This window comes from Zonotrichia leucophrys, chromosome Z (genome assembly GCF_028769735.1).
Source record: "Zonotrichia leucophrys gambelii isolate GWCS_2022_RI chromosome Z, RI_Zleu_2.0, whole genome shotgun sequence".
Lineage (NCBI taxonomy): Eukaryota > Metazoa > Chordata > Aves > Passeriformes > Passerellidae > Zonotrichia > Zonotrichia leucophrys.
The window spans coordinates 10823983-10878323 of NC_088200.1; the positions used below are offsets into that span (position 1 = coordinate 10823983).

General features: G+C 42.5%; 3 protein-coding genes across 5 annotated transcripts; 1 reads left to right on the forward strand and 2 right to left on the reverse strand.

Annotated features, from left to right (window-relative positions):
- The first annotated feature begins 655 nt into the window (after positions 1-655).
- Positions 656-5293, forward strand: RXFP3 (relaxin family peptide receptor 3). Its single transcript, XM_064736381.1, has 2 exons — positions 656-2422; positions 3766-5293. Exon 1 carries the CDS (start codon positions 877-879, stop codon positions 2212-2214), a length of 1338 nt encoding a protein of 445 aa, XP_064592451.1. The 5' UTR covers positions 656-876; the 3' UTR covers positions 2215-2422; positions 3766-5293.
- Positions 5294-14936: 9643 nt separating this feature from the next.
- SLC45A2 (solute carrier family 45 member 2) lies at positions 14937-30595 on the reverse strand. 2 transcript variants are annotated; one of them, XM_064736247.1, is made up of 7 exons: positions 30157-30595; positions 28871-29047; positions 25285-25592; positions 21305-21448; positions 19977-20100; positions 18932-19137; positions 14937-15161 (listed from the first exon to the last, which is right to left on the reverse strand). In XM_064736247.1, the coding sequence occupies exons 1-7, from the start codon at positions 30593-30595 to the stop codon at positions 14937-14939; spliced, it is 1623 nt and encodes a 540-aa protein (XP_064592317.1). The 2 variants fall into 2 exon arrangements, with proteins under 2 accessions (XP_064592317.1, XP_064592316.1); XM_064736246.1 differs by having other exon boundaries at positions 25267-25592.
- A 1713-nt stretch (positions 30596-32308) lies between these two features.
- Positions 32309-51674, reverse strand: AMACR (alpha-methylacyl-CoA racemase). 2 transcript variants are annotated; one of them, XM_064735748.1, is made up of 5 exons: positions 51358-51674; positions 48545-48688; positions 45885-46045; positions 41149-41335; positions 32309-33111 (listed from the first exon to the last, which is right to left on the reverse strand). In XM_064735748.1, exons 1-5 carry the CDS (start codon positions 51614-51616, stop codon positions 32702-32704), a joined length of 1161 nt encoding a protein of 386 aa, XP_064591818.1. In that variant the 5' UTR covers positions 51617-51674; the 3' UTR covers positions 32309-32701. The 2 variants fall into 2 exon arrangements, with proteins under 2 accessions (XP_064591818.1, XP_064591819.1); XM_064735749.1 differs by lacking the exon at positions 51358-51674 and adding an exon at positions 50995-51275 and having other exon boundaries at positions 32312-33111.
- Positions 51675-54341: the final 2667 nt, after the last annotated feature.

Below are 54341 nucleotides of genomic sequence, written 5' to 3' on the forward strand. Positions count from 1 at the left end.
CCCAAGTCCCAAAAGCAGGAGGGGCGTTCGTGGGTCGCTGTCCGGAGTGCCGTCGTTCAGGGGAGGCGCGGTCCGGCTCGGTGCCGAGGTTTCTCAAGCGCGAAGGCGCGGGTGGTTTCCGGGTCATCCTGCTGCTCAGCGAAGGGGCAACATTCCCAAAACTTGTCCCCACGCAGGAGGGGAAAGGTTCTGTGAGCGCTGATCGGAGGGGAGCACATCGGGGAGGGGAATCGTATCGGGATTGGGAGGATCACGTCGGAGGAGGGGGGATCACATCAGGAGATGGGGGATCATATAGGGGAAGGCAGCATGACACCGTCGGGGGATAGAGGGCATCGCCTCAGCCAGGCAATTGCCGCACTGAGCCCGAGGGAGTGCCCAGTTGAGTCACAGGCGCCGTTCCCGGTCAGGTGTGCGGGACGGGACGAGAAGGGACGGAACAGGTCGGGATGGGGCAGGACGAGAAGGAAAGGGACGAGATGAAACGGAACGGAACGGGACGGAACGGGGCGATCGGCGGGAGCAGCCGTGGGGGCAGCGGGGGCGCGGGGGCCGCGCTCAGCACCGGGGAGAGCTCCGCGCCCACCGCGCATGCCCCGCCCCGCCGGCGCGGATAAAAGCGCTGCGCGGAGCCCGGCGGCGGCAGCTGTGCCAGTGCGCCAGCCCTGTCACCTCTCCAGCCGTGCCACCTCTCCAGCCGTGTCCCCGCACAGCCGAGTCCCCGCACAGCCGGCACCGCACCGCCGGCACCTCGCCGTGCCGTGCCGTGCCGTGCCCGGACCCTGCCGCCGCCCCAGCAGCGCGCCCGCCGCCGCCGTCGCTGGTCAGCCTCTGGGGAAAAAGCTCCCGCGGACCCGTCTCCCACCCTAGTATGGGATGGGCGAGCCCTGCGAGCGCGGTGCCTGCTCGCCTGCCTCTGGCATAAAGGAAGGAGCGGACAGGGAGTCCTGGGACACGCCGCTGGCTTTCCTGGAGAGCACTCAGATGGACAACGGGAGCAACGTGTCCTTCCTGCAGTTCTTGAAGACTATCAACCTGGAGCGAGCCGACGGGATGCAGGGGGACAGTTCTGACGTGGTGCGGATTGTCATTTCACTGGTGTACTCCGTGGTGTGTGCCCTGGGACTGGTGGGCAACCTGCTGGTGCTCTACCTGATGAAAAGCAAGCAGGGCTGGAGGAAATCCTCCATCAATCTCTTTGTCACCAGCCTGGCAGTGACTGACTTCCAGTTTGTGCTGACCTTGCCATTCTGGGCAGTGGAGAACGCACTGGACTTCAACTGGCTCTTTGGCAAGGCAATGTGTAAGATCGTCTCCTATGTGACAGCAATGAACATGTATGCCAGTGTGTTCTTTCTCACTGCCATGAGTGTGGCTCGATACCGCTCTGTGGCTTCAGCCTTGAAGAATCAGCGTCGAGGAGACCCGCTGGGTGGCTGCTGCTCTGCCAAGTGGCTTTGTGCACTCATCTGGCTGTCAGCTGTCCTGGCTTCCCTGCCCCATGCCATTTTTTCCACCACTGCCACTGTCTTTGATGATGTCCTCTGTCTTGTCAAGTTCCCAGAGGGCCGAGGCAACAATGCCCAATTCTGGCTGGGTCTGTACCACATCCAGAAGGTGCTGCTGGGCTTCCTGGTGCCGCTGGTTGTCATTAGCCTCTGCTACCTGCTCCTGGTGCGCTTCATCAGTGACAAGCACGTGGGCAGCACCTGCAGCGGCCCCAGCATCAAGCGCCGCTCCAAAGTGACTAGGTCAGTGTCCATCGTGGTGCTGTCCTTCTTCTTGTGCTGGCTGCCTAACCAAGCACTTACAACCTGGGGGATACTCATCAAACTCAACGTGGTGCACTTCAGCAACGAGTACTTTCTCTCCCAAGTGTACCTCTTCCCCATCAGTGTGTGCCTGGCACACTCCAACAGCTGCCTCAATCCCATCCTCTACTGCCTCATGCGCAGGGAGTTCCGCAAGGCACTGAAGAGCCTCCTCTGGAGGATCACCTCCCCTTCCCTCACCACCATGCGCCCTTTCACTGACACCACCAAGCCTGAGAAGGAGGAGCAGGCCCTGCATGCCGTGATGCCTGTCCAGCCTGTCCCTGCTGCTCCCCGTGCTGCAGCCGTGCAGGCAGAGGTGGCCTATTACCCGCCCGGGGTGGTGATGTACAGCAGCCGCTATGACCTGCTGCCTGCCAGCTCCATGGAGCAGCACTGCTGAGAGGGCAGGGGGCTCTGGGGGCTGGCACAGTGCCAGATGTGGCCTGGGGATATTGAATGCCTGGTCAGGACAAGGGGAGGAGGGATGAGTAAAGGAGGACTTGTGTGTGAGAGATGCTCTTTTGCGGTTTTGTCTGCCCTCGGAGACACTTGATGGATGTTGCTGTCTGGAAGATGCACCTTGAGCTGGAGAACAGGACTAGGACGAGGTAGTGGTGGGATGTCTCTATGATGCTTTTTAGTGCTTCTGCCTGTGCTGGGGAGCAAGGACCAATGAGGGTAATGGGATCCCAGACAGGGAGGATGCAGGATGTGCAAAGCAGGACAGGGAGGTGAGGGGCTGGCTGGGGTGGACTGAGGCTGGAAGGCCTTAACCACGTCCCCTCAAGCTGGAGTTGCAAGCAGCCCTCCCATCCTGTGTGTTTGTCTATAGCAGGGAGAGGGAGCTGAGCTGCTTTCTCCCTGCTGCAGGACCCTGTAAACGTCACTGCTTCCTGGGCTCCACTGAGGGCTGGGGATCAGACAGCCTCTCTTCTATTTCAAACCTGCCCTGAGGGGAACAGCCAGCACAAGTGGCTACAAAGCTCCTGCTTGTTCAGGCTTGGCGCCTTTCCCCTCTCTTAGGGATGTGGGAAAGAGCAGGGACAAGGAACACTGTGCTCCCCTCCAGATCAGTGCAGGATCTGCTTTTCTAGCTACCCCCCATCCCCCCACCTGCTGCCAGGGCATAAAGCAACCCAGACAGACAAAGAGAAACCCAAGGATGGAATTTGCAGCTTCATGGGGTGTTCCTTTGCCTGGGTTTGGAGGGAGGGTGTGAGCCCCCTGATACTGCTCCCCAGCCTCTCTCCAGGCCACTGAGGGGAAAGGAAACCTCCCAGCCCAGACCGTGGAGATGCAAGACAGCATCTCTCCCAGGGCACTGAGGTTGCAGGCTTAATTTTTGCTGCACTTCAGACTGTTCATATTTCACTTCAGGAAATCAGCACAACTGTAAATAAAATATTTTAGAAAGGGGAAAAAGAAACACCCCTAGCCACTTCAAATCACTTGCTCTGGGATACTTCTGGGTTCACTTAAAACCAAGCACAAAGGCTTTAGTTCTGCTGAGGGTTTGCACTGACTCTTGCCAGTTTTTCAAGCGAAGTTCAGTTCAGGTCCTCCAGTCTGAGCAGCCCTAGGGCCTGCAGTGCTTATGTAGCCTAGAGAATGTCAGGGATTGGCCTTTACCAGCCTCTATTCCACAGAAATGCCTGAGAAATAATCTGAGGCTTATCTGAATCAAACTTTTAGGGGGATGAAAAAAGTGTAATTTTAAGCTGTGAAAGTTTTTATGATGAGGCTATATATCTACTTAAAATATCTTTTTTATTATAAGGAAAAAGATTTGAAACCAAAAGTTCAAAGCATTTGTTTTAAATGATAGGAAGGTGCAACATTTCTGGTTTTGATTTCAGAACACAAGTTCATTAATCCCTAGTACTGCATATAAGATGATTATATAAATACAATTTTCAAAACTGTTTTCTATTTCCAAACCCTTTCCTTGCAGTCTAACTTCAACATCTGCCTGATTCTGCTATAAAGGCATTTATGCAGAGGGTTGTGTGTCACCTCTAAGTACTGACATGGAGAAAACTTGCTATTTCTGTCCAGAGAAAGCTGCTACCCCGTGTGGCAATTACACTTTTGAGACTCTGTTAGGTGTACTGAATTTGTTGGTAACTCCTGTTGTAAAATTTGTTTGATCTGAAAGCAGCTGGTTCTGCTACCTGCAAGGAGAAGTTATCTTTTTTTCCAAGGCAGAAAAGACTTCTCCAGCCTTGGGCATTTGCTAACGAGGAAGATACTGATTTACAAGTTGTCTGAAGAAGAGCAGCAGAAGTGAGCTGGCAGCTGATGGGCACACTTACACAGATGCAAAGACTCCGAAGAAATCAGACATATCCACAGAAGAGCTTGAGCATCTAAGTACTGTACAACTGCCTCTCTAACCTCCTAAATCCTGACTTGGTTGACCGGTGAAGTCTGTAGGTACTTAAGTTTTTTCTAGTAAAATTTTTGTGCCTAGAAACCTGTTCCTGAGCATGCCTAAATCTGCTTAATTCTGTAGCACTTATTTCTGTGCTTAATGGGGATATTTCTGTTGGGGCTGGCCACAGTGAGCATCCTGTGAGGGAGGCAACTCTGCATCCTGACACGGAAGACCCTGTGCCAGGCCACACTAAGTCAGAAGCGGCTGTGAACTCAACTAATTTCCCCCATCCCTTTGAATCTGTGCCTGGATGTGCTGCTTCTGTTCCAGCTTCAATGTATGTGCAGATTATGCTCCTTCCTCCTCCCTTGTGAAATGCTAAATTAGTGGTCACAGCTATCCCCCACAGCCTGAGAGATTCAGTTCCCTTTTCCACATCCCAGGGGAGTGGCTTAATCTCTGGGCCACTTTGTGACTGTGCTCATATTCTCTGGCCTGAAACAGTTCCCTGTTGCCTGAGTTGCTCAGTGTTGCTGGATCTTTATGGCAACAAAAGCCCTCAAACTCGGCTTGGCAGCACAGTGGTTAGGGTGTAATCTCCAAAGAGGAATTGTGGAGAGATTTTTTCAGCAAATACAGAATAGAAATTGGATCCAGATCTGGGTTGTAGGTCTCCCCTTCCCAAGGACAGTGGTCAACTTCCTCCCAGCTCCTGTTTCAATTAAAGTTCCAGTATGCTATCTAGGAACCCGAGGTCTTTCTAGATCTGCTGGTAAAGCAGCTTAATCTGCTAAAGGATTTGCAAAAACCTGCATTTCTGGTGTGGGAGAAAGCCCTAATTTCTGTGTTGCAGGTGAAGAAAGTTGCACAGTTGTATGAGAAAAGGTTACCATAAGCTCTTAATTCCAGAGTTCAGAGAGAGATTCATGTTTCTGTAGGCCAGGAGAAAGTATCTAAATTAAGGACATGGGAGGAATCTCATAGCCAGATGCTCTTCTTACTGTTTGCTTTTGAACAGCGTAATTTCTTGCTTAACTTGCTGGAAAATTTTTCCCTATCTGATGTTTAACTGTTCTTGTGCATTGAATAAACAGCTTTCCAAGCATCTGAAGTGTAACTATGAATTTCAGTAGATAGCAAGCTGCCTGAAAGACAGCCTCTGTGGTGCTCAGCATGGCAAAACCCATGTGCTTTTGTGGGTGTCAGTGTAGACATAATTTTGTACCAGGAAAACAACACAGTAAATACAACAGGTGGTGTTCAGAACAACACATAGTTAGCCCAGAGTGTGTACCATTGTCAGTGGAAACCCCAGGTGTCTGATCACTAGAGACATAAAAACCTCCCATTTGGCAAATCACCCAAACATGGAAATACCTTGAGAGTATGTAGGGACTGGACAATGAAATTAGTGGGCAGCTCTCTCACAAGCCACTGATCCACCCAGTGTAAGTCATGGATCTGCTGTTTCAAAGAGGCACATTGCGTCCACACTTGGCCAAATGTTGATTTAGGGCAGAGCAGGAGCCCAGGCTGTGCAGGTCAGTGCATTTCCAGCCCAGCAGAGAGCACTGCTGTAGCGATGCATGAGCAGAGAGAAATCCTGCTTCACCTTGGCCGTGAGTCCCTGCTAACAGCCTGAAATCTGTCTCTGAGCTGCATGGGCACGGGCACCAGCCTAGGTCTTGGCAGAAGCTGCAGTTGCTCTGTTTGCATAGGGTGTGTGGCCTCAGCAGAGGATCATTCCAGCTCAACAACAAATCCTACTGAGTATCCCGGGGTTTCATAAGTAATGACTACAACACCCTTCAAAAACTCTGTTTCCTACAAATGTTCATGTCTTTGTTTGTAACAATCATCTTTTCATTTACTAAAATAAACATTGCTGAAGGATACAAAACAATACTTAGAGAATTCTTGACAAGATTTGCCTGCTTTGTCTCCTTCTGTTACAGAGTCCTGGTGGGGTGCTGGTGGAGAGGTGCCCTTGGTTATAGAAGGGTAGGGACCTGAAGGTGCAGGCTGACATCTAGTGACAAACTGAGGGAACCTTTAAAGACCGGATATTTTCATTAGGCAAAGACTTTGATTCTTTAGGGACGTTTAAGTGTCTCAGCCCCTTAAATAACTAACCAAGGTCTTAATGCAATAACAACCCCCAATTGCATTTCCAGGTTTCCCTTTGAAATGCCTCTTCGGTGGAAATGCTGTTTCACTCTCTCCGTGAGTTATTCTGGCACTCACTTTAACAGTAAAAAAAAGTCCAGTCCCCTCCATTCCCATTCACGACTGTAATTGATTATTCAATTGAGTGTGTGCACAGAAGCTCTGATCTAATTTGTATGCCTGAGCTGGAGCAGGAGCAGATATGGGTGTGGTGCAGCTCAAGGACATTAGATTGAGAGCTTGGAACTTCCTTTTTTAGTGAGAGTTTTTTCTCAAAAGAGAATTCCTATTTTTCCATTTAAAGGGGGTTACTGAAAATATCTTTTTATAATGATGAGAGTGATAGTGGAGCCCTGGAAAAAGTTAAAGATAGAATCCAAAATGTTAAGCTTTATGTTTTCCCAGATCAACTGCACCTGTGTAAGCAGTAAGATAAATGATATAATTGTTAGATGTGATGATTGTTTAGTAATTAAATATAATTATTATATAACCATAAGAAGAATAATGAGAAACTGTGTTGGAAGTTCAAAGGGGGGCTATGTTTAGCTGAAATCTATGTAAACAATATAAGTTTAATAATTAACATGAAAGTTATATAGCAGTAGAGTATAAAACACGCTCACCTCGAATGTGTGGTCAGAATCAGATTTGGGTAATACCCCGATTCCCAGAGCTCTTAAATAGAAAGCACCACATATAATCGCTACGTGATTATGTGTTTTTGAATGCTAACAAGAGCAGTTAAAAGAATCTCTTGTAGGTACAATCCCAGTAGCAGTCAGTGCCATGAGTAGCCAGTTAACTCATTCCCGTGCTCAAGTGTAGCTGATAATACCCATTAGCAGGTTTCTCTGTCTATGTCTGTGCATAGACTCAGAATCCTTCCCAAAATCTTAAGTGTAAAATATAGATTCACAGGATGGCTGAGAAAATTGGGCCAAACAATCAGCTGCAGACAGAAGCAGTTTCTTTAGTTAACATTTTTTTGGAAACATTGACTTACTGGTTGGAAAGGACTGATTACTATTCTGTGTGGAAAATCACAAAATAAAGGTATCTTACTCAGATACCAGCTTTTTCCCTTAATCATCCATTTCTTGGGATAATGAGATACTGTTTCTCTAAGGACTTGTGTTTTTCCTTCAGATCAGCTGAATGAGTATGGTCAGTAGTACAATGGCCAAATTACCTGTTCAACACTGACTTCTAAAATCATTGTTCAATGAACCCTCCCACTTTTGCTCAGCTGAACCACACACTGGATGAAACAGGAATCTTGTGGAAAATTACTTGTGTCTGTGTTTGTGAAGAAGTCTGATCAGCACGCTGACATCAGGTGGGTGACTCCAGGGGCTTGTGCCACCTCTCAAGGGGTCCTTACTGGGCTGAAGAAATGGTGTGACAGGAACCTCAGGCATCTGCACCAAGGGGATAACAAACTCCTGCACTCTCTGCACCAGCACAGGCTGGAGCCCAGTTCACTGGAAAGCAGAGAAGAAGCTGGGGACAAGGTGGACATGAGCCAGCAAAGGGCCCGTGCAGCACAGCCCAGCAGCATCCTGGGCTGCACTGGGCAGGACACCGAACATCTCCAGGGTTGGGAATCCTGCAGGCCAGGGAGGGGCTCCTGCCCCTCTGCTCAGCTCAGTCGGGGATACCTCAGAAGGCTTTATCAGTGTGTGTAAATATCTGATGTGGGTGGGATTGAAGAAGAAGAAATCAGACTCTTCTCAGTATTGTCCAGGAATGGACGAGAGGTAATAGGCCTTTCAATTCCATCATTGAAATGTAAGGGAAAAAACCCCTCTCAAATGGTGTGGTCAAGCACTGGAACAGGTTGCCTGGAGAGTTTCCAGCTTTGGAGGTGCTCAGAATCTGACCTAACGCTTACTGTACTTCTTTAGCAATACTGTGCTGAGCAGGGGGCTTGGACTGGGTCATCTCCAGAGGCCACCCCAACCATTCTGTGCTTTTATGTGATTTTCTGATAGCAAATAGATTGCTCTGGATGTGTCTTTGTTCCAATGAAGTGGAATTAGCATTAGTGTCTGTCTTGCTTGATGTTCATTCTGAAAAACCTCTACGAATGTTATGCCCTCAAACAATCTACTACTATGTATTTCAAATCACCTATTCAGTGAGTTTTAAAAATGTTTTAATTACTTTTAATTTCTGCTGAAAAGGTGGAGGGGGCTTAGAGTAAATATAGTCTTCCTCTTTTCCATCAAAAGTCACTTCCTGCTGAAATCCAGTCCCTTATTCATAGGCCAATCCAGTGATGGATATAGAGGTATAGAGAGCAAACCATGAGGTCCTGAAGGTGAAAGAGATCCTTCTCTTAGGAGTAGTAAATAACTGCTCAGTCTGTAGAGTGGATCATAACAGGGAAAAGAAAAGTCTGGTTCAAATTTCAGATCTCATTTTCAGAGATGTAAACTGAAATATTGAATTTTGAGCACACTTAATATAAACTAATTCCAAGGAAAATATTCCAAAATGCAAAATCCCTGTCCATAAAAGAACATCACCCTTTGATAAGGCACCATCTTTTTCACAGAGAGAATCATAGTTCCAAAAGCTGTTTTATTGCCATGTTTTGCAGTGTTATGGTAATCTAACAATCTAACAATATTTGGGATATATTTCTTAAAGGCCTACTTGTTGAGATTTGGAGTTTTGTTTGAACTGCAGCAGTTACTAAAGAAAAAGGTAGCTCAGCCCTCAAAATCTGTGGAAACTGAATAACTTGCAGGTTGCATTGCAAGCTAACCTAAATTTTTTATTTTTCAGTCAGATCTGAATATTGGAAAAACCCCATATAATCTGAGATACATCTGCACTTATACAGTGATCTGCCAGTTGTGCAACCCCAGTGTAAAGGTCCAGACTTCAACAAAAGGCACCTCTGTCAGAAACGTTTCCCTTCCCTCTTGTCACTCTTTAGACTCCACAAATCTGCCGTTTGTCACATTTCCTTCTCACCGTCTAACGAGCAGAGAGGCCTTGAAATCAGAGGTGTCCCAGACTCTGGTGCTGCCTCCCTCTGTGCTGCCCCCATGTCCCCCCACCTCTTGATGCACTTTAGCTGCTGTGAGCCAATGCCACAAAAACTCCTCTGCCAAACAAGCGGGAAAAGGCTGCACTGCAGGATTGCCTCTTGCCTTCAGCACTGAAGGCTTCCAAGGCCAGATCCTGCCATAAGTTCGACGCTAAATGTGTCCATGGGGGTCTCCCACCACCGCATGTCCTTAGGGCAGTGCCTGCAATGCATCGGGCAAGCTGGCAACGAGCAGCTTTCCTTGGCTGTCTAAGCACGAAAAGGAAGAGAGAACGGGATGCCAGCAGTGAGGGGAGAGCGGAGGGCAGGGGAGGGGACAGGGGAGGGGACAGCGGAGGGCAGGGAAGGGGACAGGGGAGGGCAGGGGAGGGGACAGCTGAGGGCAGGGCTGGGCAGGGCTGGGGGGCGGCTCCGGAGGGCGCCGTGCTGGCGCTGAACAGCAGGGAGCAGTAGAGCGCCCGACTCCCTCCGGAGCCGCGGGAGCGGGCCTGGGAATGGGCCTGGGAATGAGCCTCAAGAGTGAGCCTCGGGAGTGAGCCTCGCCAAAAGCTCCCCGTGCTCTGGAACTTCGCACCACGGGAAACAAAGGGCTTGCTCATCCCAGTCTGCTGCGCAATCTATTGTTCTCAAAGTAAAGAAATTCTTCATGTTCAGGTGGAACTTTCCATGCCTCAGTTCCTGCCTGTTGTCTCTTGCCCTGTTGCTCAGCACCACCGAGCAGAGCCTGGTCCCTGCTCTGAGCCCTTCCTGCAGACACTGACAGACATTGATGAGGTCCCCTCACAGTCACCTCTTTAGAGGCTGAACATGCCCAGCCCTCTCAGCCTTTCCTCACAAGAGAGGTTCTCCAGTCCCTTGATCACCTTTGTAGCTCTCTGCTGGACCCACTCCAGGAGCTCCATGGTTTTTTTTACTGAGGAGCCCAGAACTGGGCGCAGCTCTCCAGACAAGGCCTCACCTGGGCTGAGCACAGGGGCAGGATCTCCTCCCCTGGCCTGCTGCCAGTGCTCTTCCCAATGCACCCCAGGACACCCTTGGCCCTCCTGGCCACAAGGGCACTGCTGGCTCATGGACAGCTTGTTGTTCACCAGGAGCCCCAGGTCCTTGTCCTTCTGCTTTCCAGCAGGCTGGGCCCAGCCTGTACCGGTGCCAGGGGTTGTTCTGCCCCAGGTGCAGGATGCTGCACTTGCCTTTGTTGAACTTCAGACAATTCCCTTCTGCCTGAATCTCCAGCCTGTCCACCCTCTGGGGTGTCAGTCACTCCTCAGCTTTGTGTCATCAGTGAACACCCGGAAGAGGCCTCTGCCCCTTCCAAGGGTTGAGGTGAGACTCACTGGTTCCAGTTCCCTGTGTGCTCTTTCTTTCTTGCCTGTTTTGAAGACTGGGTGACATTTGCTTTCTTCCAGCCCTCAGGCACCTCTCCTGATCTCCATGACCTTTCAAAGATGATCATGAGCCCCCTGGCTATGATGTCTGCCAGCTCCCTCAGGATTCGTGGATGCATCACGTCAGGGCCCATAAAAATTACAAATAACTTTTCACAGTGCAGTCTTGAACAAGTGACCCTGAACATTTGCCTCTTAAATAAATAAGATAGAGTGGCTAGAGAATGGAAATAAATGCTGGAAACTTAGAGGGGAAAATTTTGTTTTATAGCTCATTATTTATAGCTTTGTCATGCCAAAAATATTTACAGACATTTTACAGCAGATACTTCCACCCAATCCTTCTACAGTTCAAAAATATCAAATGTCACCATTGCCACATTCACTTGCACCATCTTTTGACATGCTGCAGGGGCTGGTAGTGATTCATAGGCACCAATGTGAAAGCTGTGAGTTCTCCCAAGGCAAAGACATTTATGATTCATGCTGACTTGTGTAGCCTTTCTGGGAAAAAAGGTTTATCTGCCACAAGACACCTGAGTTGCTTGTTTACAAGCAAGTCAAAGAAACTTAATGAGAACACTATGAAACACAGAATGAACACTGAGGAAAAAAATCAGAATACTTTTGACATTAATAAGACTTCAAGTCCTCTAAAGAAGAGTCCAGAAGTTCCTTTAAGGATTTGCTTGCGTCACATGCCTGCTTGTTAAAGGGGAGTAAGTGGCAGATGTTGGTAAGAGAAAGAAAAAGTAAAGTGCCATGAAGATAAGGTGACAGACTTGTCTCCTGCCTTGCCTCATTTAGCCATGACTGTTTCTGTGAGAGTGGGAGAGAGGAGGGTTGGTTATCACAGGACAGCTCATCTTTGAGAGGGTTCAGAGGAGGAATACAAAGATAAATGAAGGACTAGAGCATCCCTTTCATGAGGAAAGGCTGAGGGAGCTGGACTTGTTCAGCCCCAAGAAGAGGTGACTGAGGGGGTGTAGACCCTCCTTCACTGGAGATATTCAAGAGCCCTCTGGACACAATCCTGTGCCGTTTGCTCTGGGATGGCCCTGCTGGAGCAGGGAGGCTGGAGCAGATGACCCACTGTGGTCCCTTCCTACCTGACCCATCCTGTGATTCTGTGTGGTTTGTCTAAGTGTATCATTTACATAAGCATGATACAGAGAGGATCTTTATTTATTTGATTTTATGTATATGGAAATAAAACCAGATGAGAAAGATCAGACACAGGGTGCTTGTAACTTTACACTCACATCTCTGCTATAAAGTTGATGTTAAGTACAGTAAATAATCATTTTGATAATGGCTCAAGTCCAGAACTGGTATAAAGGCACAGAAGAGGTGGAACTTCTTAAATTAATAGCATTACAGTGCAATCCTTCAAAACCTTCAACATTTTCAACATTTTAGCATTTCTTTTGCCAAAATAAATATTTTATCCCCTTTCACGTATTAGTAATGTATTATATTAGTGACATACATTAGTAACATTTCTATTGCTAAAAGAAATACTTATTTTATCCCCTTTTATGAGTTAGTAAGATTTTATATTGTTTTCAGTAACACTTGAAATACATTTTCAACTTCAGAATGAGCACCATCTTTTTTTTTCGTTTTTGTTTAGATACTGTTTTCCAAATTGTATATACTTTTTTTGTCAGTTTGCCATTTCTAACAAAGACTCATAAAGATACTGTCTTGAAGTCCTGGGAACAATACAGGATGTTTTTATGGAGATTTCCAGAGAAAAGATGACTTTAATGTTTCTGTCGTCTGTAGCCAACAGTGGGTTTTAAAGGGAAAGATCATGAGGTCGTGAGAAATGATGAGTTCCTGAAACAATTTTCTCTGAATAAATCTGTAAATAAAAGCACTGATATACATGATCTGTAAATAAAAGCACTTCTCACTTCTCTCTGCAGGTTCAGAACCCGCCTTGCATTGCCATAGATTTGTGGTTCCTTTGTGGGCCTGAATCAATGCCAGCATTCTCTTTGTGTAACAGAGCAGGGACAACATCGACCATTTAAATGTTAATGTTCTAATGGTGTTAAACCTCAAAGAAAATATTGACAAAGACATAGTAAACATTGCAAAATTTCTTTTACAGCCTCACAGTGGAATCAGAGGTTTATGACCTCAGCTCCTGGTGCACAAGTTTACGTGGTGCAGTCCTGTGAAACCAGATCACTTCCTCCTTTATCTGTTTTTATGGCTCCATAGATGCCTTGCTCTTCCCTTGAAAATTCATCCTCCCAGGAGATACGGAGATAATGGAAGTTAGTGACTTAATGATGGCATAAAGGTAATTGGGAAGACAACAATCCTTCATTTTCTGTCTTCCTCCTGTTTGTGCCTGTTGAGGCCCTTGTGCTCCAGCTGTCTCTGCACCTGCAAACTGTTTCAAACAGTCCAGGGGCTCTGTCTTCCCAGTCTTTCTCTTTCATGGGTGTGAAATGAAGAGCCACAAAACAAAAGAAACCATGAAATGTGGCTTCTTCGAAAGGCAGGAAGGATGCAGATGCTGTGGTGAGGTTTGCCACACACTGAACCTTTTTTGGAGCCCTCAGTGGAGACAGTCAGCATCAAGAAAAGGTATCTGATGCTCCCACAGGCTTGTTAAAATTAATAAGAATTTACCTAGGGGAAAATTGATTTTCCTGAGAATATGTGACTCTACTCTTGAAAACATAGAGAAAGGATGAAGCTGAAGCATCTCTGCAGAGGCACTTGATGCTGAAATGTAACCATTTATTTTTGGTGTTGTCAGTTCATGTCTTGCAGAAGCTTCTAGGAGCTAATAAGCTCAACACTGCATTTCTCTGAACAGTGTTGATAATACATGTGCAACATTAAGAAAAAAAACAACCATAAACTCCATATTTGCCCATAGTCTCTCAATGTTCATTAACAATATTGCATTCGCAGATGGCTTCAGGTGGCTTAGGATGTAACATAGTGGATGGATGTGACAGTTTTCAGGACAGAGGAAGCACAGCATAAATACAGTATATTGCTTTCACAAACAGGTTTTCAAAACTCTGGCAGTATTATAAAAATAAGAAAGAAGCTTCATATGCAATAAAATACAAATAACTGGGCTTGTGTATTTACTGTACAGTAATTCCTGATACTGCTTTGCAGAACTGAATTCCTCTACAATATTCTGTAGAGAGCAAATGACATTTCAGGCAAAGCATGAAGGAAAACAGAGAAAAGAGAAATGCTACTTTAAGATAAATGCTGTCATATCCAATGTCAAGATTTATGTGGTCAACCAGCTGCCAAATTCTCCAATTGGCCAAGTTCATTTTTTCAATTACAGCATCAGAACTGAAAAGCCACTTTTTAAAGAAGGCAGAAATGGCAGCTGTTTCCCATAGACAGACTTTTAGGTACCTACACATGGATTTGCAAAGCAGCTTTAGGCAGACTTTCCTGACAAGCTCAGCCAGTACCTTCACTTTTTTCATACAGAAGCAGCAGGATCCAGTACAAGATAATTACTTTACAATAATGCTTTTAAACAATAGGCTTCAATCTTTTTTATATTGCAGTCATTTTTCCCACTCAAATCTGCTTTTGACAGTAGCTGGTAATTAACTGAACCATTTAACAGTACCACTAATGATAACAGAACTGCACCCTGCATGGCCTCTGACACCTGTTGGAATCTCCTGCAGCTTTTGACTACTGGAGGGAACAGCCCCCAACTTAGGACGCTTGAAGAACAAGATAAATAAAAACTTTCTTCCTAACTCTGTCCTTTTATATTACTTGAATTTATCACATTCTTCATCCATTAACTTTCACAAATTGGTAATGAGGAGTTCTATAATGACTCCCGGTGTAGAGCATCAAGATACCGTGGCGACACACACCATCATCACATGCCACAGCATGTGAACACACTGTGGGGGAGAGTGTGTGTGTGTGTATGTGTCCGAGGCATAAGGCAGCCAGTTCTATCAAGTCTCCATTTCATAAAGCTCTGGAATTGCAACCGATCCAAGGAGGTAAGAGAGGATGACGTGCCAGCAGTGTCAGCACAGCAACAGCACCAGTGCTACTGACCCAGAAAGAAAACGCTCCCCCGGGGAGATCCCTTCCGACGGCTCCCTGCAGCCCTAGTCCACGTAGCGAATGCAGAAGGCCACGAAGCAGCAGCCGGCCAGCGCCACCGTGGATGCCGAAATGACGGTGACGGCGCTGCCGGCCACGCTGACGAGGAGCCCCAGGCCCACGCCCAGAATGATCTGGGCCAGCTGCACCATGCAGGTCAGGGCGGCACAGTCGATGCCCTTCCCTCGCCCGTGCTCCCCTGCTTGCTCCCCTTCCTGCAGCTTCTGGCTCTGCAAAGAAGCACAGAACAAGCCCCAGAAACGGGGCAGTGTCAGCAACATGCAGCTCTTGGCTGGGACATTGTCACAGCCCCGGGGCAGCGGGCAGGTCAACAGCTCGCTGCTCCCCTTCTTACACCACAGAGATTTTAAGTAACAGGAGTTTTCCAAGCTTCCACCAAATTTTTTCTCATCTGCAGTTTTTCCCTCTACCCCTTCTCTTAAGGAAGTAATTGGAAATTGACTGGAGAAACTATACATGATTTTCAAGTTCAGGTCAACTTGATCTCTGTCAAACTGATATTAAACAGTATCATCCTGTCATGAATAATTTTGCTCTGAAGGAACCATACTATCATATTATCAAAGAATCATCGCAGAATGGTATGTATTGGAAAGAACTCGGAAAATCATCTTGTTCCAATGCTCTTGTTGGGAGCAGGGACACTATTCAGGGTGCTCAAAGGTACATCCAACCTGGCCTTAAACACCTCCAGGGATGGAGCATCCAAAACTTCTCTGAACAACCTGATCCACTGCCTCACCACCTGCACACTAAATAAGTTTTTCCTGATATCTAAGCTAAATTTACTCTCTCTAAGTTTGAAGCCATTCCTGATTGTCCTATGACTATGTGCCCTTGTGAAAACCCCTCTCCATCTTTCTTGCAAGCTCCCTTCAAATACTGGCAATCCACAATTGTGCCAATCTGAAGCCTTCTCTTCTCCAACCTGAACAATCTCAATTCTCTTGGCTGTTCCTCACACGAGAGGTGCTGCAGCCCTGTGACCATTTTCTTGTCTCTGCTCTGTGCTGGCTCCAGCCGGTCCCTGTGGTTCCTGTGCTGGGAGCCCAGGGCTGGATGCAGTGCTCCAGGTGGGTCTCAGCAGAGCAGAGCAGAGGGGCAGAATCCCCTCCCTGCCCTGCTGCCCACGGGGCTCTGGGTGCAGCCCAGGACACGTTTGGCTCTCTGGGCTGGGAGTGCCATGGCTGGGCCATGTGCAGCCTCTCACCCACAGCACCCCCAAGCCCTTCTGGGCACGGCTGCTCTGGGGCTGCTCCTGCCCAGCCTGTGCTGCTACCAGGGGCTGTCCCAGCCTAGGGGCAGCACCAGCACTTGGTCCTTGTTAAACCTCATCAGATTCCCATAGGCCCATTCCTCCAGCTTGTCCAGGTCCCTCTGGATGGCATCCTGTCCTTCATGTGTGCAATCCTTTCATCAATGCCGTTAAAGAAGACTGAATCACACTGGTCCCAGTGCAGACCCTTGAGGGCACCACTTGTCTCTGATGTCCATGTGGATTCTGAGTCATTGACCACAACACTCTGGATGTGACCATCCAACCACTTTGTTTCCATCTAGGAGTCCACTCATCAAATCCATCTTTTCACTTTACAGAGAAGGATGTTGTGAGGAACCACATCCAAAGGCTTTACAGCAGTGCTGATGTGCCCCACACACATATAGGCAGGAACCTGAAGTTATGGCTCAAAGCATATAAAGGAAATCAGTACTAAAATACTCAAAGCATAAAAGGGAAATCAGTACTAAAATACTTTTATTTCTGGGGATGAAAGCAACCTGAAAGCAAACATCCAGACTAGGATTCTTCTACACTATTAAGGACCACTTTTAATTACTAATCTGTGTATCTCCTGCGATACATAGCAGAACCAAAGCCTTCATTCATTATGTACAAGTGTCTTGCATATTAGCACCCTGTAAGGCTGCTGGTGGGTCACTGGAGCAGGTTAACTAGCGGGGTTGTGGAGTCTCCTTTCTTGGAATCATTCAAACCAGAACTGGGGCAGCCTGCTCCAGGTTGCCCTCCTTGAGAAGGATCTACATGATCTCTGGGGGTCCCTTCCTCCAGAAAGAAATTACTCTGTTTAACTGGGAAATTATGTGATAATTGACATATTTATTTCCTTCCTGCATAGGCTGTTAAATGGAGGAGGTTGTATTCCAACAACAAGGAGTTCCCACATTGCAGGTCAGTGGCACTGTGGTGTTCTGGTATCCAAATTCTCTTAGCCATTAAGATGCTTTTTGCTTTTTGCAAACCCTATTACCTTGCCTTTGAGCTACACAAAGCTCACAAGTACTGGAGACAAACAGTCTCTTCCTAATCCAGTAGAAAAAAAAATTGAATTTGGATCCTAGGGAACAGCAGCACAGAACAGGAGCTGAAATGGCAGCATTATAAAACACAGCACATGATTTTGGTAGGTTGCATAGTGGGGGAAGATGTCTGCTCCTTGTTCTGAAATTATAAAGCCTCAATTTTAGACACTTTGAAAAATAAATTGTATTTATTTTGCTGGACTGTTCCCAGTCTTCCTATGTGGCAGTAGTTCTGACCACAAATACATGAATCTGTAAATGAATGCACTCTTGTGCTTGACATTTATTCTTTTTTTTTTCCTGTCTTGTACATTATAGAAGATTTGAGCTAAACCTCAACCCATTAATAAAAAATCTAACGTAGAATTATATATCATTTAATATCTGTCATAGCAGATACCATACATCAAAGAAGAAACAACTGGTTGTCTTTTAAGTAACACATGAATATATTGGCCTATTAACTGTAAAGTTCATGCACACTTCAGCTTATTTTATTTCACTTCTGTCTTGAAACAGGTAAAAATTTTGCATTTACTCCCCCTCTCTGAATTGGCTGACCTGAGGTAAAAATTGAGATTTCACCCTAACCTGGGCTTATTCACAGTCTTTTGTTTTGTGTTTATAACACATCATGATCATTCCCTGTTGGAAGGAGCAAAGAAATTAACCAAAAAATTATTAATCATATATATGAAATATTGAATCACTTTGAGACTTCCTCCTAGCATTCAGTAGAATAATTAAAGAGTTCATTTGTGTTCATCCTTCAGAAGGTGCTGGTGAAAGCTGTACAAAACAGTAGGACGTGTTGTCTAGCACTTGATCTAGCCCTCTGCTGCTTAAAACTATATTTTATGTGGTTTTCCAATATTTCAACATTGCCTTTATTCGTTTCTTCAGATGTTCCAAGATATACTGGAACTTTTCCTAATTTCTTCCAACTCTCCTTAATCTTTCTTGTTTCCAGCTGTTTGACTAACTAAGGAGACTTGAGAGGACTTTTCCATTAAAGAACTCAACACTTTACAGTACATGAAGATCCTGCTGTGCCCAGTAACATGATACAAGGAGTGCAAGTTTTTCCAGATTTTCCTTGGAAACAGAATTTAAGGCCATGGAGGATGAAAACCCAAACACAGACATTTAGAAAGATAATGAGCATGTGGTATAGATTCAATACTGTACTATATAATGATGTTTCTACTTGAATGGAATTTGTTTATTAGCTAAGAGCTAATAAGCTTTTGTAACACTTTTCAGTTAACTGAAAATTCTGACAGCCTTTACAGCCTTGTTATTAACCTCAGGGCCTCAGAAGTACTCTGCTAAAGCGGCTGGAAGGAAGGATATGAGGAAGGTAGGACTTGAAGACAACACAAGTGGACCACCCTGCTTACTGCCCGAACATGTTCTGTGATTGGCTTTGTTTCAGTTGTGATGATAAATAGTTATTTGTTTTGTGGAAGGCCTGTTTGGAGAGTTTGGAGCTGGGATATTAACTTTCTCTGTCAGAAACTTCCCATTCATATGTGTCATTGTTAATAGTTCAAAATTAAAATTAAAAGCTGCTCCTTTCTATCCAGTTTACCCCCAAAGCAGGTTGAACAGACACAGACAGATATAAAATTAATGCTTCTTGAGACATTGCACTCACCTCTTCTTCCCTGTGGTATTCTGCAATGAGGTGGAATGGCACTGTGTACAGTGTGCTGGACATGACTCCAAAGAGTGAACAAAGAGCCAGAGTGGAATAGACATTGGGAAACAAGCCAATTAATCCAGTACCCAGTCCAAAAAGTAGGTATCCCATGAAATAAAGTCCCTTTAATCCTATGTATGGCAGAAGGACTTTCTGCAAGTCTGTGGAAAGAAAGTGAAAATGCTGATAAGATTAAAAGAAATAGGTCACAGTTTATCAGGAGGTTCCTTTTAAGGAATAAAAAAACCCCTTGTATTTTGTAAAATGCAATGAAGAAGATAATCTTAATGGTTTTAGAAGTTACCTCAAATTATTGTAGGTATTAACTTGCCAAAGAAAACTTGCTCACATCACCCAGAGCTTAACGTGCAGCTTGCACTGCAGCTGCACCCAGAGATGCTTGTGCTGAATAGAAGCTCATCCACAGAAGGGCTACACAGAAATGCCTGAAGTTAAGCTCCAAAGATGAAAACATTTCCCTCAAACCTCTTTTAGATGCTCAAATCTACCCCCATAATGCTACTTATTTGAGTTTTCAGATCAGGTTTTTTTTTTAATTCTTTGGAAGAGTTACGGTGAAATCTACCTGGGGAGCTGTGCTAGCATGTTTACACATAATTTTGGAGAGCAAGATTGAAGCTTCTGGCAAGATCTTCTGCACAGGGAATGCAAATGGGGAGAGGTCACCTTTGAGAGCCCACAACTACAGCATTGCTAGGTGAAAGAGCACCTAAGAATTTAGTGTGGCATCTATTTACAGAGTGATTTTCAGTGTTCAGGGTCAGTTCATGTGCAGAACAATATCCTAATTCCAAAGGCACCCCTCATCATGTGGTCAGGAACTGTTGGTGCTAAGATATGAATTTCTAACAATGCTGAGAATGTTACATTCCTTAAACCTTTATATAGAACAAATTCCAGGTAATTTTGCATCCCCTTATGGTTTTTGAACAATAGCAAACAGCAAATGCAGTGTTGGAGTTTATTCATGGGTACTTACAAGAATAGACTGATGAAGAAATTGCGTTGATGCACAGCCCCCAGCATCCCATCTCTACCCCTGCTTTGTAGGTCAGGTAAAGTGTGGAGTTGTGAGGTGCATAGGGATTCCCATGGTACACAACCTGAAAGACACCACAGAAGTCACAGCAGGTGGGAATGGCACCATGTAGGGAATGCCTCCTTCTCATGGGCACAGGGCCCATCCCTGGTAGGGAGCACCCAAGAGATCTGTTGACCAGTGCCCTAACCACCCATTTGTAACTCTCCAGGTGTCACACTCACATCTCCCGGGCTGTCACCTCATTTCTTACCCTCTGCCTTTTCCTATTGTACAGATTTTTAAATCTGCTCATTTGCTCTTCTATCCTTTAGGTGTCTCACTTCCAACTAACTTTCTCTCTTCTCTCAGTCTTCTTGCCTTAGCCTTTCTTTCCTTAATTTATCTACAATTTTTTTTCTGTTTTCTCTTTCAGATTTTCCTCAACACACTTATTTTTCCACACAGTTATTCTCGTATTCAGTTACTATTTTAGACAAGCGAAACTTTTTTCTTTCAGTTGTTCATCTACGCTGCAGGGAAAAAAACCCTCCCTCTTGCCTTGCCTGAAAAGACAAAAAAGGCAAGGAAATGGGAATACTGTGTGGAAACCACAAAAGAGCAGGGAGGGGCAGTGAGATATTTGTGCCAGGACCATATTAGTGCTCTGGAAGGAAGGAGGCAGACATGGCCATACAGGCAAGAGTCACTGTCAAGGACATACAGTCTGTGGGAATGGCACGGAAAAGGCACCAGGGGGTGTTGTGAAGGCAAAGAGCTGCTGAGAAAAGGAGTTCAGGACAGACAAATGCAGGAAGATAAAACTTCCTGCTGCCAAGTAGCTCCCTGTGTGCACAGAGCTGCATCCTGAGGCCAGGGAGGCTGCAGTGCAGGTGAGGGGCTTTGTGGGGATGCTGCACACACACACCAGGACAAGCCCAGCGGCATCCAAGCACTGCCCAGCCAGAAAACCTGCCAAGCTGGGAGCAGCTCTGAAACCAAAACAGAAAATGGATGTGTTTGGGCCAGCTCTGAGAGCTTCACTTGGAACATTTAGACACAAATAGCCTTACAAATACTAAACGTTTTCCCCAGTGATTTCTCCAGACAGGCTTGGAACATGGGCCTGACCTCAATTAGCTGGTTTACAAAACTATTGCTGAGCCATCCAGATACAAATGGCTCTGACACCTGTGTCATTTCCTCAGGATAGTAACACCATTTCACCTCTTTTTGATGGAGGAGGAGATGGTACAAGGAAGGAGTAGTGAGAGCATTTTATGCTTTACCTGTCCCATGAAATCCGTGAAGAAAAGCATGTTGGACAGGAAAGCCATCCATCCAAAGAGGTGACTCACACACAGGCAGCGATAGTGGGATGGCATGCTTAAAAGCGTCTTCAAGAGGGATTTAAGTGTCATCTGCCTCTTTTCCTAAAAGCAAATATTCAAGAATAATACAGTGTTATTGTCCTGAATGCTAATAAAATAGCTGACAGCAAATAAAGAAGGTCTTAGTAGTATCTTTTCATTGCTAAACTTCCAAAGTCTTTTAATTTTTGCTAGGAAGGGTTGCTTGGGTACTGAATTTTCTTCAATTTATAAAATTCTATAAAGTATATAGAAGAGATGGAGTATACCAACAGGAATGTAACATTTTTTGCTGTTATTATCAGTAGGACAATTATTTACATATAGAATAACAGGGAAATTTTCTGCAGACTCAGAGAGTTTTAAAAAAAAACCAAGGAACCAACAACAGAAACAGCAAGCAACAAAAGTTATTTCTCTATAGAAACCATCAGCTTTACGCTGAAAATTTAAAGCTGCCGCAGAAGAACGTTGTGCTCAAAATACTTCCTGAAAATTAAAATGTGTCAGATTCCTGAGACTTTTTATTCCCTTTCCATTCTATGTGCTAAATTCCCTAGGAAACTTCTTTTTCTAGGGAAACTTCTACCTCTTCAAGCATACCATGAGCTCTCCACTATGCTCTGTCCTTGAAGCAGGGAGAAGCTGTGGTTCCCCATGGTAGCGCACAGAGGATGTGAGCTCCAGCATCTGAGCACCTCATACCAAGGGAGAAATAACTCATTTCATAACCAAAACTTAATTAGTGCTGGTTAACAAATCTCACTGATGAGGAAAATCAAATTTTCTCACTGCCTTTAATGCCCCATGTAATCTCCCTCCTTGTCTCAGCCCTGTGCCCCAAAATTCTCAGGTTCTTCTCCAGTCACATTCATCAGATCATTTGTATTTCTAATTTTTTTTAAACTACTGTAGGTGTGCTTGATATCAGGTATTTTTACACATAATTCTTCCTGTATTAAAGCTCCTGCATGGTTCACTGCTTTTAAGGAGAAAAAAATATATACTATTTTGATGGAAAACTTCCAGTTTTCTCTGAAGACATTTGAAGACAACAGTGTTTGGAGAGATGGTAACGGAAGAGGTATGTTATGAAATGTGGGAGAACTGCAAAAGTTATGCTAATTTATTCAAAATTCCTGGACTGGATCTTGTCTTCAATTTGCTGTAAGATGTCATTTTTTCTTTTCTTTCTTCATTCTTGTATATACTTTTCACAAATCTCCTTTCCTTTGAACTAGGCTATGCTGCAAGCTACTCTATGAATAATCACCACATATAAAGTTGGAAAATAATTTGCTTCAGTGTGAGGTTTTTAATCCTCATAGGAATGCCAAAATTCAAGTTGCTGACTTCCACCTTGGACTGTATATTGTCCAAATCCCTTGGAATTTGGCATCACTGTCTTTTTTTAAACAGGGTGAGCTTTATATTCTTCTACAATTATAAAAAGAAAACAAAAAAATTCCAGATTAACTCATTAGTGTTATTTCAAGGATAATTACTTTTGTTTGACTTGGCTTTATTTAGTTTGCAATTCTTCCACCCTGCTTTTAAAATAGACTTTCCAATCAAAGTTTGAGGATCAGGTCATGGAATTACAAAGGGCACTGCAGTGATTACAAACAGTAATTTGACAGCTAGATAGAAATGTGGGTTTTTTTTCCTATTTAGATATTCCAGAAAGTGGAAATGGAAACCAAAAATGTTTAATGCACACATTCAAAACATACCAGCACACAAACCGCATGCTAATTTAAATAATGTGCTGAAGTTTGGCTCTGTTTAAGTGCCTTATCCTTCAAAAGCTCAGAATACCAAATAATCTCTACAAAATCACTACAACTCATGGCATAAGATGATAAGAATATAGAGGAAGCAATATGACTCAGGTTTTATGGCAGTGGACCCTGAATAATTTGGCACCATTCAAAAGAATACAAGGCTAATTGCTTTGGGTGTCTGTTCATACTGTAACAGGTCAAATCTCATTAATAATCATGTTAGCTATTAGCATGTGAGAACATAGCCCTTAATTTAGAAAAAATATAGCCATGATGCCTGCAATTAAAAAAAAGAGACTGAAAAACAGGAAGCCAAACCATTTCTTCAAGGAAGTGATTATGGTAATGAATGGACTCAGCAAACATGTGCTGCAGGAGACAGATCATTAAAGCAGTGAGTGTCTAGAACTCATGCACACAAAGAAAGGCACATCAAAGGAACATGAGACTGATCAAAGCACTGGGGGACTCCAACAGGCTGCCCAGCCTAGGCAGAGAGGAGGCAATGGCACAGGCTCACCACCACAGCTTCGCCTCCGGTGCCAGACATGGAACTCCACGTTTCCCATGTCACTGACTCCAGGGAATTATTTCTTCCCGAGGCAGAGGCTACCCCAAACCACAGACTGCTCCCCCCACTTTCACTGCATCGCTCTCTGATCTTCATTTGCCTTCTCTTTTTTTAGGGCCCGCTTGGCCCAAGCAGTCAGTGAGGCTCAGCATCTCTGACAATTTGGAGGTGCCCAGAGTGAACAGGGCGGGTGAAGGATGCTGGCTGCTCATGCTGGCCTGAGATGGGGAAGCTCAGACAGCATCACAGAGCTCCTGTCAGATTGTGCCCACAGCTGTTGCCTGGCTGCCTGCCCCACTCTGTGCTTGCCTTGCATCATCATCAGGCAATGCTCATTTCATATGTCTTGCATCTAATAATATTGTAATAATTTAATAATATTTTAATAATTTCATAATATTTTTCTTCCAGTTAGAAATACCAAGTGCTGTTATAAAACAAATTACAAATAGTAAAAGATAATAGATCCCTTTTACTTACAGATTAAACAAGAGTATTGCTTTCCTCCTTATAACTGTTTGTACATGATTAGTATATTTTACCTGATTTATCAAAGCTTTGTATCAGTCTGTCAGGGATTGATATGCATAATGCCAAGAAATCAAAATGGAACTAAAAGGAGAAGCAATTGTGTCACCACTGTTGTGTTATACTTTGTTTACCTAGGATACCATGAGGTAGCCATGAGGATTTCCTAGCACTGAAAGTCATCAACCAAACCGTAAAAACAATCATCAACAGAAAATGGATGTGTTTGGACCAGTTCTCAACACCATACTAGAAGTGGGCTCTCCAGATACTTTTCTGGTAGATTCACCACTTCCTACGTGCCTTAGGTTGAAGAAATCTCTCACAAAAATGCATCAGAAACAAAATAACAGTGAGGATTTAAAAGTACTCACTGCTTTCTCACACCTCAAAATTTTGCCAAAGGCTCAGCTACAATATTGCTCAAATAAAACTCAAACTCTGGTAGGAAGGTAGCACTGCTGTAGACAATTTTAAAATTTTTAAAATTGCTGTAGCAATTTTAAAGACATTAGTGCTCAATAAAATGTTGAGTTGCAGAATATCCAAGTGTCACACATTTCACATGTATTATGTACAAAACCATGTGGACTTCAGTGAGAATTAGAGACCTACATCGAAGATTAATGGTCTGTAGTCTTTGCCCACAACTTTATGCTACTTATACCAAGACTAAAGGAAAAAGTAGATCCTATTTACAAAATTCACATGAGGAGGACATCAGGAGACACACTGAGCAGAAAATGGAGCCAGTTTCTCCCTCATACCCTGCCAATGGATCAGTGCATCAGAACTAGCCGGTCTCATACCTCTTGCTGGCAATACTTTCTAAAGAAAAAAAAAAAAAGAAAAAAAAGAGGCAGGCAGATTTTCCCTGTCTCTGTATCCCAGTGGAGGGTTCTTTTCTGTGCCTGTGCCTTACAAACAATCAGCATTAGGTAATTAAGGTGTCTCCAAGGATGCCAAGATAGAAGCTATAAAGTCACCTCTGCACTCACCTGTGTGCGTGACGCAGCCGCACATTTCCCTGGCTTGGCTGCAGCCTTTATTTCCGTACATGTTGGTTTTAAGTGACCATTCCTTATTTCCTCCTCTATGGAGTGGTATCTATGGGGTTCAGTCTCTTCCAACAAGAACTTTGCCTCTTCGTTTTCATATCTGAGTGGGACTTCAGGAATACTGCACAGATGTACAGTAAGGCAGATTATGAGAACCAAGGCTGAGAAGAAGAAAATCACCTGGAATTCTGATGCCAAGGTATATCCTAGTATGGTTTGACCCCAATCCATAGCACCTGTAAGGTAACCCAGGGCTCCTCCCAAACCTACAATGGTGGGAGAAAAAAAAAGGAAAAAATAAATGTCTACTGGCATTGACAAAATAAACAAAGAGCACATAATACCCTCCATATGTGATGTCCTCTAGAAATGATGGGATAATCACTCTTCAGATATTTATCACAAGAAATAGGAATTCTGAGCTAAACACATACATGAGCAGTTACTAAAACATCTCTTGAAAACTCTCTTCAGATCTGTCAGGCAGAGCTCTCTAGAAATAGGCTGAATACACAGCAAAATAGGGTCCATTTCTTTTTTTGACTCTTTCAAGCTCTATTTTCTTTGAAATGGTAAATAATGCAAGTAAAACTAAATTAAGTCCTACAAGAAAAATGTGGTTTTTATTTTCACAGAACAAACATTTTTAAAATTCTTTTGAGAGTTTCTATAGTTTAGAATTTGTAAAATGTATTTAGCTTAGTCCAAACAGAAATACTGCCTCCATGTGATTTTTTTCTAAAATAGGGAATAAACCCAAAGGCATTGTTTTCTACTTATACAAATCCAAGTACAACACCACTTGGTAAAGAAAACAGAAAGGAAAAAGTATAAGCGTGTAATCCCATTTACTAATTTTCTCAGAACAGGTAGACTAAAGGGTAAAATGAGAATGCTACTTTGTTCCTTGATGTTAATAAACCCAGTTTTCAGTCAGTCTGTTTTTTTACAATTCTTCTCTTTGTTACTATGAGCGCACAGAGAGATGCACAGGATCGTGCCTTCTGTTACACTCAGCACAGAGCTCTGGTGGGGCTGGCACCTTTGTGGGGTCCTGGCACCTCCTTAACCAGGTGGCCCTAGGGGATGGATGGCTGGGAGTTCCGTGGGATAGGCCCTTCCCCAGAACTTAGAAGCATTTCTACCCTTCTGCTTAGGAGATCTGATAACAGTCTACAGCAAAGCCCTGCATCTGACAAAAAGTAACAGCACCTGCACTTGCTTCCCCCAAAACCATGGGATTTTGATTGAGTTCTGGGCTTTCTGTACCTTCTTTACCCTCCTGGGTCTGATTATGGACCTCTTTCATTGTGCACTATTGGGCATTTCACAGGGGACTGTGTCCTTGCTTGTTCTCATAAAAACCAATTACGCTATTAATAACTTTTTAAAGAAAATCTACACAACATTATTTTCAGTGTATGCTTGCAGACAGAATGTTTGACATTAGAGGATGATTTTGCTGTTTTGAGAAAGAAGCATCATGATATTGGAATGCAGCCTAAATGTTGATTGTGTGCACTCTTTCTTCCACTTGAATAAGTGGCCATGGGTTTCATAACTGCAAAGCTATCAAGTTTCATGTTCAAACCCTGAACTGAAAGCAAACTGGAGAGTAAAATCTCAGAAATATTAAGCATAAAAGGAAAGGAGGAACTAAAGTAGGAAAAAGAAACAATATCTAAAATAGAACCTGGACAAGAAATGGGAAGATTGTTGTCTGTGTCTAATAAGGATAAAATGGGCAATGATAAATGTAAACTGTAGGGAATTTATAATAATGTTGCAGTTCAGGAAAAACAAACACCAAGGCCAGTAAATTACTGGATAAGACTGCCTTGGGAGGCTGTAGAACTCCAGTCAAGGGAGGATTTCAACACCAGACCAGGGAACTTTCTGTTAGGAAGGGTTGAGATGAACTTGCTGCGGAGAGCACAGGATGCTGGGTCAAGTCACACACTCTGCCCCATTTCTGTCCTATTTCACATTATTTGTCTCACATTCCCTTTCACAGATCAGTACACTGAGTCAGCTAAATCTGTAGCTTCAAACTTGGAGACTTTACTTTAGTATCTCCCAAAAAAATATTGCAACCAGAGTTGTGCTGAATATACATAAACACTCACTCCTCTCTTTTTCCAAACAAGTGATTCTTTAATATTTTATCTTTCAATGGATAGTATAGATTTAATTCCCATGTGTCTTTAAGCTTCCCTTATAAACTGTGTTCCTGGATATAGGTATTTCATGTGTCCAAAATCAGCCTTTTTCATTAGCTACTACACCTCCCTCCTTCAACAGAGTAACTGCTACTAAGTTTATGTGTCTCTGCTCCTGCTGGGGGCTCAGTACCCACAAAAATCTGCTGTAAAAAGATTGCATGACTTCTCATATAGTCTGTCTTTTGTCTAGTGCTTTCACAGGGGTTATTCTCAGACATGGCAGGAGGTCCCTCCCGGGTCACTCCACAGGTACACGGCCTCACGTGTCTTCCCTGTGCATTTCCTCAACACAGGGCTCACATTGTACAGATGATTCCATGGAATCAATGTTCAGGGGTTGGGATGGACCTTAGAGATCATCCAGACCCATCCAGGGATGCCTCCAACCAGACCAGGTTGCTCAAGGCCTTATCCAGCCTGGCCTGGAACACTGACAGGGCTGGTCAGCCATAACCTCCATGGACAACTCATTCCAGTGTCTCACCACTCTCACTGGGAATAATTTCTTCCTAACATCCAGCCTAAAATTTCCCTCATCCTCATAAAGAAGAGTCCCTCTCCAGCTTCGCTGTGGCCCCCCTTCAGATACTGGAGGTCTCCAGACAACCTTCTCTTCTCCAGGCTGAACAGCCCAAACCTTCTCAGCCCATCTTGATGGGAGAGGTGCTCCCGTCCCCTTATCAACTTTGTGGCCCTCCTTTGAGCTTGTTCCAACAGTTTTAAGTCCTTCTGTAACTCAATGACATTTAAAAAATGTGCTAAAACAAATGAAGCTGTTAACTTCATTTGCAGGAATTTGAACTTAACAATTTGGTCTTATTTTGTGGGAATTGTGACCTTCTGAATTTTACACAGAACTCTTGTTTCTATGCAGCATATACTAGAGCACTGCTGAAGAATGGGAATCAATGGGTTTTTGCAGCTCTTGTTGCATGTCACATGACAAGTCAAAAATGTTATTTTTATGTGCAACAGCAATGAAACAAGCTACATCCATTAATTTCTGCCTCAGCAAAAAACTTGAAAAAAACCCAAAACAAACTGACAAACCCTATTTCACATTTTAAAATAACTAACTGCTCTTAAATCATGCCTGTGCTGCTGTAATTATTTGTGCCTGCAGCCTTCCTCAGATTTTTGCAGCAGCAATCACAAGTTGCTGTTCTCCGGAGTAGTGAAAACCCAGCAACAAAAGTCCTGTGACTGAAGTGCAGGATCAGATGATCAGTTCATTCAAGATTAGAAACACAGTGAGGATAAAACCCAAGCAATTACCTTCCCCTCCTTTGAGAGGCAGGGAGGAAAAGAAGGGATCAGTGTACCTGTAAAGAGGGCGTGGTAATGCAGACCCTTCTCTTTATCCTGATGAGAGCAGACATCAAATAAATATGCTTTGATTGGACCATCAATAAAATCAGCCGCAAAATCAAAAAGTACTACTCCCAGCATGGTAATGACTATTGCCCACGTCCGCTGCTTGTCTCTCTCAGCGATGAAAGCTAAAAAAAGAAAAACACCCTCATTCTGACAGCAACAGTGCCATGTTCTGCAAAACCACATTTAGTCTTTCCTGACACTTCAAAATCTAAACAACAATTGGTTACACAGGAGAGCCCAGTGACACCAGAATCCCATAAGAGAGGCAGGAGAGCTGAGTCTGTGTAGTGCTGAGCTGGGCTAGGCTGACTTACTGCCTTGAGCCAACACATGCTCAGAATGCTTCAAGCTCCACAGCCAAGAGCATCACAATCCTAAATCTATTCTTTAACACCTCCAAGGCATGCTCTGGTAGCCTAACACATGCGTTTTGTAATACTTTCCATTTATTCTCTTTGCCCAACCCTTATATTGTTATAGATAATCAAGAGTTGACTGCAACATCTCTCTCTGGGTCAATGAAATCAAGTATACTCAAATATTCAAATCAAGTATATATCAATAATATTGAGGAAGAGAGAACAAATCAATCCATAAAACACACACCTCCCCCATCTGCCTTGTCAGCAACAACTTTGTATCAAGACTTTAAGAAGCCATATCCCAAGCCAAAATGTAACAATATGGAAGTCACTTCTATTGATTTTGCTTGTTTCAGCTGCAACTGAGTTTTCAAGAAGTTAAGGATTTTTGTTTTTCACCGGCACGGCACAAGCGTCAAACCAGTGCTGCAATAATTGAAGGCGAGTATTTTGAATACTAATCCATCTAAAACAGGGATGAGCGGGGATTCAGTTTGGGTATGTATTACATCATAAAAACAATACTATCATTTAAGCTAACAAGGTAGATCTTAGCTCATGAAAACTTCTGTGGCCTAAGCAAATCTTTACCTGAAGGAGCTTGTCAGGCAACCAAATCAACATACAACAGACTGCAATCACATGCACAGACTACAGAACACTATGCACAGGGTACATAACATGCAGTGTTAGAATTGAATGTACACAGAGATTACGGCACTCCCCAGCTCCTTCAGTGCACCCGAGTCACACGATACCAAATTTTAACAGTGCATTTTAAGAAGGAAAAGGGGAACCCCTCTCCTTTTTCTGATTTGAAAGGCTAGGATGAGTTTTGTCTGTCAGCACAACGCATGCCCCTCACTCACCTGAGATCATCACGTCCCCATTGAGGTACAAAGCCATGCCTAACAGCATTATGATGCCCAGACCCAGAATGTAAGGTCGCCTCCTGCCCCAGCTACAGGTGCAGTGATCACTGGCTGAACCTACCACGGGCTGCAGCACGAAGCCCAGGATAGGGCTGATGAGCCACACGAGGCTGTAGAGGTTCTTGGGCAGCCCTACACTGAGCAGCACCGGCGTGACAAAGGCGGCCTCCACGGCATAGCAGAACTCCCGGCCGAACATGGCCATGCTGTGCATGACCAGCCTTCCCACCGCTCGCCTCCTGGGCACCGCTGCTCCAGTCCTCATCACTGCCTGCCTTGGGGCCTCCTCCTTCTCCCTGGTGCCATCCATGTCGGCCTTGGCCGCTCCAGAGGCGGGCAGGAGAGCCCCGTGGAAGCTCTCCTTCGTTAAGGTCATAGCTCTGGCTGTGAGCAGCGCCGTGGCAGGCTGGTGCTGCCTGCTCCGGCTGACATGGGGCCCAGATCATATGCCGGGTGGGATCGGTCTGTGCTGGGGGAGGGATCACATACTTTCATGGCTCTGCGATCACAAGTTATGCCAGGAAGGGGGCGGGGAAGCGTGTGTTCACATTAGCTGATCTGAGCTTTTGGGCGTCTGCGCTGCTCCCGACTATCCACAACTGAGGAATTACTGTTTGCGCATGAAGTACACATACAACGGGAACATGCATCACATGGTCCGGGCGCAGGATTAGCCTGACACAAAGCTGCTCCTCTTGCTGAAAGATCTTGCTGTAAGATGGCAGTGACACCAGGAACCCAGTCTTCATCTTCCCATTCAGCAAACACGAGCATCAGACCATTCCCTGCTGACTAACCTGGGGGAAAAAATCCCTATCTCTCTGGAAGAGGATTTCAAGGCACTTCATAAGGATGAGTAAGTGAATCTATCCATTGCCTTGGAGCCTTAGAGGCAGATATAATGCTTGGCAGGAATCTGTCAAGCAGCAACTGATGAGTACTTTTTTGCATGTGATGTGTACTGCCCTCAAAAGAACTGATTATTTCTTGGTCTCTGAAAACAGAGAGTATCAGAATTACTTATAAGAGGGTTTTTTGAACAGTCTTTCTTGCCTTGGAAGAAACCTGTATTGACCTTACTCAAACTGTACCTTTCAGGTTAGCCACCTGAGGGAGGCAGCTGATCCAACCCATCCTGAAGAAACACAAGGTTTCAAACTGACATCAGTAATTCTGGTTTCAGAACTTATCCATGATGGACATCACATCTGACAATGCTGATTTTTCTCCAACACAATCAGATATATCTGGGACTAAGAAACTTGTCAAGTCCTGTGGCAACTGTGTATAATGTTCAGCAGCTTACACTAGACTATGAGCTGGAAACCCCAGGTGTTTTTGCTGATGGTTTAGACAACTTGCCAGGACCTACTAGATAATTCTTGCTTCCAGACTGTGGTTTATGTAGTAGAATGTAAAAGGTTTTCTTATGGTAATAATGTTGATATTTTTGCCACAACACATTAAAATGGGCTAAAGTATAGCTCAGCTTTGGAAGCCTTTGTAACCAACAAACCAAACTTAAAAATTATCTAAATACCCAACCCTTCATGTTATAACTCCTCACACCTTGGACAATACTGTAATAATGCCATATAATTAATTATTTTTAAAAGCATATTTTCTTTTGTCTTGAAAGAAATGGTTTCAAATGAAAGTTTAAGTTTGAAGGAAATGAAAACCAAATAACCATTGTTTAAAACCTGCACAGCAAAGTTGCCTACCATTTTTCCATAAGGAGAGGAAAGGATTATTAGTTGGCAGATATTTTAAAAAGAAAAAAGTTTGATTCTGAATTTAGTTTCTAGCCAAGGTGATATTCCAAATGTAATGCATTATAAGGAGACTGTATAGAGAAAATGTAATCAGGCTGTTAAACAGATCAACTTTGAGATAATAGCTCTGCAGCAGCACATGAAAGAATAGCATTAATTAGACCATAGTTTCAGCATGATAAAACATTATTTTTAATTAATTAATTAATTAAACTAATTAATATGAAAAATATTACTTAAAATGAAAAATAAATTAACATGAAAATAGATGAAAAAATCCCTTCTAATTCATGAATAAACAACACAATCACTCATTTAAGAAGAATATAACTATATTTTATTAAAATAATTGCTTTCAAGTAATTACAACATGTATTACAAATCAATGGTGTAACCATGAATTAAAATAATCAAACCAAAGGTTACAGTATTTAAACAACATTCTGAGAGTTTACAGGTGCTCAACAAGTAAACTGTGTAGACCTTCTGAACACAACTATAGTATCATTCTAGACAACAGATCATCCAGGTACACAAGTACACAAGTCTCACTGTTTTCAAATTAAATTTAAAATGTCAACAATTTTAAACATATAAATTACTTAAAATCAATATTATGCCAACATTTACTTGTCATATAGTTCAATTTTAGAGCACAAAAGCTTACAGTATCAGCCTGAAATTTATCTCATATGCATAGTCAGAGATTATAAACTAGCTTTTAGGTCCTTGATTTCTATTGTTTTATCAGAACGAAGTTTAGCAATCTCTTCCTTAGTAAACCCATATTCTAGAAGTATGTCTTCTGTGTGCTCTCCTACAAAAGGATCTCTTTTACATGATGGAACAGCAGGAGTCCTCGATAGAACAGGAGCAGGTCTAGGACTTATCTCTCCCGGATCATTTTTGATAAAAGAACTTCTTTCTTTGTTATGCTGATGTGAGGCAGCATCCTCGAAGGATAGAACAGGGGTCACACAGGCGTCAGTGCTATCGAATATGCTGCACCACTCAGCCTGTGTCTTCTGTGCAAATATGGATGCAAATTTTTTCTTCATTTCAGGCCAGTGGGAGAAACTCAACTGAGCAGGGAGTTCATCTAAATTTAGCCCAAGACCTGAAAGGAGAAAAGTAAAGTTTAACTATAGTACAGCTTAGATAATTCACCAAGTGCTTCTCACAACTAAGTGTATTCCTCAAGAAGACAGTATTTTGCAGGCAATACTACAGTCACTTTGAACTTTATTTGGGTATCTGTGCAGGGCAAGGAGCAGAATAATAAAATGTTCTATGATACTTGCAATTAGACTAAACTGTATCAAGTACAGCCTTTTAAGTACATAACTATAATAAGCACTCATTTGTATGAACACTTCACAGAAGCAGCAGCTGCCTCGAGGTAATAATGTCCTGAGAAAAGCTTGATAGTAGGATCATATTCTCTACCTGGCACTAGCAACACGGAAATCTGCTGAATGGATCCTGTACTACTGGGACACACATGACAGATGACAGACTTTGGACCTGGTTAGTATAAGAGTGACCTGCTTCTTCACTCCACTGTCCAAAGAGGCTCCAGCAGTGTCTCCTCTCGCTCTGCTCCAGCTCACTCCCCAGGTTCCAATTCCCTCAGCCCTTCCACTCACCAGCTGCTCAATAACTCTGCTTTCCATCTCAGCTGCAAGGCCCACCCAGGTAAGCACTAAGCACATCCCTTCTGAGACACCAGGGCAAAGCATGGGCACACAGGCCTTGTAATGACAATTTCCTAAACCAGGCAAGTCCCAGGTCTATCCCTGAACTAAGCATCCCTTCTCACTGGGGAGCTTACAGCTCTTCTGTGCTGTCAGCTTCCAATACCTCTTTCTGTTCTCATGGATTCTGCTCTCTGCAGTCTCTGCCCTTTCATTCTGCAACTTCAAGGAGATGCAAGAATTTTTATCATTTATTGTAGAGATTATCTCAAAAAGGAGGTAAAACACAAGAAAGAGAAAAGACAATTGAACTACAGTTTCAAATCGAGACAATTTCAAATGGAAACTACAGTTTCAAATGGAGGTATAAGCAGAATATATGATACTGAATAGAAATCAGAAGTGACATACTGAAGGCTGTTCTAACAGTCACATTTTGAGATCCAGGAGCATGAACACAGCAGGAAAAATTCAGAAAAAGCAGGGATACAAAAGAAGCTAGTTTGAGAAATTTGAAAGATGAGAAAACAACTATTATCCTAATGCTTCAAAGTAACAAAAAAAATTAGCTTCTTAGAAAACAGCAGTTCCCTATAAAAGGCAAAGGAAATGTATAGCTTGGGTAATAGAGGGCTGTTTGCAGGCAGAATTTATGCAGACCTCCTCTTGCCTTTAGTTGTAGATAGGCAGAAAACACCTTAAATATCTTGTCTTTCCACAGCTTCCTTACCACTGAGTGAGGTAGATATACTGCTGCTTAAACATACACGAAAGGGAGACAGTTCCTTTTCTTCTGCTCAGTAAGTTCTTTCTCTCCATTCATAAACTGTACAATACACTTGGGGCCCACAGTGCCCCCCCCCCCCAGTTTAACACAGTATTTAAGAATTTCACTGTTGATCACAAGATTATTAAACATAGTTTTGGAAATGAATACATGCTTTGAAATTGCACTTTGGTACTTCAAAGGAAAACACACAGAAATTGCCAGTCTCCAGACTCAGAAACACAGCCTTGCAATTCTTCACTCTCACAAGAAATTCATCACAGTCAAAGACAAAATAAGTATTCTCACATCTTACTAGAAAGAGCTATGGATATCAGGATAAATGATACTACAAATAATCAGTCCTCATGGTTTTATCAAGCCCTTAATGCCCTCATCAAGCACCTTAAATCACTGAACTTACACTCCTGTGTCCATAACCATTCATGTAATCCTAAATATGAGATCAGCAGAAGGTAACTCACACTGGTTGAACATCATGATCACATAAAAGCTAGCAGTATGTTCAAAATTAATTTTATTATTGATTTTCAAAGTCTTCTACTAGAGACTTACAGCGCAGTATAGTTTACTTATGAACTATGAGGAGAGGCAAATTTACCTTCCAGAAAAGGAAATACTCATTACCTGGGCTTCTGTCTCAAAGCATGAAATCTTGTCAAGTGGAAACTTTGTTTCACAGTACTCATTTTCTTATTAAGTTGGTTTGGTTTCTAGTAGCCAGTCCAACATGAGCAGAGCTCTACCATTATCCCATTACACAATTATTTTTGATCATTGTGGCAGATGGGAAGTTGGCTGAGCCTCACTGCACATTCTCTGGCAAACTGGAACAATACGCAGAACCTGGAATTTAATATTACATGCTCATTTTCTGCTTACCACTGAAGACTTCAGCTTTAAACAGGATGAGCTGAGAGCATTTAAGCACTACAGCTCCTCATTTTCCAGCCTGTGCTCACCATTTGTGGTGCAGATGAGCAGAATCAGAGCAGGAGTGACTGACTCAACAAGGAAACTATTGCAAGGCACATAATTGTCTGGGATACCACAGGAGCACAGACTTCACTCAGTGTAATCAAAAGCAAAGTATCTTTTACACAGAACATCTTATAAAGCAATCATGACTTAGTTCCAAGTCTTTTTGTTTAAATTTTCATCTAGGAGTTTTTGTATGGAAAAGCCTAATCAACCTACTTTAGCACACCTTGAAATTATTTTTGAAAACTGAAAAATTGTCTCCCTATAATAATGTAGGTTTAAATCTCCTTCAAATGCTATAGTGTATTGACATATATCCCCACATCGTTTATTGATGGAACAAACTGAAATCTCTATTTCTACAGAACTTCTTAAAAAAATCTAGCAAAATCAGGCACTGATTTCAAGAGAAAGAAACCAGCAAAATTCATTAGATCAATCAGTGAAGTCGGTTTGGTATGTCAGAAATTGAAACAGGTTTTTTTATATTATTTCAGTCATATATTTTAAAAGCAGAGTTCTGTTCAGGATTTTCTTGGTTTAACTTGCTAATTTTCTTTTCAAAAATGTATGGTCATAGCAGAGTCCTTTTGAAATTATGTTGTCATAACATGACTGAATAAAATCATCTAGCATGGGAAACCTTAATTTTGGCCTAAATAACAGCTGCAAGGCGAAGGCCATTGTTCTTTTTCTGGCTAAATAAAATTTGTTCTCAGTGCGAGAGGGAATTGAATTTCAGAATATCCCACATTTCAGAAGAAAGCAGTGGATTTTCATTAAACTTACTATGTAAAGTTTTTTCTCTGATCAAGGTTTCTGAAACTTCAGAATTTTTTAGGAAGTGAAGTTGATCAGGCCCACAGTACTACCAGGCCTCCATATGCAAATGCAAATGCAAATGCATCCATAGCTGTACTCCAAGCTGACATACTCAATTACCACAACTGCAAATGTTTTGATGCAGCAGAGATTGGCCCTCTACAGTATTTGTACGATGTTTAAGGCTTATCATAATAAATAAATGAAAATAAAACAAAACATAACATTATGTATAACTGAGTCTAAAACATAATGAGGAAACTGCCCATGTTGAATGTCTCAATAACAATGTGATATTGCACTCAGTATACCAGCAGATTTTTAATACAGTACACAATACTTAGCAATCATAAAATGGAGAGTCCTGTGGAAATCCTTGACAATTATGTAAACAAATGTTTTTTAATGGCTTCTTAATTTTTTCCTAATATTTTTTTAAACAGAAGTAATACAAATAGGAGTACTGAAAAGTAGTATGAAAGGGGTACTATAGAGTAGAAACTGAAGTTCAGTACTTCAGTGACTGTCAGTGCTTTCCACATCAATGTAAGTGGACACTAAGCTCACCTTGTGTAACTGATTTCACACCATATAACTCGGAATACAACCTGTACTCCCACCTGCTCCACAGTATTTACTGTGTTCTTCACAGCCCTTGTAGCCTGGCTGTAGCAGACTAAACACCCATTGCTGAAAAACAGAATAAACCTGCAGAAGCAATTCACAGGCCAGTTGAAAGACATGCTGTCTCTTTCTGTTGAAAGATTAAGGCTTAACATTAGTAGCAAATGTTTCTGCTATCAGATTTTTCAACAGATGCCAAGGCATTTTAGCTATTTATTGTTTGATTTTTGTAGTAATAAAATTAATACCAGCAAAAGGACTACAGCTTGTCTGTTAATAGTAAATATGCAATAGTGAGCTCAAAATACTTTTCCACTTCATCTGTTTTACACAGTTTCAGTTTTTCATAAAGCCTTTTGAAATTTATTTGAAATTTATTTAATTAATAAATTTCTGGCAATTTCTGGCAATTGCCCCTGCTGAGCACAATCTACAAAGCCAACAATACTCTCAAACTAATGTGCTCTATTTTCTTGAATTTAGTTTCCCTCTGCAGCCTCCTTAAGAACTTTCCTCACCACGTCATTAACTGCACTTGGGTCCAGCACTGGGTTCGTGCAGGAACTCTGCAGGGAAATACTGAATCAAAACCAAAAGGAAATCAGTTTTGCTTTGGCTAAGCAGAATTCTGTGAGCAGAGACAAATTGTTCAGACATCACACTCCTTTCTCAATTCTGCAGTCTTCAAATCTCCAGCTGACATCTGCAACACCCATATGGTTGTACTCTCATTCTGTGGGAGTGGCAAAACTAATGTACCCTCTGAATATGGACAGAGAGACATCAAGTGGTTTTTCAGTATATTTTATCTGGAACAGCACCAAACTGCTCACCAGCAGAAGTGACCAGAAATATGGAGAAAAGCTATGAAACGAAATGATGGAAATTGCAACTGGACCATACCATTAAACCCACTTCAAAGCTGGAGTTAATGCCTGGAACAGATGACTCAGCCTAAGTCTAAGATCCTCAGATTTGTGAAAAAGCAATACAATTCTCACAAGCATTTTTCCCTATAATATTCAAAGGCTTAAATTCTGAATTTAATTTCTGCAATAGGTATCCCAGAAAGGAAATAATCCCAAAGTCACAAGAAGGTTCTGCTGTTCTAATTTAGTGAACTATTGCTTCAGAAAGATTTAAATCATAAGTACTGAAAGGAATAAATATTTCCTATGTGAAAATCTGAACAGATCACAATATGCATCTCAAACAAAATAACAAAAAGACCAGCTACTTTAAATTCAATATTGTGAGAAAATCTTGATTTTTGTCATTTACTTTAAACAACACACTTTTACAAAATAAACAAAGGAAACTCAATGAGTGTAAACAAGCAAAGATAGTGACACAATTAATGGCAAAAAGCAAAATTTCCTCAAAGACTGCAGCATATATGTTGGATGTTTTAAATATGGCAGAAACAGACTGAAACACATGCAACAATGACTGCAGTTGTTGTCTACTTACAAGTGGATACACACTAGTTATTTCCTGCTGGAATAACTATTTTTGAAACCTCAGCTGTTAAAATCAAGCAACTTCTCTGCACTGTAAACATAAGGAGTACTTTCAAACATGAAAATGAAGTTGTCCAGTGTGGGTGCCCCAACATAAGCAGAAGAATTCACAGTTGCTCTAAGTTCCAAATTTCTGAGAAACAACTACAAGAAAACCAGAATTTTAGCACTTTCCTTAGTAGAGAGTCATCTAAAGAAGACAGAGACCATCAGTGACCAAGTTATATCACCTGGCCACTGGTTTCATCCATCACAGGCTTATCTTTAGATAACCTGGCTGAAAGGGGAGAGCCCAAGTCTTGCCCCATAACAAAGATCAATAAAAGATAGCAGGACTGTCCAGAAAAAGTTGACAGAGACACACAAACAGAACCACACCCCATTGCAGAATTTTGGTGCTTTTTGGACAAGCACAGATTCTATCCCAGTCCTGTAGCTTAATTGTGATTCAACATAGTCTCCAAAGAATACTGCAGGCCATGCATACTGCAGGCCAGTGTTTGATCACTTAAGCCAAACATATGGGTACTTGAGTATGCAGCCTTATTTTTTTTCTCATCTGCTTTGTACTGAATACAAGGACTTTCCCTGAAGATATTTATTGGAATTCCAAATTACCTAACTCCAAGGGCAAGGGCTTGCATTTTATTTTGATACAATTTTAAATTTACTTTTGTTCTTCAACTTTCTTTTCAAGGTCAAGTTGCTTACAAATTGAATTCACAAACAAGTTATTCTCAGGACAATGAGAGACAAAAAAGCATCATCCTCTTCAGCCAAGAAAGTGACATTTCCAAACGTGACATTTGATCTGTCCAACATAATGCTGGACATGTCCCTGAGTCACACCAGAAGCCTTCCTCATGTATTTCACGTAGCAGCATACCCCAATTAAGATATTCCACAAAACTGCACGGACTTTTTTAAGCTACAAGAGAAGCAGCCATTCACAGCTACAGCTGCACAAGAACCTGGGGAGCATGACAGGCTGCAAGAGACAAAGCCAAAGAATAAAGAACAATCTTTGGGATCCTGCTCACCAAAGGCATACCCCACCTTACAACCCCATAACACAAGAAATACAAGAGCTGCAGATGAGAACAATTGCTTGCCCTCAACTGCCCAATGCGCACCCTGTCCCTGAGCAGTGACCACCCACCAACCTCCCTTCCAGTTTTATTTCTGAGCATCATGTCCTGTGGTACAGAATGTCCCTCTGGTCAGCTGGGGTCAGGTGTGCTGGCTGTGATCCTTTCCCATTTCTTGTGCAGCCCCAGCCCTCTCACTGGTGCACTGGGGTAAGGAGGAGAAAAGTCCTCAGTGCTGCGCAAGAGCTGCTCACCAGTCTCTGAAACACTCCTGTGTAATGGCACTGCTTCCAGAACAAACCCAAATCACAGACCCCTGATAGCTACTGTGAAGAAATTCAGTGCTATCCCAAGGCAAAACCAGTACAAATTGTAGCATGGATACAATTCAAGGAATGCTAAAATTCAAGGAAAAATCAGGGGGAAAGAGACGGGGCAAGAATAAGGAACTACTCCCCTGGCATGCTCACTGACTGGCCACATGAGCTATGCGTCGAATAATGCGGTTCACAAAACACCGGGACCGCCCACTTTAGGAATCCTTTGCTGACACTCCTTGAACTCATTAACCAAAGCTAAAACTAAATTGAGAACTTCTTATAGCCTTCATAGTCTGTGCAAAGACTAAATTCTTTCAAGATTTTTTTTATATTTTCATAAATTCTGTATGGAAAGCATGGCAATCTACCAGAGAACCACAACAGAAAAAAAATTTAATTAAATAACCAATAAGAAGCAAAGAGTCCATGGGATAAAAGGGTTGAAGCACAAAACAAGTTCAGAAGTAAAGATGCACCTAAACATTTGTTTTAATTTCATACAGTTAAACATTTTGCATAGCCCATTCTAATTTCTTGAAAAGATAAATCATGATTTAAGGTGATATTTAAAGAGCCTTAGTCAAATATAAATATTATATCCACAACTAGACACTAAAAGCAGTCTGAAATTGTGTGGAGAAAATTAATTATTTAAGCAGAATTTGCTTCCACAATAATTTTTTCTGTCAAGAAATACTAAAACTACTTACTGTGAACATTCCTTTCTGAAACAATTTAAATAGGTTTTATTTTTAATTACAGTACAAATAATAGAAATTTTTTGAAATTCTATTTGCAATTGCAAAGAATTAGATCTTTTTAAAGTATAAGTATCATTTAAACTAAGTGATTTGCAGAAAAAGTTTTTTAGTGCATCAGTGACATCATGAACCACCATTACAATAACTCCAAATGAAGACTTGCAATTTAAGTGTAGCTGCTGGGGGTGAAAAGGAAATAAATTAATGGCTAGAAAGACAATGAACTGTTACACAACTACCCAACTGGCTTCAGGAAGTGTTTGGCTTTTGCAAAGGAATCACATTTCCCATTTCTTAGGAGGAAGTTTTTTACTGAAAGAGTGACAAAGTTCTGGAATGGTCTGCCTGGGAAGGTGGTGGAGTCACCACCCCTGGGTGTGCTTAAAAGAAAGACTGGATGTGGCACTCAGTGCCATGGATAGCTGAGGTGCAGGGCATGGGCTGGACTCGATGACCTGGAAGGTCTGTGAACCATGCATCATGAATCAAAACCAACTGTGAAAGAATTCTCTCAATCATGCTTTGCTGTTATAAAACAATTGCTCCAACTTACTCACCTTTTATTAACTGGTTATAAAATTTAGGCTCAATGGCACCAACCGCCATGTATTTTCCATCAGAGGTCCTGTAGGTTTCATAAAAAGGTGCACCGCTATCTAGCAGGTTTTCACCTCGAGGTTGGCCCCAAAATCCCAAATTTTGTGACTTCCACAGGAAAGAACTTAGGTATGATACTCCTTCTACCTTGAAGATTTAGAGAAAAAAAAAAAAAGGTCCAGTAAATTAGCTGGCATGTTACCTAAACTCTGTATAAAACAAAGCAACAAAAAGCTATTACCAGTTCTGCCTTTTGCTAAGATTTTTAATGACAGAACCTCTGGTAAGGTTCTGTCATTAACCATTTCTTAAAATTTTCAATTACTGTTTACACTGCATATGTGAAATCATCTAGAATTAGAGAATAAGAAAGAACATAAATGTAGTCAGGCAGCTTCAGATGGACAACACACCTTCAATGCACAAAGCTTCCTCATTTAGCAAGTTTAGAGAATGAGTGAGTAATTTCAAGTGAGGGAAAAGCTTCTTGCCTCTATATAACATTAAGCATCAGACAGCTGTCACATCTTCTAAACCTCCTGAAACAAGGTATCTGTACCAATCCCATAAATACCAAATTTTTATCTCCTTTAAATACACTGATTATAGGAAGACTGCTATTTTTAGCAGAAAATTTGAAGGAAATAAAATCTTCAATACTAAGCTAAAACAAAAACTATTCTCCCACTGTCATCACTGGCAGCTACACACACAGCAACAGAATCTCTACATAGACAAGACTTTGATGAATACAGTGCTAGAAAACATGATTAATCCCATTCCAAACTGCTCCTCAAATTTTTGTCTTTGTGCAGTACACCTAGATGAAAATTCAGTTTGTTCAGCTTTTCAATTACCAAGAGTGTACAAGTCTTTAAAAACAAATCACATACTACAGTTTTGCTTATCAGCACAATTAAATTTCTTTCAAATGTATTGAAATTACTGCAAGCAAAGATAAGCCAGCTAATAGTGTATGGCCAGAAACATACCAGCAGAACAGATTAAAACCTGAGATGTATTATTCTGAGTATCACTTGATTAATGCATTTTCAGCTGCATAAAACTAAACTAATACTGTCTATAGAAAAAAGCATAGATACTGTGTCAAAAAAAAAAAAGGTTACTAAATTTTCATGCAGAAAGATCTATTACTTTATACCTTTCTATGCAAAAATTTTAAACATGCAAATTGCTGAAGCATGCAGTCAAGAGGGCTTCTTCATTTAATGTGTGTTACTTGGGCTCTGCTTCAAGGACAGGAATACTTCTATCCTCACTGCCACATGTTAAAGTCAATTAAAGTACTTTCATATGAGAAAATACCACATACCTTCATCTACATATCTGCAAAATTATTGCAGGGATGTTAAAATAAAGTTTGTTTTACTAATGACCTGATCTTGCACTGCTCATATTAACAAAAAATAACAAAAAGCACTGAAAGTAAGGAAAATAAAAGATGGGGAAAACATTAGAATAAGCCCTAATTGAAAATTAGATTTTGGTGCTGACAAAACTCTTAGTCAGCAGCTGTACAATACCTATGTGCTACTTACCCAGGAAACACTTAAAATAAAACAGCACATTTGGTTTTGACTGGTACAGGGAGTTCAGAAATATCCCTGTCTGGGCAACTGGACAGTTAGGTTCTGCCTGAGGCCCACCACAATTCAGAGACAAATAAAAAAAGTGTCTTAACATCTGCACCAGACTTCCAAAGGCATGTAAAAATAACATCACACACTCACTAATGTGGTCACTTTCTTTTACAACATGAAAAGGGTAACATGGAGAGACTCCACTTAAGTCTAATTGCAGAATGATTATAATAACAGTTATGTGTTTCATGTCTCCCTCACGTTAGAGAACATCTGCAGTCTCTGAAGCAGGCACAAGAATCCAGAGGCATCACCCTAATGGGTGACCTGTCAGCTCCACAAGCCTTCTGTTCTTTCCACAGACTGAAAACAGCTCAAACAAAAGCGGGAATGAATCCATACCAAGCTAAACTATCCTCGTGACTGATGCAGGCTCCTAGGATGTGGGAGTTTTGGTTTTGAGTACCTCCAGGCTGAGAAAAACCTGGAACCTCAAGTCTTGTTGCATTGCTAAATGCTCCTGCCACGAGACTCTTATGCAAGCTATTGCTATCAGCATGCTTTCCTGTGGCTGTCTTTTCACAAAGAGTGAGTTATGCTCAGTCAGATGCCCACCACCAGCAGAAGGCTCTGTGGCTGAAACTCTAGTGAACCCCAGCCGTGGGCCTGACTCACATGCCTCTGTTCCAGCGTGGTGCAAGAATGCAGAGGTACAATTCTGCCTACTGTGTCACATCGCAGTGTTCACCCCACATGGCATCTGGCTTCCTGAAGGACAGCCATGATCCCTACAGGGTCAATGAGAAGGGACAGCAACCAGCAGGAATCAACTCAGGCCAGGAACAATTCTTATGAGACAGATGGATGAAATGCTGAACCCAGTGCCTACTTTTTGCACAGTTTCTACTATAGAAAATTCTACCATGTGTCTGAGTCTTTAACATATTCAGACTACCTAAACTGTACAACAGCTTAAGTAAAGGGTCTCTTAAACAAAAAACAGTCTTAAAACAAAACAGCTGAAATGGCGCAGTGTTGTGATTTTTAAAACAATTCCTTCCACAAAAAAAATAACTCAGGTTACAGGCTCATCCACCAGTCAATTTAATGCAGTCGTTACTGCTGATGATGCATGGATAATTTTTATCAACGATGTCACTGAAAGTCTATTCAAGAAATGGGGAATATGACCAAATATCAGGTAAAGTACATCTTGTGGTACTAGACAATATTCTGTCCATGTCATAGGTCACCAGGCACATCAGCAGGGAACTGTAAATTCCACAATTCTGATAAGACAAGAAAAAACTGGAAGAGACCATCTTAAGGGCTTAAAAAAGCCCCACAACACATTCCACTCCAAATGAGCTACAAATGTCATTAGAACATTAGCAGACTTAACTGACTTCTCTTCTAACAAATTCCTTTAATTCTCTGAATTTTGATAAGGAAAATTTGATAATACTACAAACTACAAGAAATATATTTTTAAGTATTTGAAGGCTTGTCACAATTCTCCACAGTCTTTCTTTCACAAATACACAATCTCCTCCAATTCTTCTTTTAGGTCATGCTTCTAGAGTCATAATTTTTGCTGTGCTACTTGGGCTTCCTCAAATTAGCAACTTTGAAAAATGATGGTCAGCGTCCAAAACATTATTTTGCTGAGACTTCATAAACATTGACTAGGTTAGAATAATTGCTTCAGAAACTTTGCTGGCTCTATTTCCTGTTTATACATCCTAATACAGTATGTATGTGTTTTGTAAAAGCATGATATTGTTGACTCATGTTCAGCTTGTGACTACTACGAACCCCCAGGATTGTACTTTAGCCAATTGTTCTCTCACTGTTACTACATTTGTGCAGCAAATTGTTTCTGCCTACAAAGGACCACGGAGCAGCAATGTCTGTGAATGGCAGCCAGTTCTTTCAGGTCACTGCTCCTATCTGAAAAGGTAATTTTCAATTCTAACCCAAGTCCAGCACACTTGTAGTCCTTCACATACGTGTATCATCTGTAAATTTACTAAACACAGTCGCTCATCTATCATTCAGCTTATTGACAAAAACAAAAGGAAAAAAGTCCCAACAAACATCTATAGAACTCCATTAGTTAAGTTTTTCATTTTGGCAATCAGCTACTAAAAACTTTTGCTGCAGTAAAAACATTAGTCCTGTTTTGCACTGTTCCCATAAAATTTTGATCTAGACCACAATGCCATGGACTGCTTCTGAAAACATCATGTGAATTTGTAAAAAACTTACCAAAATCAAGAAATCCAACATCTCTTGCTGCTCTACTCTCTTCAAGACCCCTTCAACAAGGAGATTTGTTTCAATTAATGTAATTTTTTTTTCAATTTATATTTAAGGCCAAACCTGAGTCTTCACTAAGGTAGTATGCCTCAAACGGAGGTCAAATTTTAACTGCAACACTCTTTAAAAAGAAAAATGGAAGAAAAAGAGAGGAACAACAACTGTAGATAACATAAGTTTCAAAAATTAATGTAAATAGTTATTTTTCCTCTGTGTTTAAGTGGGTGGCCTTCAGTGGAAAAATATTCATTAAGCTAATTTAGTCTTTCATTTATTTTACAGCACAAAGTGTCTGAAGTTGACTTCTTGGCAATGATCCACAGGCAATGTAACTATCCCAGGGAACAGTGTTTCTAAATAAGATATCACCTGTCACAAATTCATAAGAAGATGTATCTTGAAGAAAGCTAATGCGATTTTACTCCAAGAGTACCGCAATTTTTGCTGTTATGCAGTAAGCCAGTTGTTTACTATACACCCTATCTCCATACACCACACTTACTCTTCAAATACATAGTGCTAATACTTTGTGAAGTAGGCAGACAGGCAAAAGCAGGGAGAGGGGAGAGGCTGCAGTATGGGTTCCATGACATAAGGATGTTATGGTAGCAGTGACACATGAAAATTGCTTGCATGTGAAGGAACAGCCATTTTATGAGATCACTCCCTTTCCCAACTTCTCAATTCTAAACCTTACAACGTCCTCCCCTTCCCAGATTTAGAGTAGGAGAACACCCAAGCAAGCCTAAGAAACCCCAAGTTCCTTGAGAACTTACCATACTTGCATCAATGACCTGCCCTTTGCCAGATTTGGCACGTTCAAAGAGGGCTATAACAATGCCCAGTGCACACATGACACCTCCACCAGCAAAATCAGCCAGAAGGTTTACAGGTGGAAAAGGATTTTCATTCTTTCTACCCAGCTTTGACAGCACACCTGACAAAAGAGAAAACAAAGCAAGGATAAGCATAAAATTATTATAAACATTCATTTCTACAAGTAAAAGTTTCATTCTTTTCAAACCATGCAAATAAATAAGGTATAAAGCAATCTTCTAATGTTTCCTATTTCTGCTTGGCTGACTCTTTAATTCTCAGAAGAGTGAAAATATATGAAATCACAATAGTGAAGATGTAATTAATTAAAGAGATTAACAAAACTCTCACAGCTAAACATTGATATTTTGACTAAGGAGGGACAAAATTTTAGTTTAAATAAAATTTTATAAAAATCCAACCCTGCATGCAGTAATTCTATATTAGTACTTTGTACATGCATTGGATCTCACCCATAAAGAGGCACTATGAATATGTCTCAAAGCCACTTTGATAAAGTGTTCTTCTTTGAATATTTTAAAACAAAAATGCAGATGAACAGTCCTATGAGCTCATAAAAAAGGAACTAATAATCATAACAAAGGATGTCACACTGACAACTGTGCTTCAGTCCTATCCTCTCTCTCCAACTATGTCTGGGAAAAAAAAGGTTGCACATAGGAACAGGTGACTAACTCAGGAAGGTTATCTCTGATTGCATGCAATGTAAACACAGGGAACCTATGTTTATACCAGCAATTATGCAGAAACAAACAGAATTAGAGCAAAGGCTAAGCCAGTTTACTTCAGTCAGAGCTTTGAATTTCTTAGCATTTCTCTGCCACCCTGAGCAACCTCCATACTGTAACCTTAGTCTTTATAGCTGCCACACAGCAATTCCCTTTGGGCAAGCAAGAAACTGCAGTGTGATCACCCCTCTCCTGTGTCTGCGGCTGGAGACTTGCAGAACACACAGTCAGAAATTCCTGAGAATTGCACGGTTCTGATGGACTGTTTAATTAACAAATAGTCTAATGCACTTCCTATGGGCAACAAAGTGCACAGTATAGTAATTTCCAAATCCTGTAGTGCAGGAGTAAAACCCCTGCTGCTGCCTAAAACCATCCTTTTAATAGTTTAAAAAGTTGTCACAGGCACCAGAAAATTAATATACCGACTTTAGAGTTCCTAACACAAAATATTTTTCTACTTAAAGGAAGACAAAGCTTACTAGAAAAATACTCAAAATATGAGATCTCATTTTTGAGGAATGACACCTCTCAAACACCTTGCTCTATTTCTTTTTAATAGGCAGAAAAACTTCATCTGTGAAATTTCAAGCAAAATTATTTTACGAAGCTATCACTAACCAAAAGACTGATTAAATCAGTTCCAGAGCTAAAAAATCACTCTATTTGTAAACCAGAAAGTAGTACAAACTAAGGTAGGGATGGACCATGCTGTTTCAGTACCAAGTCTTTCCCTCCACTAATAGATAAAAATACCCTAATTCTTTGAAATTATCTTAACATGAAGTCGAAGTGTTTCAAATGAGACATCTTTTCTTTAATCTTTTCTACTCTCTAACAATTTTCCATGAGGGAAGACTGAATCCATCTCTAAAGAAATTTAATTCCACATCATTATGACTGCTCATAGTAGCAGATACCAGATCACCACGTTGGCATCGCCTCTGCTCCGTCCCTTTCTTGGAGCTACAAGAACTACTTTATCCAGTGGGAAGCCCAGAACTTTTGGGCCACTTTCCTCCTTCACAGGCATCAGTGACAGAAAGCAGTGTGAAGAGCAGGAGGTAGGGCCATGCATGGATGGGCAGCACCTGAGGTGTGTATTTTGTTTCTGTTTGCTACTGCATACTTGTAAAGCCATACCACTTAAAACCAGTGTAATGTCCACAACACCTTAATGAAATGTAGCATTTCCACTTTATTTGAAGCCTACTTCCTTTCAGTTGGGATCAGTGGAGACATATTTACAAGCAAAAACGCACAAGATCTCAATTGTCTTGTGCTGCCTAGTTTTTCTATGCTCAAAAAAATCTGCTCACCAGCACATAAAATAACCTGCAGCCCTTTCAGGATTATAAGTATACAGAGTTTCTAGGAGAGGGGCACTGAAGAAAATATTCAGTCATCTCGTCAAATAAATATTCGGATACTTTATTCAGATAGAATAGCACCAAGGAAGGAAAATAATGTACAGCCTGGGAAGACATGCTGATCCAGCCTGTAACAGTTTGCTGCTGCTGGAAAACATGTCCAGTACATGTTTCCTCCTTTGGTGTGCTGACTGTTGGTTGGATCCCTCATTGAATGCTTCACCTTAACAACCTGGCAAAGACACCCTCATTTGTTCTGGCCAGTTTCTGATTTGTGAGGAAGTTTACAGAGGGGCTAGGCAAGTGCCAGAGCTGACTGAAAGCATCAAGGAAAAGCACAGAGAAAGGAAAGCCCCATTTCACTGACAGCAACACTTCAGATCAGCTGTTTTATCAGACTGCACGTCAGATAAATTTTGAGCTACCTGCTTTCATCAAGTTCTTGAGTCTTGATCAAAGGGAGGAAAGATGCTTTATTTAGCAGGAAATTTTACAGCCTACCTGATAAAGCCACGTAATTGATGTCATGACCCGCAGACTTGGCATATTTTCCTGTCTGGCCAAAACCAGTAAGTCTAGCATAGATGAGTCTGGGATTCTCCTGTAGAAGGACCTCTGGGCCAAGCCCAAGTCTTTCCATGACACCTTCAAAAGACATAAGTAAGGAATTCAAATTCACATTTAATAATTCACAAAACATAATGGTTCAAAGTTAGATTATGCAACAGCAGAACTGCACTTTTTGAAGTAGCACATTCTACTTCAGTACCCATGTTACAACACGAACATTATCAATTACCAACATACTGCATAAATTTTTAATATAAACCAAGCAGAAATTAGGCTTTAGGGGATCTTTTTTCAGCTTTTATTCCTGTTTTACCACTGGATGAGAAAGCCATCCAAGGCTAGTAAAACAAGGAAAAAAAAAACATTTTCTGTATCCAAATCCCTTGAATATTCATCTATACTTTTCTGCAATATACCTTGCTCACCATTTCTCAGTAGCTCTTGTTCCTGTGTGTTTTAACGCACTGATGTGACTGGACCATGCCACTATTCCACAGATGATCTGTAGGAACCATGCGCCAGTAAATGGGCTCTTTTTTAATGCAGGGAATAAGGAACTTTTAGAATCAGTGGTATATAAGCTGAATAAGCATGGATTTACAGAAATCAAAGCTAAATTTTTAATCTTGCAGTGGTTTTAAGAGAAGAAATTTGAATTGCAAATGTGAATTGTACTTTCTTACTGGTTCAGTGCAGTTTGGTCAGACTTTTATCAATAGTCTATAATGGTACTGCAAGGCCACATATTTTAGAATTGATGGGATAACATAACTTCAATTCCTACTCCACCCCAAAATCTGTAATTCCAGCTTGTTTCACAAAATTAATCTATATTTTTACTACACCACCAACTTCATACAGATCAATTTCTACTGCACTAAATACTGGGCAGCTGCAAATGATTACTCCCAAGAAGAAAGCAGTGACATTTGGCAAAATGCATGATTTTCAAGCGCACAAGTGGAAACAACAGACAAATAACCCCTCTGTTGTCACAAAGTCATTGCTGTAAAGTCACACATGCCCTGCAAGAAACTGTTCTGCAGCTCGGGCCCTCAGCTTCTCACTGTTTTCCAGCAGTCTCATGAACTACTCTTATGTAGCTCACTTACAGGCCCTTCCAACCTAGTATCTATTCACAAAATTGCCTGTACTTCCAGCCGTGAAAAAAAACCCAGCAAATGCCCATAAGACCAAAGAAAACAAAATTTCATGACAAAAAAACCAGGAGACTAACTACAAGGCAAAAGTGGAATTTAACTTCTTCCTTTTTCTTTCTGCTGAGCTTCTGGGGAGTAAAACAAACAAGGTAAGGTGAGGTATGGTGAGGTAAGGTCAGAATAAACCCATTTTCTGAAGAAAAATAATTACTTGTGACACACAATCTGTCCATGATGTATGATGTCTAAACAATAGTCTCCTATTTCTAAACTGTCTGTAAAATCTCCAAAACATTTCAGCTAGCTCCTCAATGAAGCATGATTACAGAATGGTTTGGGTTGGAAAGGACCTGTAAAAGTCACTTACTCCAAGCCCCTGTTGGGAGCAAAGACATCTTCAACTAGATTCGTGTACACAAAGCCCTGTCCAACCTGACCTTAATGGCATTTTTTCTAACAGCACCCTCAAGGAGCACGCAGGGCTTATAAATGGAGGGGACATGGACATGGTAAACCTGAAACGTCTATTAATCTTAAAATGGCATCAATTTTGCTACTGAAAATCAGACATTATGCATCCCTATACGTGGCCAATTAGTAAATATGCATACTTTAATTAAAAAATGTACTGAAAGTTCTCTTTAAAAAATCAGTTTTGAAAAATTGAAAAATTCTGTAATTGAGTATTTGAAGAATTTTTGTCTTTTAACCTAATGTTAAAAAGGAAAGTCCTTGCAAAAACACAAGGAAGTTTTTCATAAAGTAGATTTAATACTGGCAGGAAGTGATCAGTTTGTAGAATGCAACTTCCTAAAATTAAACATGATGTTTAAAGATGAAGACTGTAGTTCATACCTGGATTTGGTCCTGAATCAGAGTAACCCTGTATAACATAATCATACTACTCTATTTAACACACTCAACTCTTATATTCCTCTCCCTGGGATCTGTGCTTTGTAAATGTGTACCCATAATGTCAGATCTCCTGTCTTCAGAGGAACTCTGAAGATCAAACTCTGACCGGCAGAGCAACAATGGAGTTGCACTTTAGCAACAGGCCTGCATATCACGCAGGATGGTGCCCCCAGCTCGGTGTGACCCCTCGGCTCGGACACCCTTCTGCTCATTCAGGGCTCCAAGCCCGGTGCGACCCCTCGGCTCGGACACCCTCCTGTTTGCCTAGGGTTAGCAGCTCGGTGTAACCCCCCGGCTCAGACACACCCTTCTGCTCATTCAGGGCTCCAAACCCGGTGTGACCCTTCGGCGCGGACACCCTCCGGCTCCTCCAGAGCCCGGCCGGGAGCACGGCCCTGTCTGAGGGCTCTCGGCGGTTCCTCCTTGTGGTTTCACATGGCGGCTGCACTGCACAAATCCCCCACACAGCATGCGCCCCTAGCGCCTCCGGAGCTGCTCCCTGCCCGCTTCCCATTCAGAATCGCAGAGGCCACAGACAAACGGGAGGCCCTCAGCACGGGACCCGCGGCCCCGCAGCTCCAACCTCCCCCTCGTTCCCCACGGCCCGGCCCGGGCTGCCGCGGCCGCAGCGCCGCCCCGGCGCGGTTCCCGGCAGTCGGGGCCCCTCACCGTGGCGGAAGGGCTCGATGAGCACGTCCGCCGCGCCGCACAGCCGCCTCAGCACCGCGGCGCCCTGCGGCTGCTTCAGGTCTAGCGCCAAGGAGCGCTTCCCGCGGGCCTGCACGTCTCCGTGCACTAAGGCCGCAGCGGACTGAGACGGGCGGTCGACTCGCACCACCTGCGCCCCGAAGTCGGCGAGGATCATGCCGCAGAGCGGCGCGGGCGCCAGCCCGGCGAGCTCCAGCACCCGCACCCCGCTCAGCGCCATCGTCACGGCCTCCTCTGCCGCTGTCGAGCACCCATAAACCGATCGCGGAGGCGGCCCGCCCCGCCCGCTCCCGCGCGGCCCCGGGGCCGGGGCGGGCTCCTGCCGCCCCTCGCTCGGAGGCACCGGCCCCGCTGCTCCGGGTGTTCACCCCGAGCCCTGATCGCCCGCGGGCGGCTCCACTGCCCTCCGCGCCGGCTCGTGGTGAGGAGGCGTAGGCGTTCTCTTGCTGCGGGATCGGCATGCAGCTGCTCTTGGGGGAATCTCCCTGTCCGACCATGCAGGAGCCAGCCCCCCTGGCCGTCAGACCCGCACCACCGGAGCTGGCACCGAGGCCCTTGGCAGCCGCGCAGCCCCCCACACTCACACTGGCTCTCCCATAGCAGAGGCCCAGACGAGCAAATCCTTCAAATAATTTAATCATGATGCAATAACCAAACAGCAAAGAGTGATCCGCTGCCTCCATGTAGGGACCCCGAACAAAGGAAACCATGGGCTTTTACATCCCTACAGCCCAAGGGCAGGAAAGTCACAGAATCACAGAACCGTTCAGGATGGAAGGGACCTCCAACATCGTCAAGTCCAGCCTCTGAAGTCTGAGGCTGGGTGCCATCGTGTCCAGCCGGTCTCCTGGCCGGGCCACAGGTTCCTGTGCCTGTTGTTAGGAAAAAGGTCAGCAGTCCTCGGCCTGGGCTCCAGCCATGCCCGGGGCACCTGCATGGGCCATAACCCCCACGCCCAAGGCCCCCAGGTCACAGGGTGGGATATTAGCAGGACACGTGATTAAAACTTGGGGTTTCTTTCCACCAGATGTTTCCTCAAAGAGGGCGGCCTGGCCCTGTTATTCTTGTGGCATCAGCTGCTTGCAGGAACCGACATAAATCCAGAAAGGATAATGAAATCTTTGGCATTGTATTGACACAGCTTTTCAAACTTAGGCTCTGCTCCCAGTATTTCTGCTTACCGGGATACAGACAGAGCATCTCATGCTGACATTATAAATTTCTTTTAATTGGTTAGACTGTGAAAACCTGTAAAGGCTGCTAACTTGAATGCAGAAATTTTTCCCATTCTACAATAACAGGTCTGTTATGTACCCTTCATTTTCTGTGCAGACACCAGGTCCTGTAATGCAGGGACTGATTATGTCCACTACTATGGTGCTACCCACAAGAAATGGCCAGGAGAAAAGTATTTGCATTTTCATTCAAATGAAGCTGGCTAGTTTTGTTTGTTATCCATCTCCCTTAGAGACGCCATTCCATGTAAGGGTTTGTTTTCAGAGACATTAGGATGTTACTGTGACACTGTGTTTCTCTAACTAATTTTCAGTTTCATTTGTCTCCTCACACCTTCAGGTCTTGGAGTTTATGTTGAATACGAACAGGCAATTTCTGTTGTATCACCTTTGATTTCACCTGATGCTCTTTAGTTTACCCCATCTATATAACAGCATAATCACACACTGGAAAATGTCTGGATTTTGCTATGGTTTAACTGAGCAGTCCTTTGCACCTGCTGTTTAGTTGTCATCCAGAATTACAGCGAGTGATCCGTGGCAGAAACATTTAAGTCAGAACCCTATTAAGTTAGTTCAGTCTCAGGGAGGTGAGGGCAGCATTTTATGAGCATTAACTCCAGTTTGAAAAATTGGATTTTACCAAACCGAAAAATAAACAGACATGAGAGAGAAACAGATATTCTAATCAACCATGAGATGAATGCTAATAATTTTGAGTCCAGCAAACTCTCCTGAAGCAGCAAGTTGGCCAGCAGAAAATATGTGTTATAAATAAGATCTTCTCTACCATGGGTTTGCAGTGTGCAAAAAACAGTGTGATGTTCATCTATGTGATGCCATTTAATACTTCTAATTAATAAGCAGCAGCAAAGAGAAAGGCACATGAATTCACCATTGCAGAGTAATGGGTATGTGAAAGGAGTTGTCTGTGTCAGAGTGCTCGTGTGTGCTTTATTCTGTTGCATCAGTGAGTTGCTGTCTGTGTCATCCTGTGAAATGCATCTTTCACAGTCAGCGTTCAAAGACTGAAATTGTTTTTACTGTGACTTATATCAATATATCTTGCAGAGCTTTTGCAATGCGCACTGCATGCCAGACTATTACTTTTGGTCTCAGATTTGTTGATTACAATTATCCATACATTTCAGTCCATTGGAAAAATACTAAGGCAGCAATGTGAAGTTACAGATGTACACAAAGTCTGGATTCTCCTCTTTCACATGTATGTTGTTTACAATTTAGTCCATCCTAATGCATGGCTAAAGAGATACTGATATCTGTAGGGTTTGTATTGATTTTGTTAAAGGAAGAAGCAAAAATTACATTTGTTATAATATTTCAAATCTTGGTAACTATAATTGACTGAAGATGTAAGTAGCAGATGAAATTTCTCTACTAAATTGAAAGATACTTGCATTAAACTGAAATATAGAACTTTAAAGATTCTCATGGAATTTTATGGTAGTTTTGTGCCCCAAGCTTGTAAAAGCTTTGAAACATGATTGCTTTATCCCAAAGCTTGCATTCATGCCTTGCCTGAATAGAAACTGTGCTCCATTCATAGCGCTTGATACCTACAGAAGTGGTGTGGGGGATCCTCCACATTTCTAACTTCGTACCTTGTGCTGTTGTGACAGACACATTGTCCCTTATACAGTGTTCTTGCCAAACGCAGCACCTTAATCTCTGCCATTTCAATGGATTCAT

What these genes read in the sequence shown, in the direction of transcription:
- RXFP3 (XM_064736381.1), top strand. Translation starts at nt 877, where the DNA reads ATGGGCGAGCCCTGCGAGCGCGGTGCCTGCTCGCCTGCCTCTGGCATA.
- SLC45A2 (XM_064736246.1), bottom strand. Translation starts at nt 30,595, where the DNA reads ATGACCTTAACGAAGGAGAGCTTCCACGGGGCTCTCCTGCCCGCCTCT. An exon ending in TCACGGATTTCATGGGACAG is followed by an intron (nt 20,101 to 21,304) that starts GTAAAGCATAAA and finishes GGTGTCTTTCAG; the next exon opens with GTTGTGTACCATGGGAATCC. An exon ending in AATACCACAGGGAAGAAGAG is followed by an intron (nt 15,162 to 18,931) that starts GTGAGTGCAATG and finishes GCTTCTTTGCAG; the next exon opens with AGCCAGAAGCTGCAGGAAGG.
- AMACR (XM_064735748.1), bottom strand. Translation starts at nt 51,616, where the DNA reads ATGGCGCTGAGCGGGGTGCGGGTGCTGGAGCTCGCCGGGCTGGCGCCC. An exon ending in CATCGAGCCCTTCCGCCACG is followed by an intron (nt 48,689 to 51,357) that starts GTGAGGGGCCCC and finishes TGTCTTTTGAAG; the next exon opens with GTGTCATGGAAAGACTTGGG. An exon ending in TTATAACCAGTTAATAAAAG is followed by an intron (nt 33,112 to 41,148) that starts GTGAGTAAGTTG and finishes TTCTCCTTTCAG; the next exon opens with GTCTTGGGCTAAATTTAGAT.